The following is a 64,788-nucleotide window of genomic DNA, read 5'->3' on the forward strand; positions in this document are numbered from 1 at the left end:
GTGCAGATTGTAATGGACATGTTGGTGAAGGAAATACGGGTGATGAAGAAGTGATGGGTAAGTATGGCATCCAGGAAAGGAACTTGGAGGGACAGATGGTGGTAGACTTTGCAAAAAGGATGCAAATGGCTGTCGTGAACAATTTTTTCCAGAAGAGGCAGGAACATAGGGTGACCTACAAGAGCGGAGGTAGAAGCACGCAGGTGCATTACATCTTGCGCAGACGATGTAATCTGAAAGAGGTTACCGACTGTAAAGTAGTGGTTGGGGAGAGTGTGGCTAGACAGCATAGGATGGTAGTGTGTAAGATGACTCTGGTGGTGGGGAGGAAGATTAGGAAGACAAAGGCAGAGCAAAGAACCATCTGGTGGAAGCTGAGACATGACGAGTGTTGTGCAGCTTTTCGGGAAGAGGTTAGACAGGCCCTCGGTGGACAGGAGGAGCTTCCAGAAGACTGGATCATTGAAGCCAAGGCGATCAGAGAGGCAGGAGAGAAGGAGACTTGGTGGTGAACCCCACAGTACAGGAAATCATACAAGGAAAAAGGTTAGCGAAGAAGAAGTGGGACACTGAGAGGACCGAGGAGAGGCGGAAGGAATACACTGAGATGCGACATAGGGCAAAGGTAGAGGTGGCAAAGCCCAAACAAGAGGCAACGCAGTCGTGCAGGAGTTTATAAAAAATTATATTTAATTCCAAAAACAAAGGAAAACAAAGATCAGGAAAAAGTTCAAATGCTAAATTAAAAAAGTCCAAAATCTAAACACAAAGTAACAAAGAAACACTTGAGTAAACCCAAAACAAGAAACAAGACATGACTGGTGAAATAACTGAGCGTCAAATGGCATGGCACAGACAGAGACAAAGACCCCTGACAATGACATACTGCAAAGACATGTGACAACGACAATGAACCGACAAGAACTGAAAGAAACCAGGGAACTCAATACAAATAGATTGACGAGACAACAAGGAACACCTGGACAAGACACGAGTGGCTGGAGAGAGCTGATTGGTCGACACAATGTAGACGAGAACAGGTGGACACAACAACCAAATGAGCACACGACAAACATGGAACACAGGAAAACATGGAACAAAACTAAACACAACCCAAACCAAAACACAGACCATGACAATGCCAGGTTGGACACGAAAGAAGGAGAAAAGGATCTATACAGGTTGGCCAGAAAGAGGGACAGAGATGGGAAGGCTGTGCAGCAGGTTAGGGTGATAAAAGATAGAGATGGAAATATGTTGACTGGTGCCAGTAATGTGATAGATAGATGGAAAGATTACTTCAAGGAGTTGATGAATGAGGAAAATGAGAGAGAAGGAAGAGTAGAAGAGGCAAGTCTGGTGGATCAGGAAGTGGTAATGATTAGTAAGGGGGAAGTTAGAAAGGCATTAAAGAGGATGAAAAATGGAAAGGCAGTTGGTCCTGATGACATTCCTGTGGAAGTATGGAAGCATCCAGGAGTGGTGGCTGTGGAGTTTTTGACCAACTTGTTCAATAGAATTTTAGCGCGTGAGAAGATGCCTGAAGAATGTAGGAAAAGTGTGCTGGTGCCCATTTTTAAGAACAAGGGTGATGTGCAGAGCTGTGGGAACTATAGAGGAATAAAGTTGATGAGCCACACAATGAAGTTATGGGAAAGAGCAATGGAGGCTAGACTCAGCACAGAAATGTATATTTGCGAACAACAGTATGGTTTCATGCCTAGAAAGAGTACCACAGATGCATTATTTGCCTTGAGGATGTTGATGGAAAAGTACAGAAAAGGTCAGAAGGAGCAACATTGTGTCTTTGTAGATCTCGAGAAAGCCTATGACAGAGTACCCAGAGAGGAAATGTGGTACTGCATGCCGAAATCTGGAGTGGCAGAGAAGTATGTTAGAATAATACAGGACATGTACGAGGGCAGCAGAACAGTGGTGAGGTGTGCTGTAGGTGTGACAAACGAATTTAAGGTGGAGGTGAGACTGCATCAGGGATCAGCCCTGAGCCCCTTCCTATTTCCAGTGGTGATGGATAGGCTGACAGATGAGGTTAGACTGGAATCCCCGTGGACCATGATGTTTGCAGATGACATAGTGATCTGCAGTGAGCAGGTGGAGGAACATTTAGAAAGATGGAGGGATGCACTGGAAAGCAGAGGAATGAAGATTAGCTGAAGTAAGACACAATATACGTGCATGAATGCAAGGTGTGGTGGGGGAAGAGTGAGTCGACAGGGAGAAAAGATAGCAAGGGTGGAGGACTTTAAATACTTGGGGTCAACCGTCCAGAGCAATGGTGAGTGTGGTCAGGAAGTGAAGAAACGGGTCCAAGCAGGTTGGAATGGGTGGAGGAAAGTGTCAGGTGTGTTGTGTGACAGAAGAGGATGAAGGGCAAAGTTTATAAAACAGTGGTGAGGCCAGGCATGATGTACCAATTAGAGACAGTGGCACTGAAGAGACAACAGGAAGCAGAGCTGGAGGTGGTGGAAATGAAGATGTTGAGGTTCGCTCTCGGAGTGACCAGGTTGGATAAAATTAGAAATGAGCTCATCAGAGGGACAGCAAAGGTTTGATGTTTTAGAGACAAAGTTAGAGAGAGCAGACTTCGATGGTTAGGACACATCCAGAGGAGAAACAGCGAGTATATTGGTAGAAGGATGATGAGTATGGAGCTGGCAAGAGCGCGAGAGGAAGACCAAAGAGAAGGTTGATGGATGTCGTTAGGGAAGACATGAGGGCAGTTGGTGTTCGAGGGGAAGATGCAGGAGATAGGCTTACATGGAAAAGGATGAGGCGCTGTGGTGACCCCTAAAGGGACAAGCCCAAAGGAAAAGAAGAACAATTCACTGAAGCCTTAAAATTCATCATTATCCCCCAGCTACTTCTAATTAACCCTCAGTCGTACTCTAACTTAAATTTGCCTTAATTTTCTAACCTTTGAGTACATCTTTTAGACCCGAGGTCAGACATGACTGCGTCATCCAGTATATAGTAGACCCCAGACTATAATAACTATCCATCCATCCATCCATTTTCTGAGCCGCTTCTCCTCACTAGGGTCGCGGGCGTGCTGGAGCCTATCCCAGCTGTCATCGGGCAGGACGCGGGGTACACCCTGAACTGGTTGCCAGCCAATCGCAGGGCACATAGGAACAAACAACCATTCGCACTCACAGTCATGCCTACGGGCAATTTAGGGTCTCCAATTCATGCATGTTTTTGGGATGTGGGAGGAAACCGGAGTGCCCGGAGAAAACCCACGCAGGCACGGGGAGAACATGCAAACTCCACACAGGCGGGGCCGGGGATTGAACCCGGGTCCTCAGAACTGTGAGGCTGACGCTCTAACCAGTCGGCCACCGTGCCGCCTATAATAACTAATTATACCATAATTACTATATCTTCATTGTTAATGCCAACATTCATATCTCTGTCAATGAGGAATTATAAATACTGCAGGGGTGGTGATTGATGTTTATTAAGTATTTCCCCTTAATTACATCGTACTCAGCGTCATTGTGACGCTTATGTACTTCCCAACATATCATGTGAAATTCCTGGACATTATTGGATTAGACATTATTCCTATATCTGTCATACCCAGCACCCCACGAGGCATGCATCATTTCTTCCTAAGCATTTATCCATCCACTGACCCCTCATGGAGACATCTTCTCTCCTCCATCCAACCTCCTGTGATGAACCTGCTTAAACAAGAAAACTCCAATAAAAGTATAGTGTTTAATCAAAGTTTGGAATTGGAATACTAACCTCCCTTCGGGATACATTCTGAATCAATTTGTCCACTTATATATGTTATATTTGATATGGGTGAGACTTAGTCTAGCTCGTGATCCCATTCCCACAATCACTTCTGTGATCCGGCTCCATTGGTTATCAATTTCTGCTTTTAATTAACACAACACAAACATTTAACACGACATGACAAGCGAGACTTCTCAGACAATAACATTGACCTGGACCCAAGAGTGCTTGTCCACACCCACTTAAACACCACACAGACAAAACTGAACACAGAATACTCATTGGTCGAGCAGTAACTCCCAGCAGTCAAAGCCTTTGTATTCTACCCAATTAGCAGATCTAAATCTGTAATTTGAGAGTTATGAAACTTGAACAGCCACCCGAGGCTTCTTTCACACAATTAATATCAAACTTCCTTTGTTCCTGTTTGGGCAAACAGTTAACTCATCCCCTGCAACCACAGAACTTCCATCCATCCATCCATCCATCCATTTTCTGAGCCGCTTCTGCTCACTCGGGTCACGGGCAGGAGGCGGAGTACACCCTGAACTGGTTGCCAGCCAATCGCAGGGCACATACAAACAAACAACCATTCGCACTCACAGTCACACCTACTGGCAATTTAGAGTTGTCAATTAACCTACCATGCATGTTTTTGGGATGTGGGAGGAAACCGGAGTGCCCGGAGAAAACCCATGCAGTCACACGGAGAACATGCAAACTCCACATAGTCGGGGCCGGGGATTGAACCCTGGTCCTCAGAACTGTGAGGCAGATGTGCTAACCAGTCGCCCACCGTGCCAAGCTGAGACACTTCCTATCTCAATGCCAATCTTAACAATAGATACGTTTTATTTTTGTTTTACATAGTTTATATTTTGTTGTGTTTTGCAGTGACTGTGTTGTTTCACTTTTAAATGTATTTAATGGAAAAACAAGAGCTTAAAATATTAGTTCAATTGCAAATAGTTGTTTGTTTTTGCATTTTATTTTAGCAACATGTAGAATGAATAAATAAAGGCAATTTTTTTTAAATAAATGGAAAAAATATTGCGTTTTTTTTTTTTACAACCCCAATTCCAATGAAGTTGGGACGTTTTGTTTAACATAAATAAAAACAGAATACAATGATTTGCAAATCATGTTCAACCTGTATTTATAATTGAATACACTACAAAGACAAGATATTTAATGTTCAAACTGATCAACTTTATTTTTTTCAGCAACTAATCATTAACTTAGAATTTTATGGCTGCAACACGTTCCAAAAAAGCTGGGACAGGTGGCAAAAAAGACAGAAAGTTGAGGAATGCTCATCAAACACCTGTTTGGAACATCCCACCGGTGAACAGGCTAATTGGGAACAAGTGGGTGCCATGATTGGGTATAAACGGAGCTTCCCTGAATTGCTCAGTTATTCACAAGCAAAGATGGGGTGAGGTTCACGTAGGTTTGAGTAGGATCATGGAAAGTAATGACGTAAGAACCTAAAAAGATGATCTTGATGTCTGTTGATTAGTGACAACAGGCGCTAAACTAGCAGGAAGAATGTGTTCTTTTTCTAATTTTAGTACCGTAGTTTGATTGCTGCTGTGTTCATGCGGCTTCTAATTTGACCACAGCATTTTATCAGTTTTCATTGACCAGAAATGTTTGCTAAATTCAGCAGGGTATCCAATCGGGCCTGGTGCCTTTCCTGTTGGCATCTCTTTTAATGTGCACTATAATTCTGTGTGGGTTAATATGGCATCTATCTGTGCATTCTGTAGTTAGTTGAGGAATGTTTAGGTTTTTGAGCGCTTCAATATATTCTGTATTTGGGTTATTACAAGAAGAATATAAACTATTGTTGTAGTTTCAGATTTTTTCCCTCTTAACTGTATAATTGCCATCTAAATCATGAATAGTTGTATTTAGTGTTTATTTGTTGCGTTTGGGCTGTTAGCAAGTATTTTTATTATTATTGTGCTCATAATTAGTGCATCTTAACCACTGTAATAAGAACAGTGTTCTTTTTTAAATTTAATATTACCTAATTATTGTTTGGTACAGTGATGCCTTGAGACAAGTGTTTAATTTGTTCTGTGACCCTGCTCTTAACTGAAAACACAACACAAATAATCGTTCCCCATTTAAATTAATGGAAATGCCATTAATCTGTTCCACCCACCCCCCTCGCCACCAATGTTATTTAGGATTAGTAAGGAAAAATAGCACTCTATAATGTTGTACTTTATAAAAACACAGAGGAATAAATATTTAAATAGAATGTGCCTCATGATCAAATTCTTCATCCATCAGCGTGCTGCGCCTTCTGGTGTACCTGGCTTGGCGACCGGGAGGCAGTACTGAATAATATAACTGTATAAAGCCTCTCGCCCAGAGTCAGCTGGGATAGGCTGCAGCACGCCCGTGACCCTAGTGAGGATAGGCGGTATGGAACATGGATGGATGGCTATTCACTATTTGCTCAAGTGCTCACAATGTAGCTCCTTCTGATCTTCTCTGCACTTTTCCATCAACATCCTCAAGGCAAATAATGCATCTGTGGAACTCTTCCTTGGCATGAAACCATACTGTTGCTCGCAAATACTCACTTCTGTCCTGAGTCTAGCCTCCACTACTCTTTCCCATAAGTTCATTGTGTGGCTCATCAACTTTATTTCTCAATAGTTCCTCCTTAAATTCGTCTGTCACACCTACAGCACACCTCACCACTGTTCTGCTGCCCTCGTACATGTCCTGTATTATTCTAACATACTTCTCTGCCACTCCAGACTTGCTCATGCAGTACCACAGTTCCTCTCTGGGTACTCTGTCATAGGCTTTCTCTAGAGAGACAAAGACACAATGTAGCTCCTTCTGACCTTCTCTTTACTTTTCCATCAACATCCTCAAGGCAAATAATTGTCATGAACGGAAAAGAGGATAGGACCCAAAAATGCACGACTCCAAAACAAATGGACAGTTTCAAAAAAGAGAGGTTTAATATACGGGCAGAGGTCGGGACACAGGCAGGCAATCCAAAAAAGGCAACAGTATCCTAAAACATGAGGCAAAAAGGCGAGGTCGATAATTGGAACAGGGTCTAGTCTTACTGTGAGTCTTTGACGTGGAAACAAGGAATGCTGGAACGCGACGACAAGGTACAACGAACTGGCGACGAGAAAGAATGAGACACGAGGTTAAATGCAAGGGGTAATTAGGGTGAACGAGGCACAGGTGGTGAAGATGCTCTCAGGAGCAGGTGTGTATGAAACAGGGGGAAGACAAAAACCGGAACACACACCCATGACAATAATGCATCTGTGGAACTCTTCCTTGGCATGAAACCACACTGTTGCTCGCAAGTACTCACTTCTGTCCTGAGTCTAGCCTCCACAACTCGTTCCCATAACTCTTTCCAACTCTCTTGTGTGGCTCATCAACTTTATTCCTCTACAGTTCCCACAGCTCTGTAAAACTGTTAAATGAAACTTTATCCCTCCCACCTGTATCGATGCAGCCAAAGGCCAAAGTAATTCAGCTTGTCTTTACATTTGATGACAACTATCAGACATATCTATTCAAACACTCAATAAACACCCAAACAAATGTCAACCTCCAACATGGCCCCAGCAGGCATGTCTCGAAGTGCGTGATGTCACAGGAAGTCTATGAAATGACGTTTCTGTGCACATTCCTTTACTTGTGTCACAGTTTGCAGGTTTTCGTGGTGGTGAGGCAAAAAGTCGAGGACCCAAATGCAGGGAGGCAAGGCAGGGGTGCAGGAGTCTCAAAATGGTATTTAATTTCAAAAATTAAAAAAGAAAAAAAGAAACAAAGTATGTAATAGAATCAAAACACTCAATCAGCAAAATCCAGAAAAGGAAGATTCAAAGTAACAAAAACCATGGGGAATAACTCACCAGAAAAGAGCTTTGGAGCTTGTGTCACTCTTCGTGAACTGGAGTGATTCGAAACGTTGTGTCGGAGCTTGTATCGAAACACCAGTGTCACTTGATCGATGACGTTCGAAGCTTCGAACGTCATCGATGTTTCACTTCACGCTTCATTCCTTCGAAACATTTCAAAGCTTTTCATTGGCTCATAGTCTTTCATTGTGTGTCATTGGCTCATGGCGTTTCATTTATTCTTTGGGTTAATCTGAAATGTATTTCAGAGTATGGAGGAGAGCATCTGCATATTTTATTGTTGTGACGATATAATCATTATTTGTTATGAATGAACAAAACACTTGAATGACCATACAGACTTTTCTGAACTTTTATTGCTGTCATGGGAAACAGTGCCAGTGCTTCAGTCGTGCTCTTTCGTGTTTGCTATGGCTTCAGTTGTCCACCAGATGTCACTGTCACTGAAGTCTTGAAGCTTTGAAGGTTTTTCAGCACAATTGTTAGGAAAGCCTCAGTGCTTCATGAAGCTTCACTTGGCCATCACTAAACTCAGCAGAAAAAGTAGTGGGGTGGATTTTTTCGCCTGTGGTTCTGAGTCGATGGTTCCTCGGGAGAACACCGGGTTCTGTTGGGCAGGAATGAATGAAGACTTCGAGACACTTGGCTTTTGGGCTAATTCGATTTATTGAACAAGCCTTAGTGTCATAGCAGCTGCTTACAAAGCCAGGACAACGAAAAAGCCCCCCAAAACTCCTGGATGCCAGTTTATAAAGGTTTAATTATCTGAGAGTGGAATTAGCCCAGCCCCTGGGTTTACCCGGAAGGTGGTCGCTCCACATGACCATATTTGGAGTGTTCTGCTGGCCACAAGGTGGCACTCTGTGGCCTTGAAATACCCACACCCGCCTGCTGGAGTCTCACAGACTGGCCAGGCGCACAAAGGGTACCCTTATCCTATAAAATGCAAAACAGTCCTCTTTGAAGACTGGAACGCCTGTTGTAAACCCAAGACAGGTTACTGTCTGACAAAGGAAGGAAACCCTAATAAACATACAAATGGCTGAAGGAATTCCTTTAATGTAGAAATACAAAGAAAAGATGGTTGGCTTGAATACTGATCTCAAAACATTTGGTCCGCTCAAAGGAATTCTGACTTCGGTACGATTTAAATATATTACAGAAGCAACACAACTAGATTGTGACTAACACAGCAACATCCACAAACAGACACAGACTGAAGAAACCAGGGAACTAAACACAAGCTAACCAACGAAACAACGAAGCACACATGGACAAGACACGAGTGGCTAGAGGGAGTTGATTGGGCGACACAATGTCAGGGCTCATGACAAGAGGTGGAAATGAAAACCTAACGAGACAAGACATGAACATGTGAAACAGGAAAACAAGACCAAACATGAAAACTAAATGTAATCTAAACAAAAAGATAGATCCTGACAGCTTTCAACACAGCAAGAGACTCTGCCCTTGTTTTAGTGTCATTTGTTTTTATTGTTTTTCACCTTATTGTTCTGCTGTTTTAAACTGTTAGGTTTGTTTTCTTTTATCTTTGATTTTTACTCATGTACAGCACTTTGTTTCATCTGCAGTTGTTTTTAAAGTGCTCTATTAAAAACGTTAAGATGATAATTGTTGGATGAAATTTTCATGCAATTTCATGTCAAATATCCTCCACAAAAGACCAAATGCTTAATAACTCCCCTGTGAATGCTCCCAAAAATCCCAAACATCACGTTTCATTGGAGTCAAAACCTAAAGACGTCCACCAAGGGGTTCGGGGATTGCCTCCACGACAGGCCACAGCTCCAGTCGGCCGCCTCAGCAATGGAGGCGCGGAACATGGTACACTCGGACTCGATGTCCCCCGCCTCCCCCGGAACATGAGCAAAGTTCAGAGGGGGGCCCCGGTGACCCGCGTCTGGGCAAGGGAAAACCAAGTCCATCGTTTGTCATCATCATAAGGGGTCTTTGAGCCGTGCTTTGTCTGGTCCCTCACCTTGGTCCACCACAATAAGGTGACGGCTCAAGGAGGGGCGTGACGGCTCTAGGAGGGGCGTGAAAAGCATCCCAATTCAATTACCAGTCTTTAAACAAACAAAACAGGTATGAACATTTGTTTCCGCATGCGTAATCAGGCAAGTAGAAATAATTAGCTTTGTTGCTCAGTGAAATTCTTAGACAATTCGTATGACAGGACATCAGCCAAGTGCTGGCATGTTTAAAGGCTGCTCTTTTCTGTCCTCAGTTCATTCGCCTAACATCAGGCATCACAACAGCAAAGGTAAGATTTCACGTCACGTCAACGTATATTTTTATTAACACAAAATCTTAAATCGAAGTCTAAAATCAGTTGAGCAGTAGTTGTTCAATGTTAAACATGAATCCAAACCACAGCATTTTTTACTGTTTTCATTCCACAGATGGCTTTTGGTCTTCACTTGTTGTTGCTCTTGTGTGGCATTAGTGGACTGTTCACTGGAACTGTAAGTAAAACCACCCTATATTAGCTTTTGTGTTTTCTACATTGATGATTTATAATCTAATTTAAACAGTGTTCCCCCCCTTTCTCACAGTGTGCTCGTGCTATAAAGAAAGGTTGGTAACTGTCTTGTACAGCATGTCACTTTTTAATTCATGTTACAGAATTGTGAGGCTTAGTGCAAGAGGCAGGATTCACTCTGGACCCATAACCAGTAAATCACAGGGCTGACTTTAAGAGATAGACAACCATGTACGCTCAAATTCACACAGACAATTATGAGTCTATAATTAAGATAAAAAAGCTTCTATCCGAAAGAAATACACAGATGCACTCATCATTGACACATAAGATCAGGCGCTAGGCACAGATCGACTGAAGCTGGGATCTACCTTGTACCACTCCAGTGAGAGTCCTGGGTACAAGCTGTCCAAAACACTTTTTGGTGACCAAATTTGTAGTGCATCCCTAATCCTAGGTGAAGACTGTTCCAAGACACCCCTGAGACAGTCCAGTATGTAACAGCAGTGTATTAAACATTTGTATGGAGGAAGCCAGAGGACCCAGAGAAAAGCATATGACCATAGAGAGAAAATGCAGAAACAGACCTTGACACAGAAAGAGCACAGTCGAAATTCAAACTCAGAACATTCTGACTGTCAGCCCAAAACTCCTAAACACACAACATTGCTGTCCTGAATATGTCTTTGTTCTACAAAATATGTTGCAGATCAGTCTTGCCCTCCAGGCTGGACTCAGTTGGACAACCGCTGTATGATCTTTCAAAATGAGGCATTAAATTTCCGACTTTCCGAGGTACATTGTTTGCCCCCAACCACACACACACACACACACACACACACACACACACACTCACGTGTTAGTAGTCTTGTGGACATTAAATGAAAGTTCAAAATGTAACTTTTTTGATCTTGAGATTTACTGTCTTAGTTATTTTCCTCCCATTAGATTGTCTGCAACATTCTTGGTGGAAACCTGGTTTCAATCCACAATGATCTGGAAAATGAAGTAGTTCGACACCTGATTCTGGCAGGGGCTGGATCTTTTCAGCGTTCTTGGATTGGGCTCCATGACCGGGTTGTGGTAAAATATGTTGTTGTTGTTGTTTTTAGAGAAAATTGTTATTTAATAGAGCGGGATGGTAGCCAATTGGTTCGAGCGTCTGCCTCACAGTTCTGAGATCTGGGGTTCAATCCCCAGCCCCGCCTGTGTGCAGTTTGCATGTTCTTCCCGTGCCTGGGTGAGTTTTCTCCGGGCACTCCGGTTTCCTCCCACATCCCAAAAACATGCATGCTCGGTTAATTGACAACTCTAAATTGCCCGTAGGTGTGAATGTGAGTGCAAATGGTTGTTTGTTTTTATGTGCCCTGCAATTGGCTGGAAACTAGTTCAGGGTGTACCCCGCCTCCTGCCCGATGATAGCTGGGATAGGCTCCAGCACGCCCGCGACCCTAGTGAGGAGAAGTGGCTCAGAAAATGGATGGATGGATGGATGGATGTCCTTATCAGCTGTATGGCCATGCAGAATGGTGGATCTGTATGCCTTTTGTGCTGAACAGTTTTACTGTGAAGTGTGTATAACAATCGTGTCTTTCAGGATGGAGAATTTTTGTGGACAGATGGCTCACCCTTTGATTTCAATGACTGGGCGAATAACCGGCCAAGAATGGATACAAATCAAGACTGTGCAGAAATAAACTTTCGAGGTATGAATGCATCTTCCATGATTATCTTCACGTGGTGAGTGACGTATATTGATCTATAACCTTTTGATTTTTGAATTTTGAATATGAAGAATAGGTATGTTCTTATTTGGTTCATTTAAATTGTGTTCTTGTGTTGCACTGCAGGTTGTCTTGTGTTGATAAATAATAATTGACAAATCTAATCAACATAAATACAGCAATATCGTACTTAATTTTGTGTGTTCATTTCTGTTTACCTACAGATGAATCCTGGAGTGATCTTGGGTGTGGTGCGCAAAGATCATTTGTGTGTGCCAAAGATTTGAAACACCAGTAACAGAAATAGGACTATCAAGTGTATCAACAAGGTCATTTCCTCAGCATTGGCGTACCTACCCAATTTTTCAGTACCCCCCAAAATTAATCCCAACACCCCTTAAATTTGAGAGATTTTGTTTTCCGACCTGGACTCGCAACAAATGTGTGACATTTTGAAAATGGCTATGTAAGCATCTGTTATGACACTAAGGCTTGTTCAATAAATCGAATTAGCCCAAACGCCAAGTGTCTCGAAGTCTTCATTCATTCCTGCCCAACGGAAGCCGGAGTTCTCCCTGGTGACCACCGACTCGGAACCACAGGCGAAAAAATCCACCTCAAAACCCAAGAGAGGTTACTGTCTGACAAAAGAAGGAAACCTTAATAAACATACAAATGGCTGAAGGAATTCCTTTGATGTAGAAATACAAAGAAAAGATGGCTGGCTTGAATACTGATCTCAAAACATCTGGTCCTCTCAAAGGAATTCTGACTTCGGTACGATTTAAGTATACTACAGAAGCAACACAACTAGATTGTGACTAACACAGCAACAACCACAAACAGACACAGACTGAAGAAACCAGGGAACTAAACACAAGCAAACCAACGAAACAACGAAGCACACCTGGACAAGACACGAGTGGGTGGAGGGAGTTGATTGGTTGACCTAATGTCAGGGCTCACGAGAAGAGGTGGAAATGAAAACCTAACGAGACAAGACATGAACATGGGACACAGGAAAACAAACCAAACATGAAAACTAAATGTAATCTAAACAAAAACACAGATCCTGACAGCTTTCAACACAGCAAGAGACTCTGCCCTTGTTTTAGTGTCATTTGTTTTTATTGTTTTTCACCTTATTGTTCTGCTGTTTTAAACTGTTAGGTTTGTCTTCTTTTACCTTAGATTTTTATTCATGTACAGCACTTTGTTTCATCTGCAGTTGTTTTTAAAGTGCTCAACTGACCAAACCATCACAAACAAAAGAACTGTCCGTCAGTGTCAAAGCAGAGCATTATTGTCCGACTCAAGGTAATTTCCATTCACCACTTGAATTGGAGAGAGCTTTGCTTTGTCTTGTCTTGCCAAATATGTTCCTATAATTTCATTCATTTCACTGTAGCAGACTTCACCTGAAAAAATGCTTGTAAAATTAACTTTTTAATGTCTGATAATTACTGCCGTTCATTATCGTTCACACCTACAGACATGTGAACTCCACCTATGAAGGCCAAACCTCTGAACTATGAGGTGGCTGTCCTAACCGGTCGGCTAACATGCTGCCCAATTAAATCCTGGGATTAAAAAAATATTGTGGCCCATTGTTGTTGTCAGTTGAGCTTCCTGGAACATTTGTGTAATATTGGAGATACACAGAAAGTAAATCGAAATGCCATGAATACATTCCTGGCCCCCAAAAAACAGAAAAGGCAAAACATTTATGGAAGGTGATTTGTACGTAGAAAAATGGCACTGCCGAGTTTGCTTGTTCGTGGCACTATGACTACGAGTAAATAATTGTTTTCAGACATCTTCCGACCTGGACTCGCATCAAATGTGTGACATTTTGAAAATACTGTATATGAGCATCCGAGGTGCAGCTTTTTAAAACAGTTTTTGTTGTCATAATAAAACATCAGTTTGTTGCGTCACGCGGCAACAGTATCCGACAAAATAAAAAGCTTTTGATAAATTTTCATCTTCAACATCTGTGGATGAAACATCTAAAGTTTGAATTTCCATCCATCCATTTTCTGAGCCGCTTATCCTCACAAGGGTCAAGGGAGTGCTGGAGCCTGTCACAGTTATCTTCAGGCAGGAGGCGGGGTACACCCTGAACTGGTCGTCAGCCAAATACAGGGCACATATAAACAAACAACCATTCACACTCACTTGATCTGTGTGCAAAATTTCACGAGTTTTCACAAGTTTTACCCTAAAAAACGATGCCGTTTTATTGGCGAAGAATGCGGCAAACATCATGAAGGTCTTGACACTCTTCTGACCAAATATGAGGTAGATGTGATTAACTTGCCAGCAGGAGAACAACAAAATATGAAACATGTCCTTTGTTTTTGCCAGTAGGTGACGCTATGAGCGACTTTTTTACTGACAAAATTTCAGGTGGAACTGCGTGCTCGACGCAGTACAGTAAACTGTAAATGATCATATTTCTTGTCGCCACTATGTGGTGCTATACGTATAGCTAAAAAAAAATTGTCATATAGACGTCTTTACGTTGTGACTCCAATGAAACGTGATGTTTGGGATTTTTGGGAGCATTCACAGGGGAGTTATTAAGCATTTGGTCTTTTGTGGAGGATATTTGACATGCAAATTTTGATGCCCTGCCCCCGTCGTAGTATGGCGGGGAAAAAAAAAAAAAGCTTTTAAGAACTTTTAACGTCCCAGGTCTTGAGATGGTACAGACCAAGTTTGAAGTCAATTGAATGAAACCTCTAGGACAAGTTTGCAAAAGTATCACCTCTGTAAATGTGCAAAACCCGTGTACATTCAAAAGTGTACATTCAAATAAATCATAACTCACTTCCTTTTGATTTTAGAATATGGCTTCTGCTGATATTTGTATTAGAATTTTTTGTACGTCTCGGGATGCTACACTTGCCTCCTAGTTATCGTAGCTCTCGGGCAAACATACGGCAGATTGTGCTCTATCGACGCTCTATTACAAGCGACGATCCCCCCAAGCTCAGAACAATAGCACACTAGCCAACGACTTGAATACCTTCTACTGCAGATTTGAAAAGGACAGTTTAGAGAGTGGCTGGATCCAAGAGCAGTCAGAGGCAGATGTGAAAGGATGAATAGTTTATTGATGAAAGGTAATGGCGGTGGTCCTAGGTGGGTTGGCAGGCGGCGGTGTGGACAGGTGGCAGGCAGCGGTGAGGACAGGTGGCTGGCTTGGCGGGAGGAATTACGTGGATCAGGAACACGGGGGGAAAACACACTGGGACAAGGAGACACATCAGTCAAAAAGGAAACGAGGAATAGGTTGACTTACGGGAGGGAAATGGGCCGTGGTACCACTGAAAGTAACTGCAATACTTCGGCGAGGATTTCCTGGAACAGGCAGGTTTATATACCGGTGGTGATAAGAAAGAAAACGCAAAGCGCCCTCCCGGCTACAATAATGGAACTGCAGGCAGTATATGACATTGTCCTAAAAAAAAAACAACAACAACAAAAAAACTTTTAAGTCCCTGCACGACCAGTGTCAGCGTTTGGTCCGCATTGCCGGCAGTAAGTCAGACTCGTTTCCGGTAAGGGTTGGACTCCACCAAGGCTGGAGGCGCTCACGGTGCGAGGCGCAGCTGTGAGTATACTTATTGCCCCGTGGCTTAGCACCTGTACATTAGGGTTCAGCACAGTGGATGAGAGGGTAGCCTCCCTTTGCCATCGGGCGGGGGGACGGGTCCTGACTTTTTTTTGTGCCTATGCACCGAACAAGAGTTTCGAGTAACTACGCTTTTTTAAGTCCTTGGAGGGGGTGCTGGAGAGCACTCCCGCTGGGGACTCAATCGTTCTGCTGGGGGACTTCAATGCTCACGTCGATGCCTGTCATGGCGGAAACCCCCGAACCCGTTGATCGACATCAAGCCGAGGCATCAAGCCGAGGCGTAGAGGGGATCCGGTTTGGTGGCCGCAGTAGTGCATCTCTGCTTTTTGCAGATGATGTGGTTCTGTTGGCTTCATCAAGCCGTGATCTCCAGCTCTCACTGGAGCGGTTCGCAGCAGAGTGTGAAGCAGTTGTGATGAAAATCAGCACCTCCAAATCTGAGACCATGGTGCTCAGTCGGAAAAGGGTGGAGTGCCCTCTCCAGGTCAGGGATGAGATAGGGTGAGAAGCACGGTCATTTGGGGGGGGCTCAGAGTAGAGCTGCTGTTCTGTCAAGTGATTTAAAAAAGTAATTAATTCATTATGATCTGATATTAATTGATTTGCGGGGTTCAATCCCCGGCCCCGCTTGTGTGGAGTTTGCATGTTCTCCCCATGTCTGCGTGGGTTTTCTCCGGGCACTCCGGTTTCCTCCCACATCCCAAAAACATGCATGGTAGGTGAATTGACAACTCTAAATTGCCCGTAGTTGTGAATGTGAGTGCGAATGGTTGTTTGTTTGTATGTGCCCTGCGATTGGCTGGCAACCAGTTCAGGGTGTACCCCGCCTCCTGCCCGATGACAGCTGGGATAGGCTCCAGCACGCCCGCGACCCTAGTGAGGAGAAGCGGCTCAGAAAATGGATGGATGGATGGATACTGGTAAAACATCAGGTCCTAGTGCTGAAGTTAACAGATTCAAAATGGTAAGAACACTTTTCTAAGCAATATACAGTACTGAAGAATGAACATTGTTTTTCCTGTTTCAGATAATACATATAAAATATCAATTATATTTCTCTAAGTTAGCACATCAAAACTAACAATATTCATCATTAAAACATGCATTCGTCAGCCGGTCTGTCTCAGACTTACTCGTACGCGAGGTGTTTTCAAGTTTAGTTTGGCAAAGAGTTTTGTGATGGCTCGCTTCATCTTTGCTGCTAACGTTAGCTCTGCAGACATTGATGGGGTAGGCTAAACCTGCTTTGTTTGGAAGCAAATCAACCTGTGTCAACACAGGCTTGAATTTATCAAGAAAATATTACCTTAAAACACCAGCAGAACGAGGCAACGCAACACAAGTACAAGCAAGCGTTCACAAAACTTACTTACATACAGGAAACAGTGAATTGATTAAAAAGTAGATCCAAACAATTAAAAAACATACCACACTAAATATGATGGTCATTAATTAATCATCATTAATGCTATAAATTGACACCCCTACTCCTAAGTACTTGAAAGTTTTCACTTGCTTGATGTCCTGGCCATGACTGGCTACAGGCTTTGGTTCCCAACTGCTCAGGGATCAAATAGCATCGCTACAGTTTTAGTTGTATTTATCTCCAGCAGGTACGCGTCACACCAGTTGATAAACTGGGCCACGGCAACTTGGTGAAAGCTTGAGCTTGTGTCTTTAGTGAAAAGGCTAAAAATGACAATGTCATTGGAGAATTTCACTATGTATTTGATTCAACACTAATGCAATCGTTGGTATACAGTGTGAACAGAAATGGTGAACTGGGGGGCCCCAGTGCTACTTACTGTCATGAACGGAACAGAGGATAGGACCCAAAAATGCACGTCTCCAAAACAAATGGACAGTTACACAAAAGAGAGGTTTAATATACGGGCAGAGGTCGGTACACAGGCAGGCAATCCAAAAAAGGCAACAGTATCCAAAAACGTGAGGCAAAAAGGCGGGGTCGATAATCGGAACAGGGTCTAGTCTTACTATGAGTCTTTGACGTGGAAACAAGGAATGCTAGAACGCAGAGGGGACTCCCGGGCTGGCTTGAGCAGGCTGACGTGAAAAGAAGGGTGGACCCGCATTGACCTTGGGAGCCTAAGCTTCAAGGTGACAGGGTTGATGATCTTTGTGAAGGGGAAGGGCTCAACGAACCTGGGAACGAGCTTCCTGGACTCCACCCGGAGTGATGAATATGCTTGGTAGAGAGCCAAACTCGCTGACCCACTTTGTAGCTCGGGGCCGGTGTCCTCCGAAGGTCAGGAGCGGTTTTGTAGGACCGTCCCTGCCGCAGCAACATCTGGCGGGCTCGCTCCCAGGTACTCCTGCAGCGTCTCACCAAAGTCAATGCCGCTGGAACTGTGGACTCTGGGGCTATGGCAGGAAACAGAGATGGTTGGTAACCATGCACAACGTGAAAAGGCGATAGACCAGTGGATGCAGAGGGGAAAGAATTGTGTGAGAATTCAACCCAAACCCGTTTCTGAGACCAGGATCGTGGTTCCTGTGAAGCGAGACATCGGAGCCCAGTCTCCAGGTCCTGGTTCAGCCTCTCGGTTTGGCCGTTAGTTTCAGGGTGAAACCCAGATGACAGACTGACGGTAGCACCTTTCCAAAATTGCGAAATGAATTGGAGACCAATATCTGATACCACATTCTTGGGGAAACCATGGAACTTGAATTCCTGGTGTATCATTATCTCGGCAGTGTCTTTCACTGAGGGGAGTTTCGGGAGTGCAATGATGTGTGCCATTTTAGAGAACCTGTCCACGACTGAGAATTGTGGTTTTTCCTTTCGAGGCCGGTAATCCCGTCACAAAGTCTACGGAGATGTCTGACCAAGGACGTTGTGGTATTGGCAGGCGTCGCAACTCCCCAGAAGGACGTTGACGAGAGGGCTTGGCAGCACATACCTGGCAAGCATTGACATAATTGGTAACATCCCTTCTAACATTAGGCCACCAAAAGCGCTGTTCGACCACAGATTGAGTCTTGGCAATGCCTGGGTGACATACAGTTAGTGTGAGCCCAGTGGATGACTCTTGCCCTTAAGGTCGGAACCACATAAAGCCTGTTTTCAGGGTAATTTTCAGGGCTAAGAGTGTTCCAAACAAAAACAGAAACGAAACATGACTTGGGCAAAATGGTTTTAGGGTCGGACTAAGAATTCTTTGCGCAGAAAATGCGTGATAAAGCATCTGGCAAACCATTTTTAGAACCGGCTCGGTAGGATAACGTGGAATTGAATCTAGTAAAAAACAGAGCCCATCTAGCCTGCCTCGCATTTAATCTCTTAGCAGACTTAATATATTCCAGGTTCTTGTGATCTGTCCATACTAAAAGCGGAGTATGTGTCCCCTCTAGCCAGTGCCTCCACTCCACGAAATCCACCTTGACTGCCAGCAGTTCACGGTCACCAATGTCATAATTTCTCTCGGCTGGGGTCAGTTTTTTGGAGACATAAGCACAAGGATGTAATTTACCATCCTTGAGAGATATTCTGGGAGACCACTGCTCCTATACCGGCATAAGACGCATCAACTTCTACCACAAACTGCTGTTTGAGATCTGGCAAAGTGAGGATGGGAGCGGAGGTAAAGCTCGATCTAAGTTTCTGAAAAGCTGCCTGACAAAGCGGGTTCCATACGAAAAGTCTGTGTGGCAAGGTAAGATCATGGAAAGGCGAGGCTATAGAACTGAAATTTCTCATGAACTTTCTGTAGAAATTAGCAAACCCTAAGAACCTTTGTACGTCTTTGCGTGAGGTGGGAATGGGCCAATTAGTCACGGCATCAACTTTGCAAGGGTCCATTTTGATTTCACCTGGAGCCAGCACGAACCCCAGAAAAGAAACGGACGCCTTGTGGAACTCACATTTCTCACCCTTGACATATAGTTCATTCTGAAGTAACTGCTGCAACACAGAGCGGACATGAATGATGTGAGTCTCCTCATCCGGGGAGAACATCAAAATATCGTCCAAATATACAAAAACATACACATTCAACATGTCACGCAGGACATCATTGACAAAGTTCTGGAACACAGCTGTATTTAGTCCAAAAGGCATCACCAAATACTCGTAATGTCCCGTTGGTGTGTTGAATGCTGTTTTTCATTCATCCCCCTCCCTTATCCTAACTAAATGATATGCATTTCTTAAGTCTAGTTCGATGAAAACCTTGGCTCCCTCCAGGAACACAAAGCCGGTGGAGATGAGAGGAAGAGTCTTGTCCTTCTTGTCCACAAAGAAAAATCTGGCTCCCGCAGGGGATGAAGATGGGCGAATAATCCCGTCTGCCAGTGATTCATCCACATACTCCTTCATAACCTTGTGTTCCAGCCCTGAAAGAGAGAATAACCCTCGTGGGGGTGTGGTTCCAGGCAGCAAGTCAACAGCACAGTCATAAGGTCTGTGGGGTGGAAGGGATTTGGCCTTGGACTTGGAAAAAACATCTTTAATGTCCTGGTAACAGGTGGGCACTTGAGATAAGTCAGGATCCCCAGATGGGGTCTGTGGATTGTCATTTGAAACATAGCCCTGAACATCACATGGAGGCTTGAAACAGTTCTGGGCGCAATTACTGCCCCATGACATAACCTGCCCAGAGGACCAGTCAATGTGGGGGTTATGTAATTTCAACCATGGGTTCCCTAAAATAAGGTCTTGATTCATGGCGTCAAAAACATGAAAACTAATGCATTCCGAGTGAGAATCAGGAAATGTCAATGTGAGTGTTTGGGTGCGGTGAGTGATCCTGCCCATAAAACTGCCATCTCCAGCATAGGTGTTGCGGTGGCGTTTTATTTGAAAGGTTCTAAGGTGCATACGTCTAACGAGGATGGAGTTGAGTAAGTTTGCGTCAGAACCAGAGTCAATTAATACAGGTGTATCAATTTGTTGCTCAGGAAAGCATAGTGTCACTTTAGGAAGAACCCGGGCAAGGTCTTCCTCCATGAAATTAAGACTCACCTCTCCCGTGTCCTTGCTACCGGCACCGGCAACCTTGATGTGACAGTTGCTCACGGAATGACCCAACGAACTCTGTCCAGCTCGCGATCCAAAAGCCTCTTGTCGATCTTTACGGCGAGAGTGATGAGAGTGTCCAAGTCGGTTGGCAGGTCTAGCGGAACCAAATGATCCTTGACGGCGGGGGATAGTCCTTGAAAAAATGCATTGAGCAGTGCCCTATTATTCCACTGACTCTCAGGTACTAGAATGTGAAACTCAATCGCGTAATCTGACACCCTGCGCTTGCCTTGTTGTCAGTTGACAAGGGAGCGAGCTGCCTCATGATATGGTGTGGAAAACTGAAAAATTTGCTCCATAGTCTTTATGAAAAAAGCCCACGAATGACACGTTGCGGAATTGCGGCTCCATTCAGCAGTAGCCCACGACTCCGCACGACCAGTCAGGTGGGAAATGACGAAAGCGATTTTTGCCCGCTCGATGGGGAAGGAAGCTGCCTGCAGCTCAAAGTGGAGTGATGAACGGCTTAATGTTCCCAGAATCTCCAGAGAACCTCTCCGGTCGAGAGAGCTGTGGGCAGACAGCAGTGGAGGTGGCAGGTGGCTGCATGATGACTGCTTCACATGGAAATGTTGGTACCGTGGCGGTATCCGGTGTTGTGCCAACTAGTTCTTTCTTTTGAATCGTTTTCATAAGAATTTCAAGCTTTGAGGCCACCTGTCTCATCATATTGTCCTGATGTTCTGATAGTCCCTCTAGTTGAAGGTGGAGGGCAGCAAGCTGCTCATCCTGCTTAGAGAGGCGTTGACCCTGCACTTGAAGGGCTTTGCGCACCGGGTCTGAGTCTGCTGGGTCCATGTTATGGCCAGTTCTTTCTGTCATGAACGGAACAGAGGACAGGACCCAAAAATGCACGACTCCAAAACAAATGGACAGTTTCAAAAAAGAGAGGTTTAATATACGGGCAGAGGTCGGTACACAGGCAGGCAATCCAAAAAAGGCAACAGTATCCAAAAACATGAGGCAAAAAGGCGAGGTCGATAATCGGAACAGGGTCTTGGCTGACTATGAATCGGTGACGTGGAAACAAGGAATGCTGGAATGCGACGACAAGGTACAACGAACTGGCGACGAGAAATAATGAGACACGAGGTTAAATGCAAGGTGTAATTAGGGTGAACGAGGCACAGGTGGTGAAGATGCTCTCACGAGCAGGTGTGTATGAAACAGGGGGAAGACAAAAACCTGAACACAAACCCATGACAACTGTTTAGTGTTTGATATTGAAGTTTTGACAAATTAACCTATCATTAGCATGTGTGTATCAAAAGTGTGCTAGTTCGTTATACAAACAAAACAAAGAAATGAGCCATGAATTCCTTTAGGCACGCCTTTGTTATAACGACGTCGCTGCCTGATGTTTTTCATCATGTGTCAAGAGCCAGGTGGTAATTATTAGCTCATTTGAGGCTGAGACAAATACAATTAAGATTGACAGGACATCAGTCAAGTGCTGACATGTTTAAAGGCTGCTCTTTTCTGTCCTCAGTTAATTCGCCAAGCATCAGGCATCACAACAGCAAAGGTAAGATTTCACGTCACATCAACTTTTATGTTTTTATATATACTAAATCTTGAATTTTCTAAATTCAGTTGATCAATAATTGTTATTTGTTAATTGTGAATCCAAACCCGTGCAGCCATTATTGTAATATGTATTTTGTTCTCATTCCACAGATGGCTTTTGGTCCTCACTTGTTGTTGCTCTTGTGTGGTATCAGTGGACTGTTGACTGGAACTGTAAGTAAAAGGATGTTATATATAGACCACTTGCTGATTTGGGCAGAAATGTACTTAAAATAAAAAAATCTACTAAGTCAGTGCTACAGTATATGAGCAATGACGATTTGAATTATTTCTATTCATATTCTACCCTATATTAGCTGTTGTGTTTTCTAAATTAACATGATAAACAATTTACAGTATAATTTGATTTATACAGCGTTTCCCCTTCCCTTTCTCATAGTGGGCTTTTGCTTTAAAGACAGGTTAGTAACTATTTTCTATACCACTACACTTTTTAATTTATGTTTCAGAATTGTGAGACATGGTGCAAGAAGCGGGACTCACTCTGAACCGATAATCAGTCAATCACATGGCTGACTTTAAGAGACAGACATTCATGCTCACATTCACACTGATAGACAATTATGAGTCTGTAATTAAGATAAAAAAAGGGTCAGTCTGAAAGACAGCACAGATGCACGCATCATTGAAGCAAAAGAACTGGCGCTTGGCACAAGATCGATGAAAGCTGTGGTCTACCACAACAAAAGCGAATCCTGGGTGCCGGCTGTGGCATGACACCCTTGAGACAGTCCAGTATGTAACACCAGTGTGTAAAATGCATACAGGTACCATATACTATACATTTTTATGGAGGAAGCCAGAGTACCCAGAGAAAACCACATGGCCACAGAGAGAACATGCAGAACAAAACTACACACAGAAAGACCACAGTCGAAATTCAAACTCAGAACCTTCTTGCTGTAAGGCACAAACTCCTAATCAGACATCTGCTGTCTTCAATTTCTCTGTTCTACAAAATATGTTGCAGATCAGTATTGCCCTCCACGCTGGACTCAGTTGGACAACCGCTGTATAATCTTTCAAAATGAGAAATTAACTTTTGCTCTTGCTGAGGTACATTATTTGGTGACACACCACACATTAGTAGTCTTGTGCGCATTAAATGAAAATTTATAATCCAACTCTTTTTTTAAGGAGAGGTGTGGGGGGGATAAATCCTGTTTATTTTGTGATTTACTTTGTTACTACTGTTTTCATCCCATTAGACTGTTTGCAACATTCTTGGTGGAAACCTGGTTTCAATCCACAATAATCTGGAAAATGAAGTAGTTCGCCACCTGATTCTGGCAGGGGCTGGATCTTTTAGGCGTTCTTGGATTGGACTCCATGACCGGGTCAAGGTAAAATATGTTTTTGTTGTTTAATGGAGACTTTTACATAAATTTTATTATTATAAAGTCACCCCGTGAGATTCTCATTTTAGAAGGGGTCTAACACAGAAATACAATAAATACATTTTAAACAACAATATAACGCAAAGATTCACACAACCAAACCTCTCCCTATACTAGTCACGCAGCCCTCCCTACCAGTCAGACGTAAACTACCAGAATATATGCCCATCTAAAACAGAACTGCATGCATGAGTTACAACAGAAATATATAACCATAGGTCATACATGCACATGCCGTGACATTCATATAACATGACTAAAGATGCGGCACACATTTTCAATGGGAGACAGGTCTGGACTGCAGGTAGGCCAGTCTAGTACCTGCACTCTTTTACTACGAAGCCACGCTGTTGTAACATGTCCAGAATGTGGTTTGGCATTGTCTTGCTGAAATAAGCAGGGGCGTCCATGAAAAAGATGCCAATGCAGCCCTATGGGGGGCAAATGCAGCCCTATGGGGGGCACAAGCCAGTGCAAACTGTATGCCGGATAAATGCAGAGGGTTGCGTCAGGAAGGGCATCCGGCTTCAAACTTTGCCAAACAAATATGAGAGTTCATCGAAAGAATTCCATACCGGATCGGTCGTGGCCCTGGTTAACAACGTCCGCCACCGGTGCCGTCAACCTGAAGGGCGGCGTTGGCAATTCAGCTACTGTTGGTCGAAGTCGAAGAAGAAGAAGAGCTGCAAATTGGGTTCTTCGGCAGAAAGAGAAGAGGAAAGGACAGAGCCTAATACTGTATGTGGGGACTTTGAATGTTGGGACTATGACAGGAAAATCTCGGGAGTTGGTTGACTGATGATTAGGAGAAAGGTTGATATATTGTGTGTCCAGGAGACCAGGTGGAAAGGCTGTAAGGCTAGAAATTTAGGGGCAGGGTTTAAATATTTTACCATGGTGTAGATGGGAAGAGAAATGGAGTCGGGGTTATTTTAAAAGACGAGTTGGCTAAGAATGTCTTGGAGGTGAAAAGAGTATCAGATCGAGTGATGAGGCTGAAACTTGAAACTGAGGGTGTTATGTATAATGTTATTAGTGGCTATGCCCCACAGGTAGGATGTGACCTAGCGGTGAAAGAGAAATTCTGGAAGGAGCTAGACGAAGTAGTTCTGAGCATCCCAGACAGAGGGAGAGAGTCGTGATTGGTGCAGATTGTAATGGACATGTTGGTGAAGGAAATAGGGGTGATGAAGAAGTGATGGGTAAGTACGGCATCCAGGAAAGGAACTTGGAGGCACAGATGGTGGTAGACTTTGCAAAAAGGATGCAAATGGCTGTAGTGAACATTTTTTTCCAGAAGAGGCAGGAACATAGGGTGACCTACAAGAGCGGAGGTAGAAGCACACAGGTGGATTTCATCTTGTGCAGACAATGTAATCTGAAGGAGGTTACTGACTGCAAGGTTGTGGTAGGAGAGAGTGTGGCTAGACAGCATAGGATGGTGGTAGAAGCTGAGACAGGACGAGTGTAGCTTTTCGGGAAGAGGTGAGACAGGCTCTCGGTGGATGGGAGGAGCTTCCAGAAGACTGGACCGCTGCAGCCAAGGTGATCAGAGAGGCAGGCAGGAGAGTACTTGGTGTATCTTCTGGCAGGAAAGGAGAGAAGGAGACTTGGTGGTGGAACAGGAAATCATACAAGGAAATAGGTTAGCTAAGAAGAAGTGCGACACTGAGAGGACAGAGGAGAGGCGAAAGGAATACATTGAGATGCGACACAGGGCAAAGGTAGAGGTGGCAAAGGCCAAACAAGAAGCATATGATGACATGTATGGCAGGTTGGACACTAAAGAAGGAGAAAAGGATCTATACAGGTTGGCCAGACAGAGGGATTGAGGACTTGTTCAGAAGGTTAGGGTGATTAAGGATAGAGATGGAAATATGTTGACTGGTGCCAGTAGTGTGCTTACTCGATGGAAAGAATACTTCGAGGAGTTGATGAATGAGGAAAATGAGACAGAAGGGAGAGGAGAAGAGGCAAGTGTGGTGGACCAGGAAGTGGCAATGATTATTAAGGGAGAAGTTAGAAAAGGATTAAAGAGGATGAAATATGGAAAGGCAGTCGGTCCTGATGACATTCATGTGGAGGTATGGAAGCATCTAGGAGAGGTGGCTGTGGAGTTTTTGACCAGCTTGTTCAATAGAATTCTAGCGCGTGAGAAGATGCCTGAGGAATGGAGGGAAAGTCTGCTGGTGCCCATTTTTAAGAACAAGGGTGATGTGCAGAGCTGTGGGAACTATAGAGGAATAAAGTTGATGAGCCAAACATTGAAGTTATGGGAAAGAGTAATGGAGGCTAGACTCAGGACAGAAGTGAGTATTTGCAAGCAAGAGTATGGTTTCATGCCTCGAAAGTGTACCACAGATGAATTATTTGCCTTGAGGATGTTGATGGAAAAGTACAGAGAAGGTCAGAAGGAGATACATTCTGTCTTTGTAGATCTAGAGAAAGCTTATGACAGCGTCCCCAGAGAGGAACTATGGTACTGCATGCGGAAGTCTGGAGTGGCAGAGAAGTATGTTAGAATAATACAGGACATGTACGAGGGCAGCAGAACAGCGGTGAGGTGTGATGTAGGTGTGACAGATGAATTTAAGGTGGAGGTGGACTGCATCAGGGATCAGCTCTGAACCCCTTCCTGTTTGCAGTGGTGATGGATAGGCTGACAGATGAGGTTAGACTGGAATCCCCGTGGACCACGATGTTTGCAGATTACATTGTGATCTGCAGTGAAAGCAGGGAGCAGGTGGAGGAACAATTAGAAAGATGGAGGCATGCACTGGAAAGCAGAGAAATTAAGATTAGCCGAAGTAAGACAGAATATATGTGCATGAATGAGAGGGGTCGTGGGGGAAGAGTAAAGCTACAGGGAGAAGAGATAGCAAGGGTGGAGGACTTTAAATACTTGGGGTCAACCGTTCAGTGCAATGGTGAGTGTGGTCAGGAAGTGAAGAAACAAGTCCAAGCCGGTAGGAACGAGTGGAGGAAGGTCTCAGGTGTGTTATGTGACAGAAGAGTCTCTGCAAAATGAAGGGCAAAGTTTATAAAACAATGGTGATGCCAGCCATGATGTACGGATTAGAGACAGTGGCACTGAAGAGACAACAGGAAGCAGAGTTGGAGGTGGCGGAAATTAAGATGTTGAGGTTCGCTCTCGGAGTGACCAGGTTGGATAAATTTAGAAATTAGCTCATCAGAGGGACAGTCAAGGTTCAATGTTTTGGAGACAAACTTAGAGAGAGCAGACTTCGATGGTTTGGACACATCCAGAGGAGAAATAGTGAGTATGTTGGTAGGAGGATGATGAGGATGGAGCTGCCAGGCAAGAGAGCTAGAGGAAGACCAAAGAGAAGCTTGATGAATGTCGTGAGGGAAGACATGAGGGCAGTTGGTGTTCGAGAAGAGGATGCAGGAGATAGGCTCACATGGAAAAGGATGACGCGCTGTGGCGACCCCTAAAGGGACAAGCCGAAAGGAAAATAAGAAGTCCATGAAAAAGGTGTCGCTTGGATGGCAGCATGTTTCTCCAAAACCTGTATGTACCTTTCAGCATTAATGGTGCCTTCACAGATGTGTAAGTTACCCATGCCATTGGCACTAACACAGCCCTATACCATCACAGATGCTGGCTTTTGAACTTTGCATCCGTAACAGTCCGGATGGTTCTTTTCCTCTTTGGCCCGGAGGACACATCGTCCACAATTTCCAAAAACAATTTGAAATGCGGACTCGTCGGACCACAGAACACTTTGCCACTTTGCATCGGTCCATCTTAGATGAGCTCGGGCCCAGAGAAGCCGGCGGTGTTGCTGGGTGTTGTTGATAAATGGCTTTTGCTTTGCATAATAGAGTTTCAAGTTGCACTTACGGCTGTAGCGCCGAACTGTATTTACTGACATTGGTTTTCTGAAGAGTTCCTGAACCCATGTGGTGATATACTTTCCACATTGATGTCGGTTTTTGATGCGGTTCCGCCTGAGGGATCGAAGGTCACGGGCATTCAATGTTGGTTTTCGGCCGCTTACATGCAGTGACTTCTCCAGATTCTCTGAACCTTTTGATGATATTATGGGCCGTAGATGACGAAATCCCTAAATTCCTTGCAATGGTCCGTTGAGGAACATTTTCCTTAAACTGTTCGACTATTTTCCCAGGCACTTGTTCACAAAGAACCTCACCCCATCTTTGCTTGTGAATTACTGAGCAATTCAGGGAATTTCCTTTTATACACAATCATGGCACTCACCTGTTCCCAATTAGCCTGTTCACCTGTGGGATGTTCGAACCAGGTGTTTGATGAGCATTCCTCAACTTTCTCATTCTTTTTTGCCACCTGTCCCAGCTTTTTTGGAACGTGTTGCAGCCATAAAATTCTAAGTTAATGATTATTTGCTAAAAACAATAAAGTTTATCAGTTTGAACATTAAATATCTTGTCTTTGTAGTGTATTCTATTAAATATAGGTTGAACAAGATTTGCAAATCATTGTATTATGTTTTTATTTATGCTTAACACAATGTCCCAAGGCGGCACGGTGGACGACTGGTTAGAGCGTCAGCCTCACGGTTCTGAGGACCCGGGTTCAGTCCCCGGCCCCGCCTGTGTGGGGTTTGCATGTTCTCCCCGTGCCTGCGTGGGTTTTCTCAGGGCACTCCGGTTTCCTCCCACATCCCAAAAACATTCATTAATTGGAGACTCTAAATTGCCCGTAGGTGTGACTGTGAGTGTGACTGGTTGTTTGTTTGTATGTGCCCTGCGATTGGCTGGCAACCAGTTCAGGGTGTACCCCGCCTCTTTCCCGATGACAGCTGGGATAGGCTCCAGCACGCCCGCGACCCTAGTGAGGAGAAGTGGCTCAGAAAATGGATGGATGGACAATGTCCCAACTTCATTGGAATTGGGGTTGTATTTAAAACCATGTTGTCCAATTTCAGCCCTTGGTGTAGGGACATTAAAGAAAAGGATCTCTGTATTTTTGTTATCAGGGTCAAAATATTGTTTTAAGGAAAATTCAAGCAATTACATTTTAAGACAAATTGCAGCCAACGAGAATGCCTCCTTTATTTGGGTTTGAGCCACTCCTCCAATTCAGACATGCTTCAATGATGTGACATATAAGGACACCTTAGGACAAATCTAGTAAGACTATTACAGACAACTTTAAGAGGATAGACATTTGAGCCTGATGTGTTCTGATACACTATATCTGTATAATCTAAAATTGGAAATAATAGCTGTGAGACAATTATTTTCCGAAATTGAATGCTGAAACAATTGATGGAACGGCACAGTAGTCTCAAACTGCAATTTATCTTCTGCACAACTGAATCAATGTGAAATTTAAAAGAAAGTTGAGGGTCAAGCCAAAAGCCCAGATATTAATATTTCTCGACTTTCTCAAGGAGAGAGCCATCAAGGAAGGTAACCGACAAAGGTAAGTAATTTATTCTTAAGGAAAAGAGCATACTGTAAGACTTATTAGTAAGTCATCTTATTTTGATTAAGCTATTTTTGAACTGAGTTAAATCTGCCTGTAATATATACTGTATATAACTGTGTCATCTACATACAATAGAGTATGACAGTCCAAGCAGATTTTAGACAAATCATAGATAAAGATAAAGAAAAGTAATAGCCCCTGGGGTACACCATTCTCAGTGGTGAGAAAATCTGACTGGCCGCCATGGTAAGAAACATACTGCTGTCTGTGATCAAAGTACAAGTTAAATCAGATGAAGTGCTTCTCTGGATAGGGCATGTAGTTTGTGAAAGAGGAGATAGTGACTGACTGTATCAAATGCTTTAGTTAGGTCTATAAATATTGTTCCCAAACTCATGCTCTTATCAAAAGAAGTGAATACATCATATGGAAATTTAATTAGTGTAGTAGTTTTAGAGAACCTTCATCTAAAGCCTGATGGGGGTGGAGATAATAATTTACTGTATATTGAAGTCATGAATATATTGTGACAGTTGGTTAAAAAAACAGTTTTCAAATATCTTTGCTATGCTATTAGTAATAAAGATATAGAGGTATCGAGGTATATAATTCTCAAGGTCATGAGGATCACCACCTTTGTGTAGAGGGGTAACTTTGACATTTTTCCAACTAATTGGTACTTCACATGGAGATAAGGATAAATGAAACAGCTTAGAGAGCGGATATGACAAAACATGAGGAGCAATCTTCAAAAACTTTATCTCCAAACCATCAGAGCCGGCACTACCAGAGCTCATTTCATGAAATACCTGTTCAACATCTGCTGAACAATTTACTGGAGGAAAAGGAGCTGCCACAAACATTGTTATTTAGAGGATCATCGGCATGAGGCGTTTCTGATGATGGTGATCTACATATAGATGAGAAGTGCTGACTGAAAGTACTAGTAACTCTGTGAGGATCTTTAAATACAGTATGTCGTTACCAATTGTAATATGATTAGTACTATTAATATTTTTTTTCAGTATGCTGTTGTCTTTTCCAAAATTGCGTAAAGTTATTGAAGTCATTAATTAATCAATCCTTATAATAGCTAGACTAGGCAGAAAATTGTTTTGGTTGTACAGCTTGTCCTCAGATGTGTATGTGTATACCTCTTCCGATCGATTGGATCATTTGTGCGGCGCTACTTTTTGCCAAGCTTTATCACTCTGTTTATAAAAATGTATGAGCTCGTCACTAATCCAAAATGCCTGCCCTAAACCTTGATAGTCATCCACCGTGCATGTTTATCAATAATACTTATCAGTTCAGTATAAAGGAAGTCCCAAGCTTTTGACACTCGAATCAATCAGACTCACTGTTCACCACACAGGATACCTTTCTTTTCAGTCGTTTACACAAAACATTCAATTCATATTCCTAGGATGGTCACACTTAGTTCATTAATAAAAATCAACACAATCTAATTGCTGTACATTAACAAAATCTAAATTATCAAACACCTGCGATGCAGCATCATATCGGACAGCAACGATTTACAATATAAAGGAACAGGATCTAGAGTCTGAAACTTTGGTCCATATCTTGGTCAATTAACCTTGGAAATTAACCCAGCCATTTTGATCAAGGAGAGGGTAGCCTTCCTCCGCCTTCGGGTGGGGCGACGGCTCCTGACTGTTGTTTGTGGCTATGCACCAAACAGCAGTTCAGAATACCCACCCTTTTTGGAGTCCTCGGAGGGGGTGCTGGAGAGCGCTCCTGTTGGGGACTCCACCATTCTGCTGGGTGACTTCAATGCTCACGTGGGCAATGACAGTGAGACCTGGAAAGGCGTGATTGGGAGGAACGACCCCCCTTCGATCAGAACCCGAGCGGTGTTCTGTTATTGGCCTTCTGTCCTCATCACGGATTGTCCATAACAAACACCATGTTCAAGCATAAGTGTCCACACGTGCACTTGGCACCAGGACACCCGAGGTCGCAATTCGATGATCGACTTTGTGGTCGTGTCATCGGACTTGCGGGCGCATGTGTTGGACACTCGGGTGAAGAGAGGGGCGAAGCTGTCAACTGATCACCACCTTGTGGTGAGTTGGTTCCGATGGTGGGGGAAGATGCCGGTCCGACGTGGCAGGCCCAAACGTATTGTGAGGGTCTGCTGGGAACGTCTGGTGGAATCCCCTGTCAGAAGGAGTTTCAACTCCCAGGTCCGACAGAACTTTGCTCATGTTCCGGAGGAGGTGGGCTACATCAAGTCCGATTGTACCATGTTCCGTGCCTCCATTGCTGAGGCAGCCGACCGGAGCTGTGGCCGTAAGGTGGTTGGTGCCTGTCGTGGCGGCAAGAATAATGAGTGAGTCTGGGTGTTTTTTTTTTTGTTCAATTTTGTTTACTTGTTCAGTGACCATTGGCAGTGTGGCATTCGTGTTAGCTTGACACGGAATGTAAAGACCGGCGAGAATGAACAATGTGAACACATGAGGGGAGTAGAATGGCTTACAGTTCACCTGTTGGGGACTCCACCATTCTGCTGGGTGACTTCAATGCTCACGTGGGCAATGACAGTGAGACCTGGAAAGGCGTGATTGGGAGGAACGACCCTGTGTGTGCTGAGCTCTGTGACCTCAGTACACCATTTTCCGTTGATATAGAAGCATATCCCGCCGCCTTTTGATTTCCCCAATAACTCCATGACACGGTATGGCGGGTGAAGATGGAAGCCAGGAAGCATTACGGCGCCATCGGGGACATGTTCACAAACCCACGTCTCCGTAAACCTGATTGAAATACCGTTGCATTACCGCAAGAGACCAATTCCCACCAAGTTTCCCAGGAATCTTGCTGAATTGCAACAGTTTGTTCAAGAGGAATGGTCCAAAATTTATCCTTTTCGTTGTCAACTTTGCACGTCTAAACTGCAACGAGAGGAAACGTTTGGTTGAGGTTATTGCTGCCAAAGGAGGGTCAACCAGTTATTAAATCCAAGTGATAACTTAATTTTTCCTGTCCGTCCTGTGAATGTTAACAACTTATTTTAATAAAAATATGAAAACATATTTTAGTGTGTTGTATTGGTTCAATCAGACTTTGTTTGTTTATTCTTGTCATTGAGATTAACATCAGATTACATTTTATCAGTGGCCGGCGGTGAGTTTGGGACCTGGGCCTTCAGTGACCTAATCCACCTCTGAATAACACAATCACGTCGTAAAAATAATGTACAAAAACGCAAGACAAGTTTTGAGATTTTGTGTGTCTGTGTGTATATACAGAAGCTGGAATAAGTATTTAAAATGTCACAATTTTTCTCACTAAATACACTTCCAAAGGCGCTATTGACCTGAAAATTTCATCAGATCTTGGGAACAACCCAAGTAATCCACACATACAGAGAAAGTAGAACAAATAAGATCAGAAATTACATTGTGTGTAAAATGTGAAATGACACAGGGAAAAAGTACTGAACGCATAAAAAAAGAGAGGTGCAAAAAGGCATGGAAAGCCTAGACAACACCTATCAATAATCAAACAGCAATCCTGTCCCTTGTCAGTGCAAATTGATGGCCCACAAAAAGGTCTCATTGCCAAGATTTGAGTCAAGACACGACTCATGATGGGTAAGAGCAGGGAGCTGTCTCAAGATCACCGTAAATAAATTGTTGCAAAACATAACAATGGCATTGGTTACATGAACATATCTAAGCTTCTAAACATTCCAGTGAGCTCGGTTGGGGCCATAATCATAAGCCAATCATACCACCATAAATTTGCCTCGATCAGGTGCAAGATTTCTGACAGAGGAGTGCAAAGAATAATCAGAAGAGTTGTCCAAGAGCCAAGGACCACCTGTGGAGAGCTTCAAAATGACCTGGAATTAGCAGGTACTGTTGTCATAAGGAAATCAGTGAGTAATGTACTCCACCTCCGTGCCCTGTATTCACGCTCATCACACAAGACCCCATTGCTGGAAAAAAAAGCATCTCAAAGCTCGTTCAAAGTTTGCTGAACAACATTTGAACAGGCCAGTTAAATACTGGGAGAATATAGTCTCGTCGGATGAGAGCAAATTTCTTTTGTTTGGATGCCATAATGCACACCACTTTTGAAAGAGAAATGGAACTGCACATCACCCTAATAACACCAAATCAACAGTGAGGAGGTGGGAACATGATGGTGTGGTCCTGCTTTTCAGCAAATGATACTGGTAAACTTCATATTATTGAAGGAAGGATGAATGGGCAAATGTACCAAGACATTCTTGACAAAAATCTTCAATGGGATTGGCTCCATTTAAAAGATGATGAAAATGTAACAAGTGTGTATATTTCAGCAGGATAATGATCCTAAACATACTGCCAACGAAGCTCTCAATTGGTTTCAAAGAAAAAAAAATAAACGGCCCAGCCAATCACCTGACTTGAATCCAATCAAAAATCTATTGAAAGAACTGAAACTCAACGTCCATAAAAGAAGCCAATGGAACTTTCAAGATTTTAAAATCACACCAGAGTAATACATGAGACTAGTTTCTCCATACTGTCTTTGGAAACAAAGGCTTTTGTACAAAGTATTACATAAATACCAGTTGCCATGTTCAATACTTTTTCCCTGTGTTATTTCACATTTTTAGACACAACTTCTGCGCATATTTCTTCTACTTTCTTTGTAGTTATGGATTACTTGGGTTGTTCCCAACATCTGGTGAAATGCTCATGTCAATAGAACCTTTGGAAATATATTTAATGATAAAATTGTGATGTGTTAAATACTTATTTCAGCCGCTGTATACAGTATATACATTGTATGTGTATATATATATATATATATATATATCAACTTTATCGCTCATCAAGTTTATTCCTCTATAGTTCCCACAGCTCTGCACATCACCCATGTTCTTAAAAATGGGCACCAGCACACTTTTCCTCCATCCTCAGGCATCTTCTCACCCGCTAGAATTCTGTTGAACAAGCTGGTCAAAAAATCCACAGCCACCTCTCCTAGATGCTTCCATTCCTCCACAGGAATGTCATCAGGACCAACTTACCCCTTACTAATCATTGCCACGTCCTGGTCCACCACACTTGCCTCTTCTACTCTTCCTTCTCTCTCATTTTCCTCAGAGATCAACTACTCAAAGTATTCTTTCCATCTATCCAGCACACTACTGGCACCAGTCAACACATTTCCATCTCTATCCTTAATCACCCTAACTGCTGCACATTCTTCCCATCTCTATCCCTCTGTCTGGCCAACCTGTATTGACCCTTTTCTCCTTCTTTCGAATCTAACCTGGCATACATGTCATCATATGCCTCTTGTTTGGCCTTTGCCACCTCTGCCTTTGCCCTACGTCGCATCTCAATGTATTCCTTTCGCCTCTCCTCGGTCTTCTAGGTGTTCCACTTCTTCTTAGATAACCTCTTTACTTGTATGATTTCCTGTACTGTCAGGTTTGACCACCAAGTCTCTTTCTCTCTTTCCTGCCAGAAGATACACCAAGTACTCTCCTGCCTGTCTCTCTAAACACCTTGGCAGTAGTGGTCCAGTCTTCTGGAAGCTCCTACTGTCCACCGAGAGCCTGTCTCAGCTCTTCCCAAAAGGCCGCACAACACTCTTCCTTTCTCAGCTTCCACCACATGGTTCTCTGCTCTGCCTTTGTCTTCTTATTCTTCCTCCCCGCCACCAGAGTCATTTTACACACAACCACCCTATGCTGTCTTGCCACACTCTCCTCTACCACTACCTTACAGTCAGTAACCTAATCGTCTGCACAAGATGTAATCCACCTGCGTGCTTCTACCTCCTCTCTTGTAGGTCACCCTATGTTCCTGCCTCTTCTGGAAGAAGGTTTACACTACAGCCCTTTCCATCCTTTTTGCAAAGTCTACCACCAACTGTCCCTCCAAATTCCTTTCCTGGATGCCGTACTTACCCATCACTTCGTCATCACCCCTGTTTCCTTCACCAGCATGTCCATTACAATCTGCACCAATCACGACTCTCTCTCTGTCTGGGATGCTCAGAACAACTTCATCAAGCTCCTTCCAGAATTTCTCTTTCACCTCTAGGTCACATCCTACCTGTGGGGCATAGCCGCTAATCACATCCATCCATCCATCCATCCATCCATTTTATCGGATATCATCGGGCAGGAGGCGGGGCACACCATGAACTGGTTGCCAGCCAATCACAGGGCACATACAAACAAACAACCATTCGCACTCACATTCACACCTACAGGCAATTTAGAGTCTCCAATTCATGCATGTTTTTGGGATGTGGGAGGAAACTGGAGAGCCAGGAGAAAACCCACACAAGCACGGGGAGAACATGCAAACTCCAAACAGGCGGGGCCGGGGATTGAACCCTGGTCCTCAGAACTGTGAGGCTGACGCTCTAACCAGTCGGTCACTGTGACGCCCATTATACATAACACCCTCAATTTCAAGTTTAAGCATCATCACTCGATCAGATACTCTTTTCAACTCCAAGACATTCTTAGCCAACTCTTCTTTTAAAATAAGCCCCTACTCCATTTCTCTTTCCATCTAGACCATTGTAAAATAATTTAAACCCTGCCCCTAAACTTCTAGCCTTACTGCCTTTCCACATGGGCTCCTGGACACACAATATATCAACCCTTCTCCTAATCCTTATGTCAACCAACTCCCGAGATTTTCCCAACATTCAAAGTCCCCACATTCACTTCTAGGCTCTTTGCTTTCCTCTTCTCTTTCTGCCTAAGGACCCACTTTCCAACTCTCCTTCATCTTCAACCCACAGTAGCTGCAGGTAAACGGTGCCGGGGCCGGACATTGTGTCCAAACCATCGAAGTCTGCTCTCTCTAACTTTAACTCCAAAACATCGAAACTTGGCTGTCCCTCTGATTAGCTCATTTCTAATTTTATCCAACCTGGTCACTCCGAGAGCGAACCTCAACATCTTCATTTCTCTGCTTCCTGTTGTCTCTTCAGTGCCACTGTCTCTAATCCGTACATCATGGCTGGCCTCACCACTGTTTTATAAACTTTGCCCTTCATCCTAGCAGAGACTCTTTTGTCTTGTTGTTGTTTCCCATTCTTGCTTGATATACAGCATCAGCTGTTCAACAGTCCGGGGTCTCCGTTGTCGTATTTTACGCTTCATAATGCGCCACACATTTTCAATGGGAGACAGGTCTGGACTGCAGGCAGGCCAATCTAGTTGTTCCAAACAGGTATTTGATGAGCATTCCTCAACTTTCTCAGTCTTTTTTGCCCCCTGTCCAAGCTTTTTTGGAACGTGTTCTAGCCATGAAATTCTAAGTTAATGATTATTTGCTAAAAAGAATCAAGTTTATCAGTTTGAACATTAAATAGGAGTTCGGTGAGGCCATAGGAACGACTTTCGGACGGCTTTGAGGAAATTCTTTTCCACCATCCGGCGTCTCAGGAGGGGGAAGCAGTGCACCATCAACACTGTGTTTAGTAGGGAAGGGGCACTGCTGACCTCAACTCAAGATGTTTTGAGTCGGTGGGCCAAATAGTTTGAAGACGTCCTCAATTCTACCAACACACCTTCCCAAGAGGAAGCAGAGTCTGGGAACTTCCCTATCTCTGGGCTAGAATTCACTGAGCTGGTAAAAAGCTCCTCGGTGGCAGGGCTCCAGGGGTGGAGAAGAGCCGCCCGGAATTCTTAAAGGCTCTGGATGTTGTAGGACTGTCCTGGTTGACACACCTCTGCAACATTGCATGGACATCGGGGACAGTACCTCTGGATTGGTAAGTGGTCCCCTTTTTAAGAGAGGGGACTGGAGAGTGTGTTCTAACTATCGGGGGATCACACTCCTCAGCCTTTCTGGTAAGATCTATTCAGGGCTTCTGGAGAGGAAGGTCCGTAAGGGAGTCGAATCTCAGATTCAGTGTGGTTTTTGTCTTGGCTGTGGAACAGTGAACCAGCTCTACACACTCAGCAGCGTCTTGGAGGATGCATGGGAGTTCGTCCAATCAGTCTACATAAGTTTTGTGGAGTTGGAGAAGGTGTTCGTTCCTCGGGGATTCCTGTGGAGAATACTCCAGGAGTTTGGTCCGCATTGCCAGCAGTAAATAGAACATGTTTCCAGTGACGGTTGGACTACACCAAGGCTGCCCTTTGTCACCGATTCTGTACATTACCTTCATGGACAGAATTTCTAGACACAGCCAAAGTGTTGAGGGGGTCCGGTTTGGCAACACCAGTATACCCATCCATCCATCCATTTTCGGAGCCGCTTCTCCTCACTAGGGTCACGGGCGTGCTGGAGCCTAACCCAGCTGTCATCGGGCAGGAGGCGGGGTACACCCTGAACTGGTTGCCAGCCAATCGCAGGGCAGGGGCCTGATATGTCATTTCCATTTATTTCAATGGGGAAAGATTATTTGAGATATGAGTGTTTTCAGTTACAAGCGTAGTCACGGAACAAATTAATCTTGCATCTCAAGGCACCAGTGTGTTATTAAAATGTTTATTTTTGCTGACAAACCGCTGCGCCACAGTTCAGCCCAGTTATTGGCGATAATGCACAGATGAGCTTAGGTTTGCATGATGTACCGGTACTAAAATAGTACCCCGGTATCTTGCCTTTAAAGACGGTGTTGTATCACATCTTTTCAGCATGTTGCCAATTGAGATCGGGAGGGTCCTCTATTCAAACACTCAATAAGCACCAGCACAAAGCAATGCGTGTTCAGAGTAACATGTCTGCTATAATTTGTTGTATTTTTGTAAAGCAAGTCTGCTGGGAGAGTGCCCCATGAGAAGATACTTGCCAGCAACAGCTAGTAAGGGGCCCGATGCGGTGATTCCTAACAGTGACAAGATGTCATTGCAGTGTTTAAGGCCCTGTACACACATAATGATTTTTCAAACCCTAATACATTGTTTATCTGTTAGAAGAAACACTACTGGAAATGTTGCATGAAGTTTCCTGAGTGTTGCTGAAGGGAGAGTCAATACTGACTTGCTTTGAAAAATACTTCTTGCCATCTGGGGAACCCAATTGTACAAAATATGACACCGGCTAGGACATTTGTTTTTATTTACTGCCGTGTCCTTGTTCCTCAGTTAGGTCGCTTCTTGATTAGCTACATTCCATTTCATGGGGTCAAGACTCAGGAGTAGTCTGTTTTCTCTACAAACATGAACATTTTTCATTATAAATATTGAACATGTTTAATATTTACGATTGTCTGCATGACCCGTTTCAGACCCTATTATCCGGCCAAATTCACTCTGCTGTTTGTCGTCCTTGGTCGAGAAAGGGCAAAATCGGGACAAAAACAAACCGATTATCTTTTTGTGTGCACCAGGCCGAAGCAGCACTTTTTCATTGATATGACTCAATATCAGGCATCTCTTGCAGCCCCTTTCAGCTGGGGGCCCTATGTTTGCCTGCCCTGCTACTGTGTCTCTGTTTTTGCCCTACCTAGAGCTTAACAATCAATACATACACAGGGATCTCGTTTAATGTGCCTCCCGCGTCTCTGACGCACAAAAATTAGCAGGAACGCAGGAAGCATATTCTTTTTGTGTCCATTTTCATTTCATTTGATTGACAGGCAAAGGTCTCATCACATCACAGTCCAGCAGCTCAAGGGCAGGCCTTATTTTATATTTCATCCTATATTTAACCAGGTAAAAGCTTATTGCGAGATAAAATCTCTTTTTCAACAGCCAAGAGACAGCAGAATTTATACAGGCAGCCAAAATTATACAGTACATAACACAACAACCTAAAGAAGACTAAAAAGACAAAAAAAAAACTGTGGTATTAAAATGTATGGCATCTGATTTAAAAACAGTGACAAAGCGCAAATGTGTTTGATTACATACATGGTGTCTTTTTAATTCATTCAAATTTGGCAGGCTTTAAGATATTTTTTGGGTCTCTTTAGTGGGTTAATGACTCTATACCTATGTGCCAAATGTTTAATATTTCTTTAAGTGCAATTTTTGCAAAAAGAGCCTGAGTGTGATTGATTTATATTTTTTATTTATCTCAGGTACTTTATTTATAGTTCTACATCACAATGCCAGGGTTTAATGTTCTTTAGAATTGAAAATTAATTGTTCTTAAAAAGGATGTACTTGAATTATTAAGCACTATAATGTCATTACATCGGTGGCATAAAAAACACATTAAAGATATTGTTTATCGTGAGAGTTTTGGGGAAAATATATCGTCCTAAAAAAATTGCGACTGTGTCAGGCTGAAACATAATGAGAGAGAGCAAGAGCAATGTATAGCATAAAAATCTCCAATATAGCAGGACCGCAAAGCAACAACCGTCATATAGCGGAAGACTACTGTACATAAACTGTATGTATTACGTGATGATAAATTGCAGTGACTCATTGTTTCCAGACATGTGCATCCTGGGACTCACATAGTTTCAAGTGTAAAATGAACTATGCAATACAGTATTTACAGGCAGGACATAAAGTCCGTCAAGTAATCAGTTTTATTCCTGAGCCACTTAAAATGTCTTTTTCATTGATTGTCAAACGATTTTTTTATTTTTGGTCTATAACAAAAAAAAGTGACTTTGTCTTTCAGGATGGAGAATTTTTATGGACAGATGGCTCACCCTTTGATTTCAATGACTGGGCGAATAACCGGCCAAGAATGAATACAAATCAAGACTGTACAGTGATAAACTTTCAAGGTATGAATGCTTTTTTCGTAATTATCTTCATGTGAAGAGGAAAGTATATCAATCTATAACCTTGTTTTGGAATTTTGAATATGAAGAATAGTTATTTTGATATTTGGTTGGTTTAAATTGTCTTCTGGTGTTGTAAACTTTTATTGCAGGTTGTCTGGTGTAAATGAATATTAATTAATTACAAACCTAATCAAGAATGTAGCAATACCATACTTAACATTTTGTGTTCATTTGTGTTTACTTACAGAGGCACCCTGGAATGATATTGAGTGTGCTAATCAAAGATCCTTTGTTTGTGCCAAAGATTTGAAACACTAGTAACAGAATCAGACTCAAGTTGTTTTTATTGCAGTGTGTTTTCCAATGTTTTGATGACTTTTTGCAAAATTTTTCACAATTGTTAGTTTTACGAATAGTCAAATAAAGGCTCAAAGGCTTTCTAATTCATATAATCTATTTGTGCATGTCTCTGTTTGCTTTTCTCATCATTCGTTTAAAAAAAAATACATTGCACTCTATGTTGCAGCTTGAGTTTAAGATGAGTTCTCTGGCTATACTTTCAGTGCCATCTTGACATGTGTCAGCAGGGCTGGACTGGGACAAAAATTTCACCTGACATTTTTGGCTTAGACTGTTTCCTCATAATTACCGGAGCACAACTGACTAGTGATTTACAGTATGTATGTGTTACCTGAAGGAATGTATTTTACTATTATCCTGGCCTGGCTGGACATGACAGTTACAGGTACAGTTTATAAGGTGGTAAATTGAAGTTCAGTAAATAAAAAAAAAAACACACACACACACACACAAACACCAATATCTAAGTAAGTAAAAAAAAAAAAAAAAACTGAAAATATGTTGAGCTTCCTGGAAAAAACGGTCCAATATCCTAAACCATTGAAACACTATAATATGGGACTATCCCACAAATGCTTACTGGTCCATCTTATATTATTGGGTTCTATCTATCTTCTATCAATCTATCTATCTCAAGGTTAAATTTTAAAGGGCTCAGAGTCATACATGACACCAACCAAGATAACCAAAAGAAAGGATTGGAGTTGTCTTAAGGCATGCTTACAACCAAATAAATAATAGCAGCATCATATTAAAAAAAAACAAAAAACAATAATAACACAACTTTTGGCCTTTAGGCTGATTAGAAATTTACAGTTAATCCATCCGTCCATCTATTTTCCGTACCGCTTATCTTCACTAGGGTCGCGGGCGTGCTGGAGCCTATCCCAGCTGACTATGGGCGAGAGGTGGGATACACCCTGAACTGGTCACCAGACAATCACAGGGCACATATAAACAAAGAACTATTCCCACCTACGGGTAATTTATTGTCTTCAATTAACCTACCACGCATGTTTTTGGAATGTGGGAGGAAACCGAAGTACCCCGAGAAAACCCACACAGGGACGAGGGGAATAAGCAAACTCCACAGACAGGCGAGGCCAGATTTGAACCCAGTTCTTCAGAACGGTGAGACAGATCCGTGCCGCTTACAGTTAATCATTACTCTAAAAATAAGAATTGTGGAAAGCAAATGAGTGAATTTACTCAACATATGTATAATTCTAGGGCACGGTAGACGAGTGGGCTATATGGGTTTTCTCCGAGTATCTCTCACGTCCCAAAAACATGCATGGTAGGTTAATTGATGACACTAAATTGCCCGCAGGTGTGAATGTAAGTACGAATGGTTGTTTGTATGTGCCCTGCAATTGGCTGGGGACCCGTGTAGGATGAACCCCGGCTCTCGCCCAGAGTCAGCTGGGATAGGTTCCAGCGCGCTCACGACCCGAGTGAGGATAAGCAGTCCGTGAAATGGATGGATGGATTTATAATTCTACCTCCTTAGGTAGATTGTATTTCAAGCACAATGCGGCGGCGGTGAGCATGCTGTGCCAACACGAGAGATTGCGTGATTTCCAAAGACGAAAAACATGGCAGGGCCCCTTGCATAGACTTGGAAAAGCAGTTATTACAAGACAAAATGTATCTTTTTCCTGTCTTCCTGTCCAGTCTTTTTCCTTTTTCAGCGGTGGACTGCACTGCGTTCTTTTCTCTTTTCTTTCACCAGCTTCGCTAGCAGTGGTAACTCGCAGAGAGGCACTTGAGATTTGCACAGCTACGTCAGCGCCAACTCGTCTGTCATGGATGATCCCAGAAAATCATTGGATCCCAGTCCCCACGTCGAGCTGCCACTGAAGAGAAAAAAGGCGGATCCACTTTGACTGAGGATTTACTTGATTCGACAGAGACACAGTCAAGTGTCCTCCTCTCAATCGACAAGAAATCATCAATTACACTTCGCCAAGAGATCACCGAAGTCAGAAATAGCTTGGAGTTCACGCAACAACAGGTCAAAGAGCTAAGATTAGATAATACTGTGCTTCAATCAAACATGATGTCAACGTAAGCGGAACTACAAACTGTTAGACTGGAATATAAACTCATGAAAGAAACTACGCTGAACATTCAATCACGAAGCGTGCTCGACAATCTCATTTTCTCGGGCATTCCAGAAAATGCTCTGGAAGACCCAGAGGCGCAGATTTAAAAGTTTATGATGTCCGCGCTCAAGATACACAGTCGACAAGATTACCTTTCACCGTGTTCATTGATTGGGAGGCCCTCGTCCAGGAAACCGACCACGTCCCATCATTGCAAAGTGTGATAACTTTCAGCAAAAAGTGCTCGTGAAATAAAAAGTTGTGAGCTCAAAGAGACTTCGTTTGGAATGAACGACCAGTTCCCCAAGGAAATCAATGAGATGCGTAAACCTTGTACCCAATGATGAAGAATCACCGTGAGAAAGGCAATCGAGCGTGTCTAGTTGTCAACGAGCTATATGTCGACGGCCAACTGTTTCATGATGCCAACGTCACGCCCTGGCTCTTCGAAATAAGTACTTCTTCTGATCTGTTGTCGTTATCCATCCATCCATTTTCTGAGCCGCTTCTCCTCACTAGGGTCGCGGGCGTGCTGGAGCCTATCCCAGCTGTCATCGGGAAAGAGGCGGGGTACACCCTGAACTGGTTGCCAGCCAATCGCAGGGCACATACAAACAAACAACCATCCGCACTCACATTCACACCTACGGGCAATTTAGAGTCTCCAATTAATGCATGTTTTTGGGATGTGGGAGGAAACCGGAGTGCCCGGAGAAAACCCACGCAGGCACGGGGAGAACATGCAAACTCCACACAGGCGGGGACGGGGATTGAACCCCACACCTCAGAACTGTGAGGCTGACACTCTAACCAGTCGGCCACCGTGCCGCCCTGTTGTCGTTATTAATTGTCAAAAGAGTATTGTATTTTGTTTCATTCTTTCCACTTTTGTTTAGACAAACAGAAAAAAACAGAATCAAGCCACACGCATGAATCCTCAAACCAATCTGTCTGTTTTCCTGTTCTGCGTGTTTCCACACACACTATACACACAAGTCGCTCAAAACTCTTCTTGTGCACGACAAACAACCACCACACACCATATTATCACCTTGTCACTAATGTTTGTTTTCTATGTTAAGTGTTTGTTCGCTAACGTTCTATGTACCCTGGCTTTGCTGTACTTAGATATAGCATCTTTATCACCCTCTCTAAATAATTTGTCAACACAATACCAAAAAATCTTCAGAAAACTATCAAAAAAAACAGCAACAAAGAATACATAGTACCCAATCTATTTAAAATTACGATACACGCACCCATATATATGTCACACTTAACTTTTGTGTCATGGAATGTCAAGGGCATTCGATCGCAGGCAATGAGAATTAAGATTATGGATTATATCCATCCATCCATCCATTTTCTGAGCCACTTCTCCTCACTAGGGTCGCGGGCGTGCTGGAGCCTATCCCAGCTATCATCGGGCAGGAGGCGGGGTACACCCTGAACTGGTTGCCAGCCATTCGCAGGGCACATACAAACAAACAACCATTCACACTCACATTCACACCTACGGGCAATTTAGAGATGTCAATCAACCTACCATGCATGTTTTTGGGACGTGGGAGGAAACCGGAGTGCCCGAAGAAAACCCACGCAGGCACGGGGAGAACATGCAAACTCCACACAGGCGGGGCCGGGGATTGAACCCCGGTCCTCAGAACTGTGAGGCAGATGCACTGACCAGTCGATCACCGTGCCGCTTTATGGATTATATCGCTAAACTTAAAACAGACCTCCTCCTATTACAAGAAACGCACTTTAATAAGTCAGAAGAAAAATGCCTCATTGACTCTTATTTCACTCAGGCTATCTCGGCCTTTTATAACAGTAGACAAAGACGAGTCTCAATACTAGTTCATAAAAGACTACTTTTTATAATAATAAACAGTTGCAGATCCAGAGGGCCGATACATAATTATACAGGCTACAATATTAAACAAACTTTACACAATTGTCAATGTAAAAGCTCCTAATAAAGATGATCCAGCCTTTTTTCACAGGCTCTTTTCACACTTGCTAAACTTGTCAGCCAATTCTACAATTATCATGGGAGGTGACTTTAACCTTTCGCTAAATCCCCTAATAAATCACTCAAATCTCAAAAATAGCAATCAGCCACAATGCCCTAATATATTAGAGCAGTATATGGATGACTTTGGTCTTGTTGGTGTATCTTCTGGCAGTACTCTCCTGCCTGCCTCTCTGATCACCTTGGCTGCAGTGGTCCAGTCTTCTGGAAGCTCCTCCTGTCCATCGAGAGCCTGTCTCACCTCTTCCCGAAAAGCTGCACAACACTCGTCCTGTCTCAGCTTCCACCACATGGTTCTCTCCTCTGCCTTTGTCTTCCTAATCTTCCTCCCCACCACCAGAGTCATCTTACACACCACCATCCTATGCTGTCTAGCCACACTCTCCCCTACCACAACCTTACAGTCGGTAAACTCCTCAGCACAAGATGTAATCCACCTGCGTGCTTCTACCTCCGCTCTTGTAGGTCACCCTATGTTCCTGCTTCTTCTGGAAAAAAGTGTTCACTACAGCCATTTGCATCCTTTTTGCAAAGTCTACCACCATCTGTCCCTCCAAGTTCCTTTCCTGGATGCCGTACTTACCCATCACCCCTATTACCTTCACCAACATGTCCATTACAATCTGCACCAATCACGACTCTCTCTCTGTCCGGGATGCTCAGAAGTACTTCGTCTAGCTCCTTCCAGAATTTCTCTTTCACCTCTAGGTCACATCCTACCTGAGGGGCATAGTGTCAGGTTCAAACAACCTAGAACATTTAATAAACAATAAACAAGGAAGGAAGACAAGAGATGGTTTATATACTTGCGAGGAGAACGATTAAGAGTTGTTCACAGTTTACAAACTCCTACCGCTCTGAACAAACTCTGTCGATCCCTCTCTTTTTATTTTCTTAGGGCGGTTCCTAGTTACACAGCTGTTGCTGCTATAAAGTTCGGGGAGCACATAGCAGCAACGTGTAAACAGACTCACAGACAACTTCAATACACATGATACAATCAACATTATACTCAATTAACATTATACTCCTAAATGCATGCTTTGAAATAGGATTAGAGTAAACATGAGATAATTTATATACTTTTATTCTGACATTTCCCTCCTGTTTATCACATATTTACTCAAATTCTCATATCACCATATTTCAGTCACTTCAGTTAGATTTTCGACTGTAAGATCATTTTTATGAAAACACATACATTTACTCTCAGAGGCAATGTTAATCTTTATTCATAGCCACCTGGATCTGGAAATAAATCACGCAGGTCATAATGCAGGTCATTATCATCATTACTGTCATTATCTTCAGTCAGGACCAAGTAAAGGATATAATTGAGCCATCCGGTTATCCATGGGTGAGATTGCTGTTGTTATCAATCTATTAATGAGAAAACGCAGATAAGGAATACAACAACATCGCAGATAAGGAATACAACAACATCCACAAATTGCTGTAAAAACAGCGATTGATACCAAAATTGAGGACACCACGGCTTTGTATTTTCCAAAGGCATTCATCCAGGAGTCCCACATGGAGGTGTCAACACCAGAGTGTTCCTTCATTTTATCATTAAGGGTTCGGAGTCCCTCTATGGCATCGGTGAGACTGGTATCCGCAGCTGTGTTGTTGGGAATGAATGTGCAGCATTGTCCACCTGAACATAGGACATACTCCTCCTCTCTCAGCCAAACAACATGTCAACAGCTATCCTGTTTTGGAATGCCATAAGTGATGTGGCTGAAGTGGATGTAGTTGATTCTGTCTACATTTTTGTTGGTTGTGCACCACCAACAGATCGAGGACTCAAATCCGGCAGCTCTTTGATACTCGAATTTGTACTCACTTGAAACACCTTGGGGAACACCAACGGCGTCAATGTATGTTGGATCATTTTGGCCTTGCCAGTCTGCTACTCTTCTCTCTGATGTCGCCAATGTTCTGGCATGACAGTGGATAACCTAGCTGTTAACTCTTATACAGACATAGGATGTGCGGATACCGGTAACACAAGGTCACTAGAGCACAGAGACCTGTTACATTCTTTTGCAATTTATCAAATAGTCTAGCATTTCCACACCACCACCAGATGTCCCCTCTTGGCTACGGATTGAAGTTAATTTCTACCACTATTGATACTGTAGGAACCTGAATTTTATAATCACCTATTACTCTCAAGGTTCCATGAGTGTTCGTTTTCGTGAAAGAGCTAAAATTTTAACGACGTGTTAAAAGTCAACCAATTTATACCTGACAGAGGAGTCTATACATTTTACAGAGCTCTGGGTCAGCAGCTACGCTTATCCTAGCCTCAGCAAAGACAGCGCAGACTGAACAAAGCTATCTGTTCTTGCCCCAGACTTGTACAATGATTCAAAGAGGAAGTATAGAATCGTCCTCATCTGATTTGTCCATGGTCCCATCTGACGTCCTCATTGTCCTGTAGAATGATGACCCTTTGTTGCTGGCTCCAGGCGCGGTCTTGCATCTTATGTCCACAGTGGCTCCCCGCAGCCACCTCCTCTCCTACATTTGTTCTCCGTGGTCTCCACATGCATCCTGGTGGGGGCTTTCCTGCAATAAACTCCTACACCCTTATCTGATTTACACTTTATACTATACTGCAATAAACACCCTTTTTACTCTCAGACCTTTGTGGAAAACAGGTTCGTGCTTATCAACTCTAGTCACAGGAAACACGCTGTCCCAACTCATACATGTATTTCCTAGGATTATTATTATTCATAACATCAATGACACAATTTTGTGGAATGATAGCTGGTATTATCTGTAATAATGGTCTAGGGCCCATGCACACTACACAGTCCTTGTGGGTCAGATTAGCAGCTTGTTCTACCATAAGCAACCAATTATTATTCTGTCCTGAAACTCCTGTAATGGACTGAATTTCCCAATCAAAATCACTTTGTGATCTTCATTTTACTACCACCCTTGCTAGGTTGGTGTACTGACTCACTTGGGGGTTCTCTAATAGAGTCATAGTTTTATTTTCGCAAATTATTATTGGGAAATAGGGGTCTGTTCGAGTAGAATATGCCCACAAAAGAAAACCTCAACAGGATGTATTAAAACCAGCCGCATCAGGCGGTCTAAGAGGGTCACTTCCCATGGTTACTTTCATATTTAACATTGATCCTTGTTTTCCAAGTGTTATCTTTTTATGAAAGTACTTTGCCTCGTGACTTTGTCCTATGGACCAATAGTCACTCTCTTGGGTAGTAATTAGAGAATTGCAACTCAAATCTAATACATCTCCTGTATTAGATCTGTATCTGTATCTCCAATACGTCTCATAACCTTTTCCAGTTATCTGTTTGGTGTTTGCAAATCCCTTTAAATTAGTAATTTGGAGCCTCAATTTAGTCGTTGTGTTTGGTGCTATGGTTACCCTAATTGAATTATTATATGCCCATGAGACTATCCAGGGAATGACAGGAATTGGTGTTCTTGACTGTCCGCTACTATGTCTAACCTTATGTAAGAGTAAGGGTTTAGTGGTTACTTTATGGTCCGTTCGTTTAACCTTGGGTGGTTCCCACAAATACCATATTAACATAAAAATCTAAATAACCAGATAGCGTTGACATCCAACACCCCATAGCTGGTCTCCTCTACTTTAGTTTGGTGTCTTAGAAAATCTTCACTAACTTTCGGGTCTTCCCAGATTCTAAACGTCTGAGACCACCCTATTATCAGACTTTTGCTCACCTCCCTTGTCAGAGTTTTCAACCAAAATGACCTTTTTACAATGTGTCAAATTAATCCAAGTTGACCTCTCTGCTATCTTTATAGCTGTGGGGGTTCTCAACAATACTTGAAATGGGCCTTGCCACTTAGCTGTATACCACTGTTTCTTCTTCACACTTCTTACAAGAACCCAGTCTCCCGGCTCCACTAGTTTGGCGTCCTGCTGGGAGACAAAAGGATCCTCACCACCTTGTTTTTGTGCTTGTTGTTGTTTTTCTAACATTTTACGCATGTAGTCAGCTAAATTAGCTTCATCATTTGTTTCCCATTGGTTCTTAAATTGAGGTGGTTTATAAGGCCTTCCAAACAATGTTTCATAGGCTGTTAGCCCTGAAATACTTATGTTTATATACAGCTTTACTAATTCCAAACACTGTGTCCACGGCCTTCCTGTTTCTTCAATGCACTTTTTAAATCTGCTTTTTATTGTTCCATTCATCCTTTCCACTAATCCAGCGTTTTGAGAAATGGTAAGCACAATGATTCTTTAGATCAATGTGAAACATTACTCCTATCTTTTTCACAATTTGGTTAACAAAATGGGTACCGTTATCACTGTATATTTTTTCAGGAATACCATATCTTGGTATGATATCCTTACAAAGTGCTTTTTCCACTGTCAATGCATCTGGATATTTGGTTTGGAAGATTTCTATCCATTTTGAAAAGGCGTCTATGATGACCAAACATATTTTTTTCCTCACTTTGGTTTAATTCAATAAAGTCCATATGGATAATTTGAAAAGGGTATTGTGGTGTAGGGAAGCGTCCTCTACGTAGTCTCAAATTACCTTGTGGATTGTGCCTTGCACATGTCAAACATGCCCTACAAAATATTTTTTTTTGAATAAGAATTAAAACCATAAGTTGTATAATATTTATGTATCTGCCCCACCATCCCTCCTGTTGAGACATGTGTTTCACCATGACTCAATATAGCAGCCCATTTGTATAGATTTTTTGGTAGGATAGTTTTATTATATTTTGTCATACATAGATGTCTTTTGTAATGTTGATAAGAATTCTGCATGTCTAACCAATTTGCCTGTTGATGATATCATTCCTCTATTCTTCCAATATTGTGCAAAGGTGTGTACTGTGACAAATGCATATTGACTATCTGTGTAAATAGTAACATCCTTTCCTCTCATTATTTTACACGCTTCTGTTAACGCTGCTAATTCTGCTGCCTGAGCTGAGTAATTTGATGGTAACCGCTCAGCTTTTATTATAGTGTCTTTAGTCACTACTGCATAACCTGTTTGTGTTTTCCCTAGTTCATTTTTCTTAGATGAGCCATCTACAAATAGGACCTCTCCTTTTTCTAAAGACTGATCTTTTAATTCACTTCTGCTTTTGGCTGTTGTTTCTGCTAACTCTTGACAATCATGTTTTATTTCACAAAAAGCTTTTTCTGCTTCATCAATCCATTTTAAGGGTGATGTCATTTTGAGGTCTTCCTCATACATCATTTTACTCAGGTGCGCAATGATTTCCGCATAATTTTGAACCCAGATTCTACAATAATTTGTTATCTTCTACTGCTAACACATGTGTCTGTCCTGCAGCTGCTTCTTTTTATTAAGGCTTGAGTAGGTGTTATCACATTCCATGACCATGACTGGGACTCCAACTCGTCGCCAGACTATCAACGCTCTACGTCGAGTGCAAACCAGTGCTCACCTCTTGGGGCCCACCGACAACCCGGACTCCTACCCTGCCAGACCGGTCCTTGTTGGAACTCTGCCAATCCCGGATTTAGTTCTCGGAGTTCCTTTGTTCGCTTCCAAGCTGCAATAAACCTTTAGCCATTTAACCATTGGGCAGCCGTGGCCCAATGGTTAAGATCATCGCCTGCCACCGTGGGGGACCTAGGTTCAAAACCCCGACTGGACCATCCGCCAACATCCCCCGGACTCACGGCTGTGGTGTCCTTGAGCAAGACACTGATACCCCGAAATGCTCCCCGGGCGCTTCAGCTGCCCCCTGCTCCAGTGTGTTCCACTAACATGTGTATGTGTTCACTGTGATGGGTTAAATGCAGAGAACAAATTTCGTGTGCATGCATGCATGTTCATGACAATAAAAGATGATTCTTCTTATTATTATTATTCACTAACTCACCTCCCTGTCCTCTCTGCATCTGGGTCCAACTTGCAACCTGAATCCTGACATATACAACGTATAAGGATTTACTTTTCTCATCTTGTTTACAGTTAGTGCTTTGTCTTTTGTCTTCGTTTCTCAATCCCCTCTTGAAACATTTGTTCACTCTGAGTCTCAACAAATATCCATTGTAATACTAAGAAACCACAGCTGCAGCTTAAAACTCTACTGTGACACAATAAAACTGTTCTGCCATAAACGGGATACATATCCTCCATTTTGCTAGACCTAACAGCCAAATGGGACAAAAATAAATAAATAAATCAAGCACAATGTATCATCATGACAAATACTAGAAGTTTAGCGTCATCTGTTCAGTTCACCACATTTGTTTGTCTGTAGTTCAATTTATTATTTTATCCCTTTTATTTAAATCCTCTCTTATGTGAATTTTCTGGATATCCCAGATACAGCAGCTCAGGCTTCATGTTCAAAGTTGCTCCCTCCTTTAAAAAGCTATAACAAGCAATTTGTATCAGGCAAATGTGATAAAGCAGCCCTCTGCAAAGTATCTATTGTATTTCACAAAAGCATTTGGCACTGTCTTACTCCTATACAGTGAGGGGATACCTTCTGCTAATAATATCGTTTTACATTTTACCCACTTACTTTAGTCATGTTTAAATTGAAAAGCTTTTTGTAAGAGCCAATATCACTTATGAGTGCTTTTTAAAACATGTTTAGCTACAGTATAGAGGGTTGATACTTGGGAGGATGCCTTTCACATTTGAACCAGCATGGTACCGATTCCCGGTACCTGGCAATCGTTACCGGTACTCAACTGTACCAATTTTCGGTACTTTTGCGTCTTTATGTGGTAATAAATTTTTTTTTTTTTGAAGAATAAAATCTCAAAATTATTCAGTTAAATATTTCATTCTCAATAAATTAATCACAACATATTATTTTGATTTCCTCTGCTAACCTGGGGAAGGTGCGCCTCTAGTGGAGTTCAGCCCTCTTAGCTATAGTGCCCTAAATCCCCCTAGACAGTACTAAAAAGCCATGGGTGCAGCATTGCAAGTATTTTTAAGAAAAACTTTGTTTGTACTCCACTTAGCCTTGGCTACTTTAACAGTTTCGAAAGCCTCATATATAACATAGTGCGTGACAACCTAGACTACTTTGTTATCATGTATCGACCACCTAATTTAGTTACTGGTTTTCTTGATGAATTCTCTGATCTGCTGTTATCTTTTGTGGTCACTTTTGACACGGCCATTATTATTGGTGACTTTAATATCCACATTGACAATCCAACAAACACATTTGCCTGGGAATTTTTAAATATACAAGCGGCCGAAATGAGCTTCCTCCGCAGGGTGCCCGGGGTCTCCCTGAGAGATAGGGTGAGAAGCTAGGTTATCCGGGAGGGGCTCAGAGTAGAGCCGCTGGTCCTCCGCATCTGTTTAGGATGCCTCCTGGACGCTTCCCTGGTGAGGTGTTCCAGGCACGTCCCACCGGGAGGAGACCCCGGGGACGACCCAGAATACGCTAGAGAGACTACGTCTCTCGGCTTGCCTGGGAACGCAATTTGATAATGCATCCACCTTAATTTTCGAACATTATCGGTATCAGTATCGGCGATACTGTCCCTGTATTTACTTCGTATTGGATCAAGACCAAAATATGTAGTATCGCACACCACTAGTTTAAAGGAAAATATTATCACAATAATGAACTTCCGGTTTTCGTTTACTCACTTCCGGTTTCACTGGTTGTACAACCCCAATTCCAATGAAGTTGGGACGTTATATTAAACATAAATAAAAACAGAATACAATGATTTGCAAATACTGTTCAACCTATATTTAATTGAATACACTACAAAGACTATATATTTAATGTTCAAACTGATAAACTTTATTGTTTTTAGTAAATAATCATTAACTTAGAATTTTATGGCTGCAACACGTTCCAAAAAAGCTGGGACAGGGTCATGTTTACCACTGTGTTAGATCACTTTTTCTTTTAACAACATTCAATAAACGTTTGGGAACTGAGGACACCAATTGTTGAAGCTTCGTAGGTGGAATTCTTTCCCATTCTTGCTTGATCTACAGCTGCAGCTGTTCAACAGTCCGGGGTCTCCATTGTCGTATTTTACGCTTCATAATGCGCCACACATTTTCAATGGGAGACACGTCTGGACTGCAGGCAGACCAGTCTAGCACCCGCACTCTTTCACTACGAAGCCACGCTGTTGTAAAACGTGCAGAATGTGGTTTGGCATTGTCTTGCTAAAATAAGCAGTAGCGTCCATGAAAAAGACGTTGCTTGGATGGCAGCATATGTTTCTCCAAAACCTGTATGTACCTTTGAGCATTAATGGTGCCTTCACAGATGTGTAAGTTACCCATGGCATTGGCACTAACACAGCCCCATACCATCACAGATGCTGGGTTTTGAATTTTGCGTCCATAACAGTCCAGATGGTTCTTTTCCTCATTGGCCCGGAAGACATGACGTCCACAATTTCCAAAAACAATTTGAAATGTGGACTCGTCGGACCATAGAACACTTTTCCACTTTTCATCAGTCCATCTTAGATGAGCTCGGGCCCAGAGAAGCCGGCAGCGTTTCTGGGTGTTGTTGATAAATGGCTTTTGGTTTGCATAGTAGAGTTTCAAGTTGCACTTACGGATGTAGCGCCAAACTGTATTTACTGACATTGGTTTTCTGAAGTGTTCCTGATCCCATGTGGTGATATCCTTTACAAATAGATGTCGGTTTTTGATGCAGTGCCGCCTGAGGGAATCGAAGTTCACGGGCATTCAATGTTGGTTTTCGGCCTTGCCGCTTACATGCAGGGATTTCTACAGATTCTCTGAACCTTTTGATGATATTATGGACCGTAGATGATGAAATCCCTAAATTCCTTGCAATTGTACGTTGAGGAACATTGTCCTTAAAATGTTCGACTATTTTCTCACGCACTTGTTCACAAAGAGGTGAACCTCGCCCCATCTTTGCTTGTGAATGACTGAGCAATTCAGGGAAGCTCCTTTTATACCCAATCATGGCACCCACCTGTTCCCAATTACTCTGTTCACCTGTGGGATGTTCCAAACAGGTGTTTGATGAGCATTCCTCAACTTTCTCAGTCTTTTTTGCCACCTGTCCCAGCTTTTTTGGAACGTGTTGCAGCCATAAAATTCTAAGTTAATTATCTGCTAAAAACAATAAAGCCAGTCTAGTACCCGGACTCTTTGACTACGAAGCCACGCTGTTGTAGCAGAATGTGGTTTGGCATTGTCTTGCCGAAATGTGTTTCGCAATTTGTTATATTCTTTTGCACTTCCACACCACTGTAGCTGAACAACATCAAAAACAAATTAATCAGCAAATGAAACCTCTGCACAGGGTGTGCTATGTCCAATTTACACGTAATTATAATCACCTGCACCTGGCCGACACAACCTGGAGCCGAACACGCTCAAGACTGTAGAGATGATTGTGGACTTCAGGAGGCATCCTTCGCCACAGCTGCCCCTCACACTATCCAGCGGCCTTGTGTCAACCGTCGAGACCTTCAAGTTCCTGGGAATTACAGTCTCTCAGGACCTGAAGTGGGCGATCAACATCAACTTAGTCGTCAAAAAGGCCCAGCAGATAGAAAGCAGCTTCTGAGAAAGCACGGCCTGCCACGAGAGATGCTGAGGCAGTTCTACACAGGCGGTCATCGAACCAGTCCTGTGTTCTTCCATCACAGTCTGGTTTGGGGCTGCTACAAAAAAGGACAAACTCCGACTGCAACGGACAATCAAAACTGCTGAAAGGATTGTCGGTACACCACGAACCACCCTTGAGGACTTACACACTGCCAGAACAAAGACAAGAGTGTGCAAAATGGTCTCGGACCCCCCACATCCCAGTCAACGGCTCTTCCGGCTCCTTCCCTCAGGTAGGCGCTACCGATCAATGCAAACTAGAACTAGCAGACATTCCAACAGCTTCTTCCCTCTTGCAATCAACTTCTTAAACAGCTAACTTACAATTACATTGCAACATGTTGCCAATTTATTTTTTCTGAGTTTGTTGTCACAATTCTGTCGGGCCAATTATATTCTACTCGTGCACTCACTGTAGTAGTCTCGCCACGCTGCACTATTTGCATATCTGTTGTTGACCAATACTGGCCACTCATGCCACAGTAGCATCTGCCCCATTTGCACACTGACTGAGGAGTACCTGCAACATTTGCACAATTAACATTGTCCCAGATTATCGCACTACTCGTCACTTTAAACTGCATACACTCCTTGAAGTCTCGACGCCCTTTGCACAATGGTCATTGCACCGGACTATTGTGAGATTAGTCATTCGAACTGGTCTAAGGACTCTGCATCTTTTTGCACAATTGTCCAAAAATAAAAAATAAATAAATAAATTCTACCGGCATTACCAGATAACTATCCATCCATCCATTTTCTGAGCTGCTTATCCTCACTTGGGTCGCGGGAGCGCTGGAGCCTATCCCAGCTATCATCGGGCAGGAGGCGAGGTACACCCTGAACTGGTTGCCAGCCAATCGCAGGTCACACATAAACAAACAACCATTCACACTCACATTCACACCTAGGGGCAATTTAGAGACTTCAATTTATCTACCATGCATGTTTTTTGGGATGTGGGAGGAAACCGGATTGCCCGGAGAAAACCCACACAGGCACGAGGAGAACATGCAAACTCCACACAGGCGGGGCCGGGAATTGAACCCCGGTCCTCAGAACTGTGAGGCAGACACTCTAACTAGTCGTCCAACGTGCCACTACCAGATAACTAGCAACCCTTTATTGCTCAGTGACTGTTTTTCTCAATGTCTTTGTCTCAAAAGTGTTCTCTGTCAATTAACTGTCTGTTGTCGTACTCGAGCGGCTCCAACTTCCGGAGACAAATTCCTTGTGTTTTTTGGACATACTTGGCAACTAAAGATGATTCTGAGTCTGATTCTGAGTCTGATTCTGACTCTGACTCTGATTCTGATCATTAAACTTTATTGGTGTTTGGCAAATTGTACCTCTGTTGAAACAATGCATGCTTGCAATTCATAACTGTCAGATGCACCGCACCTTTTCCCTTTTGTGGGTGTTTAATTTCAGGTTTCGACACAGGCATGCTGGTGTCCTCAAGCAGATGGGTGTCTTCCTTCCAATTAGCACAGGGGTGTCAAAGATGCAGCCCATGGGCCAAAACTGGAGGTCACAGTCACTGCTATATTTTTAATAAAATTAACTTTAATTACTCATTTATGTCCACTGGAGGGCACACTGACGACTTGTGGTGCATAAATCATTTTTGAAGGCAGCATGTTTAAGCTCAAGTCAAGTGCAGTGGTAGTCATGGCTTGCAGAGGAACTTGAAAACCCTCCTGCGTCATGTAAGTTGCATGTTTGGCAGTATTTTGCTACCCCTGTAAAATACAGCAATGCCGGAAGTAGGTTGGGAGACAAAACCATTACGGTTACCGCAATATGGTAGGTTGGCATTGTGGCACAAGAAAGCGCAATGAGAAATACATTGAGCATGGCCACCCATTAGAAACGACATCACCGTAGTGTGTCAGTAAGCAGCCAAGACGAAGGCTGCTCCACAACCGCTCATCTCCGCGGCATTTACAGAAAGCAGACCTTTGCTGCACTATCCGACCAGGCTAAAGACATGAAGCCAAACTCCGTTGTGCAAAACAAGGGTATATGGGTCATGGGTTCATTTGATCACTAACCGTAAATTCGAAATGTAGCATTTTTTTTATGCCGCCTTGGTTTTATATGAGTAAATATATCCCACGCTGAAACAGCCACGGTTAAAGTTTTGATTGAGCAAATGGTGGTCCAGTGAAATACACTTCTTTTTAAACAGTATAGACAAAAGTATATAATAATAAAGACATAAACAACTTCATAAAATGTGTTAGTTATACAATTTACATGCGTTGCCCTTCAAACTCTGTGGCTACAAGTGCATAAATGATACTAACAACTCATTAAAACCCATTACGCTCTTGTCTCTATCTCGTATATTAAACCTCTCTTTTTTGAAACTGTCCAGCTGTATTGGAATCATGGATTTTGGGTCCTGTCCTCTGTTCCGTTCATGACAAGTAAAGACATTTTGGCATTAAAAGTTTCAAAAATATTACTTTAGAGCCATTTTTTGCATGGCAACAATTATTACTATTTGAATAATAACAACTGCCAACAATATAAATACTTATCAGTAAAATTAATAGATTTTTCAATAGGAAATTCAGTGGGGTATGTCTGTGGCCGACTGGTTAAGACGGGTGCGCGTGCTGTATGGCATCACCTTGACACCTCCATGTTCACAGAGCACCTCGGTGACAGGAAGTAGCAAGTCACCTTTTAGTTTTCAAAACTACATGGAGTCATGGGTAAGTTGTGTTATTGTGCAAAAATGTCTGAAATTGTAGAGTAATACACGTACGCTGAATCAATAATATGGAGTCACAGGTAAGTCAGGTGTAACTTTAGTCTGCAAATGTAGACTTTAGCTAATATCACCTCACGTTAGCCTCTCGCCTGAAGTCAGCTGGGATAGGCACCAGCACACCCACAATCCTACATACTTTACTGTATTATACATTATGATTGTAAATCACTGCATTCCACAGGCTACAATAGACGCCATTGGCGGGCTGAAAGGTGTGTCAATTGAAGAGGCAAAGGGAATTTACAGGAAATGATCACAATATGGGCAACACGGTGGACGACTGGTTAGAGCGTCCGCCTCAAACTTGCTGAGGACCGGGGTTCAATCCCTGGCCCCGCCTGTGTAGAGTTTGCATGTTCTCCCCGTGCCTGCGTGGGTTTTCTCCGGGCACTCCGGTTTCCTCCCACATCCCAAAAACATGCATGGTAGGTTAATTGACGACTCTAAATTGCCCGTCGGTGTGAATGTGAGTGCGACTGGCTAGCAACCAGTTCAGGGTGTACCCCACCTCCTGCCCGATGATAACTGGGATAGGCTCCAGCACGCCCGCGACCCTAGTGAGGAGAAGCGGATCAGAAAATGGATGTATGTATGGATGTATGGATGGATGGATGGATGATCACAATATGACTGCAGGTAAGAGGGTTAACTGTCACGTGTTGATTCAGACGGGACCCAAGAGCAGGCAGAGGCAGAGAGGTTGTGATGAAACGTTTATTGAAAAAGGGGAATGGAGATGGTCCTTGAGATATGCTGGCAGGTTGTTGAGGCATGGAACGTGTGAGAGAGGAAAAACAAACGAGAGTAAAAAACAAGAACAAAGAGACAAGAGACTTAAGAGTTAAATACCCCGGAGGGGGGGCGTGTGCAAGAGGGACAGAGAAGCCTGGAGGAGACCACACCCATCAGCTTGAATCTTGTCTCCTTTTTTACCCATAAAATGGGTTTAAAAATCATATATTAATATAAAATAACCTCAACTTGGTACTCTCTTTACTCAGAGGTCAAGCATATCGGACTGACTGATTATACGTTAGTCTTGGTGAATCAACTGCTTATGATTCAAATCGCATTTCATGCTGCTTTGAGTCAAATCAAGACAAACAGTTCTCAAAATCTCGCAGCTGCGTTTGTAAAATTGGCACACTGACATAGACATCAAGGCATACATTTAGAATAATTGGGCAGAGTTCGTAAAATATCAAAACATACATTTATCCTTTGGCAATTATGGGTGTGTTGTGAGCGGAACCGAGAATGCAAACGAAAACGGTCATATGGGGGGGAGAGCTAGGGGAGTTAGTGGTTTGGCTCACCACGGCGCTCTTGGATCCTGGTGAGCCTGGTCTTTTGATCGCAAGGGACATGTGGAAATGAAGTGAGCTGATTGACCGCATTAAATACACAGCCGCTGGGTAACTGCGTTGACGTTCCCGGGGATTTAGTCTAGTGTTACCAACTTGCATGGGGTCATCAGGTGCAGCGGGGGATGACGAAAGGATTGTCGGAGGTGCAGACGACGGGTGACGTGCTGACGGTACAGTGCCCACAGTGGAAATATTTTTACAGACTTTAACCCCCCTCTCACGTGCTCTTTCCCGTAACCGGTTGTCAAGGCGGATGGATAATCAGATGAGTTCTTCTAGTGAGGAAAGCTCGTCCTCGGCAGCGAGCTCATCCTTTAGCTGCTCTGAGAGCCCGTTCAGGAAAATCCCCCTAAGCATGGCGTCATCCCACCTGCATTCACCCGCAAGGATTCAAAATTTTACTGAATATGCGGGGAATGGAGATGGTCCTTGAGATATGCTGGTGGGTTGTTGAGGCAAGGAATGTGTGGCAGGCGGTGGCGAGAACAGGCGGCTGGCTTGGCGGCATGGTGTAAGAAGTCAACTTGGCGAAGGACATGGAGGGAGCACTGAAGACCAGGAGAAACACGGAGGTAAGAAAAATAACAAGGAATGGCGTGGCTCACTATATGCTTGAGGTCCGTTGTACCGCAGGAGAGCGTTAATACTCTGGCAAGAGTTTCCGGGATCAGGCAGGCTTTTATGCAGGTGATGATAAGGACTGATTGATGACAGGTGCGTGGCCGAGGTGGAGCTGGTTTGAGTGAGAGAGAGAGTTGGCGAGCGGAGCGCAAAGCGCCACCCAAGTTCCAACAACAGACTGCAAGGCACAGCTCATGACATTAACAATACTAATAATACCATTAGTACTAGGGTGGCTCGGTGGCAGACTAGTTAGCACATCTGTCTCACAGTTCTGAGGACCCGGGTTCGAATTTGACCTCCCCTGTGTGGAGTTTGCATGTTCTCCCCGTGCCTGCGTGGATTTTCTCCGGTTAGGTAGGTTAATTGAAGACTCTAAATTGCCCGTAGGTGTGAATGTAAGTGCGAATGGTTGTTTGTTTATATGTGCCCTGCGATTGGCCTGCGACCAGTTCAGGGTGTACCCCACCTCTTGATCAAAGATAGCTGGGATAGGCTCCAGTACGCCTGTGAACCGAGTGAGAATAAGCGGTACAGAAGATTGGATGGATGGACCATTAGTACAACATAAATACTACACAATATTCATAATTTGTCATGAGGTATGTTTAAACTATTAAAGGATGATTCATAGATGTCTCATGTCTGTCTCTTTGGCAGTGAACAACAGCTACAAGGACAGCAATTGATAAAGGGTATGGAGTGCAAAGAAAGGCAGCGAGAACGGGCCGTGGAGAGAAACTAAGATTCCAAGACTAAGACTACTACTCTACAATCTGACTTTTTGAAAAGACTGTAGTGTGTGTGTGTGTGTGTGTGTGTGTGCGTGTGAATTTGTTTCTAAACAAACATGCACAATAAAGTGTTGACAAACATGCAGAATTAATTATTTAATTATATGATTTTTCTGGATGCATTTTTGTGCACTGGCCAGACTACAGAGGCCACTGACGAAAGGGTGACACTCGCTTATAATTAGTCTGCTGTAACGGTCTTTCGCCCACATTACAAGCCAGTGATGTATTGTGACCTTATAGTTGATTATGAGCCCACTGGCTTAGTCTAGGTCTGGAGGTGTAAGAGAACAATGCATAGCACTTGGTGACAGGCAAAATTTTACCAAATCTTCATGCGCAGGCATAGGTCTGCTGGAAATCCACATGCAAATAATTCTGGTGCCAAATCTGATGTAACTGCTGTCAAGACAAATCTACCATTTGAATCCTGTGGACTGTAGTTCAACCATGATATTTACCAGTATTAAGTGGTTATTTCTTCATGTGGAACATCTTCAACACAGGCAGTGGTCAACAACAACTGAAACATCAAGACAAAGAGGTAATTGATGGGGAAGGTTGTCCTCATATTGTTAGTCTGTGACGTTGACTTGCTGGAAGAATAAAGTAAATAAAGTTCACGACTCACTGTGTCTTCTTTGCACAAAATAAAGATGTAATTGTCCATAGCCAATGTTCCCCATGCCAAGATAAAGGTTAGCTATAAATAAGGTTATGTATTGTGTATAAAAACCCGCAACTGGTAGTTTGAATTAACAGTGAGCAGACTTCCTACTTCAAGCTCTGAAGGTATCGACATGGGCCAGATGTCAACATTTATTTTGAAAACTAAAAAGCGGACTTCCTACTAGGAGCTCCGAAGTGACTCCACACGGCATGTGCACAGTCTTGTTAGCACAGTCTGGTTAGCACATCCACCTCACAGTTCTAAGGACCCAATTTCAAATCCGGCCTCGCCTGTGTGGACTTTGCAACTTAGTGCAGACTTGCCATGCCAACACAATGATAAGGTGAAACTTAAATTGAGCTTTACCTCCGCTCCCATCCTCACTTTGCCAGGTCTCAAACAGCAGTTTGTGGTAGAAGCCGATGCGTCTGATGCCGGTATAGGAGCAGTGCTCTCCCAGAAATGTCTCAAGTATGGTAAATTACATCCTTGTGCTTATCTCTCCAGAAAACTGGCAGTCAAGGTGGCTTTGGTGGAGTGGAGGCACTGGCTAGAGGGGGCACATAGTCCGTTTTTAGTATGAACAGATCACAAGAACTTGTAATATCTTAAGTCTGCTAAGAGATTAAATGTGAGGCAGGCTAGATGGGCTCTCTTTTCACTAGATTCAATTTCACGTTATCCTACCGATCTGGTTCGAAAAATGGTACGCCAGATGCTTTATTGCACATTTTCTGCGCAGAGAATTCTTTGTCCGACCCTAAAACCATTTTGCCCAAGTCATGTTTCGTTTCTGCTTTTGTTTGGGACATTGAAACTGAGGTAAAAGAGCTGGATGAAGTGGCTGGGGAGAGGGAAGTCTGGGCGTCCCTGCTAAAGCTACTGCCCCCGCGACCCGCCCTCGGATAAGCGGTAGAAAATGGAGGAACGGATGGATGGCTCCAGCATGCCTGCAACCCTTGTAAGGATAAAGCGGTACAGACAATGGATGGATGGATTACGTGATGTCAGCCATGCAGCACGTTCAACCAGGTCGAGATGAAGTTGAGAGGTCTCACTTTTCATTGTAAATATTATTTAAGCTAAGTATTCCTAAGAAGTCCTTCAGTGAGTCAGTCTTTACCCTCCATGACCGATTGATGATCGCGGACTCGGTATGAATAATTAACCCACAATGCATTGCGTTTAAGACGCCAGTAAAACTGCATTCTTAATGTGTAAATAAAAATGTAACAACAATTAAACACACTTTTTATAAGAAGGAAAATAACAAAAATAGTGTGGTGACAGTGAAATCTTGCATTTCTTTGCGCTTTGATGGTACGGCACAGTCACTGTGCATTGTGTAAAAAACAATCACTTCCCAATCGCTTTCTGGTGTTCTTGGTGAAAGGCTTTTGCACATTTGGATTGCTATTTGTTTGACTCACCAGCTACAAATTACTGTTTCGTGAGAGACATTGATGATGCAAAAGTAACTATTGGTTGATTGAAGAAGAAGAAGAATCATCTTTTATTGTCATGAACATGCATGCATGCACACGAAATTTGTTCTCTGCATTTAACCCATCACAGTGAACACATACACGTTAGTGGAACACACTGGAGCAGGGGGCAGCTGAAGCGCCCGGGGTAACAGTCGTCTAATTACTCCCCCAGGAAAAGTAATGCGTTACTTTGCTTGTTACTCAAAATGACAGATTTTTTTGTTTGTTTGTTTTGACCAGTGATGCCAGTAACGTGTTACATAGTCTTAACCATTATTGATTAAATTATATGAAAATGACCCTCTTCAAAAGAGGTTGGTTTGGTGGAACTTTTTTTTTTTCATGCCCTCCCACAACTTGTATGCACTTTTATGTATACATCTACAAGGTAGGCAGATAACTACACACTATTTCTGAATAGTAACCACTTTAGCTTGTGATTGATGAGTCAGTTGACGTAAAGATTTCCGGATGTATGGAGAAATGTATTCATTAATTCAATTTCTGTATCGCTTATCCTCACTAGGTATCGCGGGCGTACTGGAGCCTATCCCAGCTAACTCTGGGCAAGAGGCGGGGTACACCCTGAACTGGTCGCCAGCCAATCAAAGGGCACATATAAACAAACAACCATTTGCACTCACACTCAAACCTACGGACAATTTCGAGTCTTCAATTAATCTACGATGCATGTTTCTGGGATGTGGGAGGAAACCGGAGTACCCGGAGAAAACCCACTCAGGCACGGGGAGATCATGTAAACTCCATACAGGTGAGGTTGTCCTGTAGAAATGTGTTAATTTCAAATGATTTCTATAGCTAAACAACTTGTTATATAAACAGTACCTTCATAGATCCACTTTGATCTGTAAGTTGAACATCTGTGAATGGAAAAAAAATATATTCATAATATTGTTGAAATTGCAGTAGTTTTTAAGAAATTTCAGATTGCTCATATTTGCAACAACATTTGCAACATGTGTCTTTTGTAGTACCAAGACTGACCTGTGAAAAGCAGCATTGTGCCATAGCGCATCCAGACTGTCACAAAATACATTCACAATGAAAAAGAAATAGGAGTAGTAGAAGAAGAGTGAAAAGAAGCTCGGAAACTTCAAAACTCTTCTTCTTGTCATTTTTACTGTGGTTAATGACTCGAGAGACACGTTATACAAACACACAACACAACCAATTGATCCTGTATTTGTATCTAGCAACAGGACAACTTCAGGCCATTTCATAATTGGCTATTGCTCCGTTTTTGCCATGGGCCACATTGTTGGGACGGTTTCCCTCAGAGGGCCGTTAGGACTGTGAAACCATGTAAATTTTTCATCGCCTGATCATACTATTTTATATATGAAACAAAATGATGGAAGTTGACCCCTTTCGCTGACCACATAAAATTATGTGGTGGGCAGCAAGTTTGACATGTCTGCTATTTTGTTTTATTATGTTCACTTGATACTCTTTTCATCTGATAGGCATTATTTGAGGATTCAAATGTTTTGTTTTAACAGTATTTTATTTAATATCTTATCAAATTATTCATTGGTGTCTTTTGTGTTAATGTTGTTTACTTGTTTGACTCTAGCATGTATTTTGAGTAACTACTGTCTCAATGAATCAAGTCTGACTACACTATTGATGCACTATGTGCGGTACTAATCTATTATTTGTACTGTTGTTTGTACGGGGACCTCAGCAACGGCACAAGCTAATGGGGATGTCAGCAGTGGCTGCTGCTTGAGAAAGCCATTGATATTTTCACCAAAATACTCTGCGTACAATACCAAAAATAGTCAATATAGCATATGATCACCAGCACTTGCTGAAATTGCGACCATCCAGTGATTTTGAGTTGCCGCCGAGCTAACTAAGGTAGCTACCTTTTAACAACAAACAATGGTGGGGTGAGCTCGAGCCATCTCATTTTCCGAGACACACTGAGACCAAGCCCATGGTCCTCAAACTTCACAGAAAACAAGAATAATAATAGTGAGTCAGATCCATTTTTCATTGTGCCCGAATCCTATAAATGTGATTTTCGACAATGAAAACACTTTTTTCTGTCAGATTTACACCGTAACAAAGACAAGGAACATTTACATCTTTGTCAAAACTTTTCAATAAACACTAACATAACGTAGATCACATGAATGAAAACTCACACCATCGGAATCTGAAAAGTATTCCTGTAGACGTCATTGCCTCCGATCAAATAAGAGGTCCGTCGGCGTTCTTTTCGTCGTTCGCCAGTCATTTTCACTTTTTGCAGTCAGATTTGCACTGATACAACCACAAGTTCTTCAGCATTGCATCTTCAATCAACAAACAAGGCTTCCAAAATTAGCAGTAACAGTTAATAATACTTAAAATGCATGAGCGGGTGCATAAGTAGCCATGTGGCTACTTTGAAACTGGTACCTGATTGGCTGACTGTCATATCCCCACACCCCCAACACTGAGGACTGTATAGTTCATACAAAAGTAAGAATAGGGGGTTTCATGTATTGCGTCTGTTGGGAAAGGAGGGAGACATGTTGCGAAAGGGAGTGGAGCATTTCGGTGATTTCTTGCAGGTCTTTGTCGTGTCGTCCAATGTGCGCGACTTGGAGGGTTAGTGCCTTCATCAGAGCCTCCGGAGTTGCTGGGTCCGTGGTGGCCAAAGTATTCTGTCACGGGTGGGAAATTGCTGAACCCAAGAGCAGGCGTAGGCTGATGTTAAATGATGAACAGTTTATTGAGCAAAGTGGTCAAAGTGGAAGTGGTCCTGGATGTGTTGACAGGCGGCGGCGTAGACAGGTGGCAGGCAGTGGACAGAACAGGGGGCTGGCACTAATGACATGGGTCAGGAACACTGGGAACGAGGAGACACAAGAGTTAATAAGGGAACGAGGAGTTGAGTGGCTTACATGAGTACGGTGGGCCGTGGTACCGCTAGGAGAGGCTGCAATACTTTTTCGGGAACAGGCAGGCTTAAATGTAGGTGGTGATGAGGGTTGATTGGAGACAGGTGCGTGGCTTGAGGAGAAGCTGAAACAGAGAGGGGAGGGGGAGAGAGAGGGGGAGAGGGCGCAAGGCGCCATCCAGGCTCCAAAACAGTACTGCAGAGCAGTCCATGACAACCCGGTCTGTGTCAGGAACCGTGTTAGCTTCACTATTTACTAGTGCTTCAAGTGAAGCCTCATGAAGCACTGAGGCTTTCCGAATTGTGCTGAAAAAGATTCAAGGCTTCAAGGCTTCAGTGATGGTGACATCTGGT

The 64,788-nt window shown here is 43.1% G+C and overlaps 2 protein-coding genes across 2 annotated transcripts; both read left to right on the top strand.

The window, feature by feature from the left end:
* Nucleotides 1–9,844: 9,844 nt before the first annotated feature.
* Nucleotides 9,845–12,425, top strand: LOC133486199 (galactose-specific lectin nattectin-like). The gene is made up of 7 exons (XM_061791007.1): nucleotides 9,845–9,963; nucleotides 10,103–10,165; nucleotides 10,256–10,277; nucleotides 10,892–10,977; nucleotides 11,131–11,265; nucleotides 11,780–11,888; nucleotides 12,131–12,425. The coding sequence occupies exons 2-7, from the start codon at nucleotides 10,103–10,105 to the stop codon at nucleotides 12,202–12,204; spliced, it is 489 nt and encodes a 162-aa protein (XP_061646991.1). The 5' UTR covers nucleotides 9,845–9,963; the 3' UTR covers nucleotides 12,205–12,425.
* A 9,613-nt stretch (nucleotides 12,426–22,038) lies between these two features.
* On the top strand, nucleotides 22,039–40,062 carry LOC133485361 (galactose-specific lectin nattectin-like). Its single transcript, XM_061788925.1, has 7 exons — nucleotides 22,039–22,112; nucleotides 22,265–22,327; nucleotides 22,554–22,575; nucleotides 23,145–23,230; nucleotides 23,383–23,517; nucleotides 39,589–39,697; nucleotides 39,945–40,062. Exons 2-7 carry the CDS (start codon nucleotides 22,265–22,267, stop codon nucleotides 40,013–40,015), a joined length of 486 nt encoding a protein of 161 aa, XP_061644909.1. The 5' UTR covers nucleotides 22,039–22,112; the 3' UTR covers nucleotides 40,016–40,062.
* The last annotated feature ends 24,726 nt before the right edge of the window (nucleotides 40,063–64,788 follow it).

This window comes from Phyllopteryx taeniolatus, chromosome 11 (genome assembly GCF_024500385.1).
Source record: "Phyllopteryx taeniolatus isolate TA_2022b chromosome 11, UOR_Ptae_1.2, whole genome shotgun sequence".
Taxonomy (NCBI): Eukaryota; Metazoa; Chordata; class Actinopteri; order Syngnathiformes; family Syngnathidae; genus Phyllopteryx; species Phyllopteryx taeniolatus.

What these genes read in the sequence shown, in the direction of transcription:
- LOC133486199 (XM_061791007.1), top strand. Translation starts at nt 10,103, where the DNA reads ATGGCTTTTGGTCTTCACTTGTTGTTGCTCTTGTGTGGCATTAGTGGA. An exon ending in GTGGACTGTTCACTGGAACT is followed by an intron (nt 10,166 to 10,255) that starts GTAAGTAAAACC and finishes CCTTTCTCACAG; the next exon opens with TGTGCTCGTGCTATAAAGAA. An exon ending in TGCAGAAATAAACTTTCGAG is followed by an intron (nt 11,889 to 12,130) that starts GTATGAATGCAT and finishes GTTTACCTACAG; the next exon opens with ATGAATCCTGGAGTGATCTT.
- LOC133485361 (XM_061788925.1), top strand. Translation starts at nt 22,265, where the DNA reads ATGGCTTTTGGTCCTCACTTGTTGTTGCTCTTGTGTGGTATCAGTGGA. An exon ending in GTGGACTGTTGACTGGAACT is followed by an intron (nt 22,328 to 22,553) that starts GTAAGTAAAAGG and finishes CCTTTCTCATAG; the next exon opens with TGGGCTTTTGCTTTAAAGAC. An exon ending in TACAGTGATAAACTTTCAAG is followed by an intron (nt 39,698 to 39,944) that starts GTATGAATGCTT and finishes GTTTACTTACAG; the next exon opens with AGGCACCCTGGAATGATATT.